The following is a 58,040-nucleotide window of genomic DNA, read 5'->3' on the forward strand; positions in this document are numbered from 1 at the left end:
ATATACATTTAATGGGTCACTATAGATTATTACGTCTTGATTTATATTTTTATATTCGTTTTGGCCCAGGTATATATTTTGCATACATGTAAATAAATAATTGTGGCTTAAATATTTTTATTCATATTTCATATACGTAAACTATGGCTAGAAGTATTTTTGAAAATCAATATTTTCTTTTCAATTTTTTTTTCAAACTGAGGACTAGAGATATGGTTTAATTAATATTGTTTTTACTATTTACACTATTTAAAACTTTATTACCTATTAAAAATTAATTCGTAAGTAACCTCAAAAAAAAAGGCATGAATGTACCTATAACAATTACCATACTAAGCTTAAATGAATATATTTTTATGTTTATTATCATTTTTTCATTTTTTCTTGCATTTATAAAATGTATGTTCTTATCTTTTCGCATTATATTTCTTCCTGTATTTGTTTCCTGTTTTTCAAACTAAATAATATGCATCACTTTGAAATTTGAATGTTTTTTAAGGTTTTAGAATACAATTTATTCAGCTTATGACCGTGACCTTTTCGGAAAATGCAATTATTTACCTACTCCTCTCTAAATGTATAGGTACACTGTATATATATATATATATATATATATTATATCATACACATAATTATAACTATAGTATCTATAGTTATTATATCATTAATAGTTATCAAGTTTAGATTAGAATAAGTTAATTTCATGTAATTAATAATTGACATATTACGACCAGAATATCAAAATCATATAAAGTTAGATTTTGTAGTTTAAATATTAATAACTATATGTAATATAAACAATATTATATAAAACCGTAATAGTGTTTAAATGCCATATAATAATATGTTTGTAGTCAGATATTTATTTTGTTTTAGGAAGGTGACTGTGCATATACTAAATATGTATTCGTCCATGCGTATTTTGTATCACAGTTTTAAGGAAACTCGGATATTGACGGATGAAACTCCGCACCCGCCATCGTCGAAACGGCGAGTTCTGGGTAAATTCATATCCCCGCACCCCAAAGATAGAATCCTAAACACGCCACCTATGATAAAATATGATTTTATTAAAACCGTTTTCGTTATCGTTGTCGTGAAATATGACGAACGTACAACGTTATTATTCACGTTATAATAATATAATACGACTATACCTACTACACATAACCACGCGTTATAATACGTTTATGATATTATTATACGTAGTACGGTGATTGGCAGTTCTGATTTTTTTTTTCTTCTTTAATTAAATATTATAATTATTAGACATCCCATTAATAATATACTACCCACGCGTGTACAATATAACATAATATCATTATGAAAATATATTATGTATTCTGTATGAACGAAGCGACGCTGTGATTGACAACTGCGCTAGACAGGTCTGGGGAAAACGATGAAAGCAATGTTCGGTTTGGTCGTTTCACACTGTATGTGCATACATATTATTATAGTCGAACTCGAGTCGACGTAAATTTAAATAATGACGAAAATTCTCTGCCGACGTCACAACATAGTATCTTTATTATTATCACAAGCGAAAACATAACAATATTATTTTGTAATTATTATAATTTTCGTAATAATGACATAATGTATACGCGTTTCACGAAACATAATAAAATAATATTACCTATATTTTGTAAGCCAACTTTTCGTTTGATGTGTTCACTGTGCTCTTTCTCTTCACTTATATATTATAACCATATACTATAGGTTTAAAATGTTTAAACATTAAATAATAAATACTTTTTCTGACACCTCTGAATCACTGGTTAGATTAAATTTACAGTGTAAAATATGGTTGACGTTATTATTTTCATTTTATCGTCATTTTAATACAATTATTATGTTTTTTGTGTATCGAATTCAGATTTCTATTTTATGAATATTATATATTACACAACTACCTTAAATAATAATTATTATATAATTTATCGTTATAAAATTATTATAGAAAATGCGCCTGCTACATAGTGTTAGTTTTTGAGGAAAGCATAACATTTTTATGATAAAATGTTTGCAAATTTATCACCCCGAATGACCAAAATAATTTTTCATCGACTGAAATGGTTGTATTACGTCGTAAGCACCGCGAGGGGTGCAATGAGGTGCACTTGTACTCCTCTCCTTTTAAAAAACAAAAAAAAATGCTAGTGAAAATATTGTATAACATTACATACCATTGCCCCTTTACAAATATCCTAACGGTAACTATGCAACTACGACATTATTTAATCACCCTACACATTGTATATTCTGCATTGTCATTAGACGGTTTATGAAAAACCATTAGAAAAAAAAAAATTCAATGAACAATAATTTAAATATTAATATTTTATTAACTACGTACAGAGCTGGAGCCACCGTCGCCCACTTCCTCTAACTAACGCATATTGTTCATTATAATATAGTATGTTCAATACAATTACGGATAATTTTTTGCGTTGAGTTTCCTTTCAATCGTAAGTCCACGGTCGGTGTTGACATTCTGCGAAAATTCCTTATGAGACTTAAGTCACGTACTTTAATATACCACGGCGATACAAGGCTGCGACGTTTAAACATTTTCGTACCTACGCAACTATATATTCAATAAAGCCCGTAAAATTCACGGAATCTCAAATGAGACCACAGCAGCCGCCGGAATCAATGGTTATAATATGATATCGTCGTTATTGTTATCTTCCTCATCACGCTTTGTGAATAACTTACTATATCAATAATTCGAACGCGTGTGTATTCACGGAGGCCCGCGTAGGCACGTACTTCAGGGAAGTCTAAAATCCATAGCTAGCACGCATAAATATCACAACATTTTTGAGAGACACGTATGAATAAGCAATCGGTATTGTTCATGAGTTCGTAGCATATTTTCAACAATTAAAATACAGGACAATCGTTTGTTTTATTTCGCTTAAGTGCGATATAATGTTATAATATTATCAGTTTTAACAACGGAGTATTAAAATTGAATACCCAATTTGAAAAATGTTTTAGCTATATTATAAACTAACATCGTATTTTTTTTTTTCATATTACTTAGTACGAGTTTTTATTTCTAACATATAATAATAGTATTTTCTTGTTATTTGTTCTTGTTGTTGCTCCGTTCTTATTATAATTTCCCGCCCGATACAGAGTGACTGCGTAAAAACGCCTTGACATTCGACTATTAAATCTACTTAATGCGTTAACGATAAGCCGTGTTCTCTGTAGTGAACTGAGAAAACAGCAAGACTTAAAATTATTTATTATAGTATTATTTCATTCGCTCAGAGCACAATATTTAAGGGTTAATGTCCCGAAAAAGAGCCAACGTATGGGACTATAGAGACTATTAGAGAGTAGCACTTACGAGTTATTCGGCTGTACCGACAACGAGGCAGTAAAATACTAAATTCTCCAGCGACGACCGCCGTATAAATGTATACAAAGAATTTCGTGCTATTCGAGTATACAATTTTATTTGAATTTATTAAGAATATAATATTATTGTTACTCTGTTGTACGGACTTTGGCGATTAGTCGGCAGTGGGATGCTTAGACTTTGATATCTGCGGGATCGCTCTAGGGCAGACTACCTATACGGATTATCCAGTCCCCAATAATAGTCGAGAGGAATTAATATTATCGTTTACGAGTGTAGAGTTTCTCGTGGTAACGTTGGGATGCAATTATTACGTCATGGATATTATCTATTTGTCTTACCGTTTTTCATTTTAACTATATAATTATTTTTATTTTTTTTTAACTCAAATATTGTTAATCGTTAAGGCTGTCAATCATAATTATAATATAAATATTGAAGCAGATTATCCAACATAAAAACAAACTGGAGTTGTGATTTAAACTTTGAAATTTTTGATTCCGTGATATCCGCAACATGTAATTATTATGTTGAAAACATTCTATAATCATGATTTACTTGGTTATTATCATTTTAACAAAAGGATTCCATAATTTACCAAACTACGGTATTTTCCTATTAATAGAAATTATTAAAAACCAGGTAAATTAATGTTTAAACTAATAGCTAAACAAATACATAGATTAAATATGTACTATCGGTTAATTCTGGAAATGTTCTGTTCATTAGGTTAACACAAAATTACACAATATTGGAAGGATATACATGGAATAAATATTATTATCATTGTTATACTTATATGAAAAAGGGTGAGATTTTTTCTCGAGGGTACTATTATCGTATGTATATTTTACATATTATCTAGTAAATATTATAATATAGATCACGTCATGTACAAAAGATTGATTGAATGGAACTGCCACCAATTCCAACTAACTATCGTATTATAAAATACGACGTAGTAGTGCGCACATAAAATTCGTGTTGTTAATGGCAATTATTTCGTGTTAGCGACTTCGCGCACGGAACATTATTGTTGTTGTTGCTGTTAAAATTATTTTCCTAAAGTATTCTCTGTTATTTTTTCACCGTTAAACTACTCATTCTTGCATTAATTCGGGTCTTATACCGACACGCAAACGTAAAACTTATTGTGTACAATTTGCTGCGACTACGCACGCCATAATACCTCTAGACGTATAGTCTACTGACCTCAAGGTAAACTTTTTGTTAAAAACATTTTACTATTTCAGTGCGGTTTCCGTAGAAATCGTCATGCGTTCGGCGCAAGCCGATCAATACGCGTCTGTGAATATTTCATATGACCAGCGTTTGTATTATATCACTATGACATAGGTATACGATACATAGGTTTCTGAATTATTATGAGTGTTTAGAAATAACACGGAAAAGATAGATAAGTGGGCACCGCTATGCCGTACATTAGGCATCGAATGAGTCACTACCGTAGGTGGGTTAAATTTGAATTCAATAATTATACGATAAACGATTTTCTGAGCGAGAAGGTCTATCAACTTATATCGTCATATAGAATTTTTTTTCATATTATTTAGGGTGAAACAACTAATAAAGAACCTTGTATTCAATTTTTAAATCTTAAAGTATAAAATATTTTTTTATGAATTTTATCAAAATTTCAACATTATAAAAAAATATTTAACTATAGATTTTTGATATCTTTTAATTGAGAAATTACAGCTTCATAAGGAACTTTTTATTAGATTTTTAGACGTATCAGCCTAGAAAATAATTTTAAATCAACATTTAAAAACGTTATATTAAAAACGAGCAATTAAAAATTGAAATACGAGAATTTCAACTTTTGGAGAAATTAAAATCAAAAAATCGTAAATACCTATGAGAAATTAGATATCAAAAATATTTGAGTACAAATTCAAATCGGTTTTCAGAATTCTTATCGCTTCGTTTTATCATTCGGTACGTTGAAAATAGAACACGTCTATAATCCTATGTTGCGCGTCTGTTTGACAAAAACAGAAAATCACCGCTTTCAATCCTTTCATCGATAACACGGCGTACAGATATAGGCAATTTAGCTACACAGCGGTTGGCGCTAGTGGCTACGTAATATTGTTTTCCGGCATATTATTATACTGGGGAGATTCAAAACATATCGTTTCTAAGGAATTCCGTGTAGACGATATTAAGGGTAAATATTATATAAGATTTTATTTTATTATATTATATTATTATACCTAAATCGATATATTTTCATTTCAGTATAGTCTATAATATAATACATCGATCTGATGACAAGATTTTCTTTTTTTTTTTATTAAAAACGAATTTGAATAATATACTATGTTTAATTTGGAACGTGCAAACAACAAATTAATTAATTGTTTCATCTAAATAAGCATAATTCACTGTTGAATGTTTATAAATTTTGAAAAGCCAAATTTTAATTAGTGTATACTTAAGTCAAGTCTATTGAATGTAATTTTTAGTGAAGTCTAACACAGAAAAAACAAAGAAGTTCAGATCTATTTTCAAACACCTTATCACGTAATTAGATTGATCAGATGGAATCAAAATAAACTATTTATCATAAAAACCAAAACAGTCTGTTTTGAATCTCTGTCATGATAATAATTTAATATAACTACTATCAAACTTATCAGGAAATTCAGTTCAAAATGAATTAAGTCCATCGCGTTGCGATACTTTCAATTTTCATACTTCAGTTACTCGTACAAAAAATATAAATACATCAAATCAATAATAATATTATTATTATTTTAAATAATATAATATAATTTGTATTTGGCAATGAATTGTCTTAATATGATGTGACGGTAAATTATTATATTATTTTAACAATTGATAAAATAAAAAAAAAACAATTATAAATATCACTCGTTGTCTTAAATCAGAAATCGGTACTATAGTAATAATAATAGTTAAAATATATTCGTATGAGCAATTATTCGTCTACCATTAATATACGACGTGATAGTTAAGTAAAACACGATGAGTGTTTTCTCAACTTCCTTAACCTAACTTTCGCACTCGATTACCTATGACAATATTACATCATGCATATATTATTATTAATCGCTGAAATCATGACTTCCGGTGATCACTTGGTGGTTTTGGTCTTCTCGTATTCTTCCTTTAGTAACCTCCGCAATATTTTGCCGGCCGCGCTTTTTGGCAGTGATTCAACGAACCGTACTCCGGCTGAGATCTGCTTGTACGGTGCCACTCGTTCCGCTACGAACGCCTTCATGTCTGCCTCGCTGGCGGTCGGTCTGTCTGGATCGAGCACGACATACGCCAACGGCGCTTCACCTGTTCTGTCGTCTGGCACGCCGATGACAGCTGCGTCCAGCACGGCGGGATGAGTCCTCAGAAGTCCTTCTAATTCAGCCGGCGGAACCTAAAAATTAATGGAAATATCTTTTAATAAGAAAACATCGTTGTAAATTACAATTTTGTGTCCCAAATTAATGACATGTAGCATTTCACTTTTCACTATGATCGAAATTTCACCATAAATTATTTATATGGTCAATTTTTATTTTATTTCTAAATATTATTATATAACAATTTATTACTGAAACGCTGAACGAAAATTAATAGAATAAGTGAAGTTTATTTAAATTTACTAACGCATATTGCATAATTATTTTTTTTGTATTATTTTTTTTATGTCTATAAATAATTATAATATTAAAACAACACACCGATTTAAAATTGTTAAATTAATAACTAAAATTTACCGTAGTTATAATTATAATAATAAATCAGTCAATTTTATAATTTATTATATGAGAGAATTTTTTGTCCATTTTATCGCTTTAAGTAATGAATTAGACAAGATTCGAGATTTTTAAACGATCTGCATACATATTTCAAAAAAAATAAAAGATGGCCGGTAGATTTTTGAGTATAAGTTATAGATATATTTTTAAAAATAATGATTAAGTCTAAGAGTGTACGTCACACCATTATTTATTTCGATCTAGGTCTGTTCGGTTTCATTATTCTGAATTATTGGGAATAAAATAATGTTTTCACTCCCTCCCCTTTCCATAAATTGATTGGAAACTATGTTAAATTAACCTGGTATCCTTGGACTTTGATCAATTCCTTAATACGATCAACTATGTAGAATTCTTTTTTATCGTTATAATAACCAATGTCACCGGTGCTCAACCATCCTTCCGGACTTAAAGTGTTAGCCGTGGCTTCGGGGTTGTTGTGGTAGCCAATCATCACCTATATATACACAGTCAGATTACGTTTGTTTATCGTTATAAACAATATTAATGCTTGTCAGATTAATAACCATTTGTTAAACCATTGTTTATAATATTATGTTTATTATTATATTTTCTCACCTGTGGCCCCTTGACTTGAATTTCTCCAGTTTCACCGGGACCATATTCAACTGTGTCATCTGTGGGGTCAACAACTCTGGCTAGAGTGTTAGATAAGGGAGGACCGACGGTCAAATAATCGAACAATGAGGAATTCCTGGATACGAACACGGTTGGTGATGATTCTGTCATGCCATACGCTGAGCATGTTCATAAACAATTTTTTTTAACAATTTGGAATTTAATTTATTGTATATAATATGTATAAATTTAACAATATTTTAGAATATATAATTTTAATGATAGATTAAAATCAAACTTTGATTTAGATGATATTTGACACAACGATGATAAAATGTTTTCATTGTTTTCGATTGTCTTAGTATACCCTTATAATTATATAATAATAGTTAATAGAACCGTATTGATATATTTTTTAATTGAATATATTATTTCTGTCATATTGTAAATTATAACACTTAGGTACGAAAGTTTTTTGTACTACCTACGTTTTAAATAAATTCAAGGTAAATATCATAAATAGCTAATAAAATAACTGACATAATTAATTTACTAATATATATTATATAAGTAAAATAATCGTTAACTACAGAATTCAATGATGAGACATTGAATATTATCTTTGAAAACCATAGCTTGAATTAAAATAATTAAATGAGATCAAATTTTGTTTAATCATACGTGTATAATCAATAATCAAAATTTGAATTACCTCTTCGCGTAGGTAAACTAAATATTTTGCATTTCATGAGTTTTGGTTTGAAGTCAATATGTTTTTATTTTTATACTAGGTATTGTTTATTTTTTCGTAGATATATAATGAACAAAAAATAAATAAATAAATTTAATGAAAAAAAAAATTCTACATACCTTGACAAAAACGTACGTTTTTGTTCTTGGTTCTAGCAAGTACTTTTTCGGCATCTACTTCTTTCACGGGACCAGCGCCATTACAAATAACTCTCACGCTTTGAAAGTGTTCATGTGTAACGTTTTTATTTTGACCCAACAACAGCACTATTGGTGGTACTACGTACAATAATGTTGCCTTAAATGCAATATAATGAAATTAAATTAAAAACGTTTTTGTCGTGTATTCAACAAAACACCCATCACACCTTGTGGTTTATAAGTATGTTCAAAAATGATTCCGATTCAAGTTTGGGCAATGTCACCAATTTACATCCATAACTTAGTCCCCTTAGAAGAACCATTGTCAGACCATAAATATGGTAAAAGGGTAAAATAGACGGCAACACATCTTGATAATTTCCTACAAAAATAATAATAATAATTACTTTGATCGAATTTTTTCACTATTATTATCATTATCGTCATCGACACTACGGACTTAAACCGTTTAATCGATGAACTGAAAAATACATCAAAATAACAATATAATATAATTTTTATCATTATTTTTCATATCAATAATATTATTATTATTTCAAGGAACACATTATATTATAGATACATGGATTGAATTTTTGAATTTAAACACTATTGTCGAAATCGTTTCTGTAGTTATTCAAGAACTAAATGTTTCCACACAATTTATCATTTATGTTTCAAAATCTCATTATTTGAATTGATTTTTATCGCAATAAACTGGTATAGCTTTTTTATTTAGATATGTGACACTACAAAAAAAAAAAGGTACACAGCGTACGCAAAAATAAGAACGATTAATCGGTAATGTCAAGTTGTGATTTAGTTAATAATCATCATTATTATACAATTTTTAGTTATTTTTTTTATTGATGAAACGGATTTATTCAGAAAAACTACTGGGTAAAAACACAAAAAGATCTACAAAACATAATAAATAATATTAATTTTTAAAATCGTGAGAAATTTTGAAAATATTCGCTCTCTTAATCCCTACACGTTTGCTGGTTTTTACTTCAGCTTATTCCATTTTATATTGTTCGAAACAATGGAATTTCATCATCATGACGAGTTTACAACCAAGCCTTCAAACTAACTGAAAGGTTGGTATTTTTTTTGGACCTGACAAATCATTTGATTCCGTGATAGTGTTTATTTTATTTTGTTTTCGGACGTAGAGGTCTAAAGAGTATAGAATAATTCTATTTTGTGTTTCACTGCGAAACGTCTATTTATACAAATTACTGCATAAGTCCGACACTAAAAATATGTGTTGTTTAGGGACACGATAATAAAACTATATAGCACAGCGATCGATAATAGTAATCATTCATTTTACACATATTAAACATATTAACACAAATAGGTAAGTTCAATTTCATGCTTCCGATTTTCATATGTGATTAGCATAATAATGTGCCATGTATATATAATCAAAAAAATAAGATAATTTTCTAATAATAAGTGTAAAAAATAAATTAAATTGCATTGCATTTTCATAGGTTTAACTACATGCAAAAATCTTTTAAGTTTTAACGTGCACTATTATGCATGTATTTAGGTTATAGTCTACAGGTATACATAATATAAAAACTATACAATAATTATTTATATCTTAGTAAATATTAATATTTTTTACAAATCTATTTTGAAATAATCGAAAACTGTAAATATATCACAATGATATAATAATAGCATATAGAAATATTATTTTATAATATCAAATACGGTCTATATCAATCATTTAAATATTTTAAGGTAAAAAAAAACATTATTAAAATATAACGGTTATACCTATTTTATTATTATCGAAATTAATTATCACTGTATACATTTTTAATTTTACTATAGTTTTCTACTAACATATTCTGAAAAATCCGATTTAGAATCATATTATGATATTTATAATTGTTTTTAAATTAATTTTACATCGTAATCAGAATATTATGTACACAGTACAATAACCGGAACCGTTCATAACATGTATAATAACTTATTTATGGAAACTCTATATTTTGCAGTATTTGTGCATGTTTGTTTAATTTTATGATAATACGACGCAATACATTGTATTTTAACAATGTCGAATATTTTCAATTATTTTATAATCGGTGACCGAAAATCAGAGTAAATTTCTGTTTGACATATTATTTTTTTTTTCATGTTATATATAGAATATATATTATTATACATTTATACATATTATGCGAAAACAAGTAAGTCGAGCTCTAATATAAACATTTAAAAAACCTTAATACACGTTATTCTAAAAATATAGTGTACATTTTAATTAACGTTGTACAACTAAAAAACCCAAACTATTAAAATGTTGCATAGATATATAATTAAATGTTAAGTTATTGATGTAATTCACAGTGCTATACGCATGGGCTGTAAGATATATTTCGCCAAATTATCTTTGGTTGTATATTTATTTTAAATATTATACTTAATATAAAATTAACAAAAGGTTATATTCAAGGTTAGATCAAAAAGTATATAATATAGTATTATAAAATATTTAATTAACAATAAATAATTAATAAATATAATATTATCGTGGTAAAATCTCTAGCTTCTATAGTTTAAATTCACGTGTTACCACTATTTATAAAACGACTTAACTAATAATACAAGAATGTTCAGTCAAAAATAGTTGGCTAAAACCAACTACACAAGGCCAAACCAAAATATGAACTCTGTGACCACCGAGTTCAACCGACCGTCACAAAAATTACTATAAATGCATAATAACTATAATATGCGTAATTTTTGTAAAACTGGTTGATATCCATAAAATATACAATTTCATATATTATTATTAATGTAGGGTTAGGTTGTTTATTAGTCATTTATATTGTCGATAAAGTTTGTTTGATATGATAGGGAATCAAATACATCAAATTTATTTTTACATAATTTCGTATATTTAGCGCCTAATAAAAATAAATGCATACTACGAAAAAAAAAGTTGAAAAATATTGAATTTTAACAAAAAATAAATAAATTGCTGTTTATTTATATAACCCCATGTTTTTGTGTTGTTTGTTGATTTTTGGTATTATTATTCATATGAACACGCGATTATTAAATATGCGTAGTTCCCATTAATAATCTATAACATTATTATCTACATTTATTGGTAATTAAACTTGATAGTTCTTTAAACGAACAATCGGGATTGTATGACAATGACGATGGCAACTACTTATAACTATAAAATCGTTATTCCATGTTTGGTGTGCTACGAGGGGTTTGTGTTTCTGTATTATTTTTGTGTTAACGTTTTTAAATGTGTTTTATCTTTATTACAAATGCTCAAAGTTAAAAGTTCAGATGCCGCAAGTCAATGTAAATTTGTAACAGAGTTCAGAAAAGAAGTATTTTCAATAGATGATTCAGTATTTTATCATAAAGTATGTGAAATATAAATTATAAACGAAAAATATATATTTTATAATAACATGTTTATTGTAAATGGAAAACGTTTGAGAGCATTAAAACGTAAGAAAACTCAAGATAACGTTACAACAAAAATATTTATTCCCATCACAAAAAAATTGATCGTTCAACAAAGAACTTGATCAGATAGTTTTTTAAAAAAAAATTATCAAATAAGTCTATGTTGCGCAAAGTTAGTACAGTATAATATAATACAAAAAACCAAATCAGGAAATATATGGGAATTAATAAAATATTGGTTTTGATTGATACAAATATACAATTACTGATATAGATGGAAGGCATGTTGGAAATTTAATTATTATAAAACAAGCTATGTACAACTTTTTTTAATTAATTCACAAATTGTAAAGAAAAAAAAACATTTTATGATTGTTCAATCATTTGACAGTTAATTTAATATTTTTATTATTTACAGAAGGTATAGAATACAAAAAAAAGTTCCCGCACCACGCGATAAAAGCTGAAATTATAAAGCGTATAGTACCTATATAAAATGTCAGCTTCTAAAGTGTTTAAATAGCCGAATAACTGAAGAAATTAGTAAAAGGTTTCCGGGAGTAAACTACTTTAAATATAATTGCAAAAACGTATTTTTAGAACACTTAATCATTTATAATACTTTAAAAGTGTTCTACTAGGAGTTCTGTTGCCGCCTTCAAAACTCATATTGACATGAACGAGTACATTTTTATTATGGTAGTTAACTATTGTTGTAAGAACTACTCTAGTATTAAATTTGTTATTTTCAGATTAAATCACAAAGATATTATTTCTATAAAAATGCACAAAAATTAATTAAAAATTAAAATTCAGCTTAATTTTTATTAAGGCTAACTTCGAATTTTTACATTTTCATTACCTGAGTAAAAACATTTTATACTAATATTATGAGTACATTTTTTAACGTCATAAACATCCTAACCCTAGTTATGATATTTTAATATGTAATTTATTATACCTGTCGTGTCATAAAAATGATTTATTTCTGGATGAGTCGACTGCACGATGTTAGCCAAGAGATTCCGGTGCGACAGCGACACGCCTTTGGACAGACCGGTTGTGCCGCTTGAGTACGGCATGAACGCCACGTCACTGTTTGATCGGCTTTTTTTCAGAATAGAAGTGTCCACCATTGGATCGAGCATCTCCTCAAAGTCCCACGCACCATCGGGTCTTGGACCTTTGCCGTTGACGGATATTATGTACAATGGTTTTACGCCGGGCTCATTCATCAACTGCCAGGCTTCGAAAACTTTGGGCAATAACTCGGGAATTGTCACCACCCCCGACGCACCAGAGTCCTTAAGCTGGTGAGCGAGTTCGACTAAAACAAAAACCAAAATAGATTACTAGATCACGCAATGACTTGCAGCAATTTTGAATATAGAATATCATCTACAATCATATTATCATGATTCCGCGTGACAAGTAAAAAACTCATGAAATAGATGATTTTTTACCGGTTTTCTGTATATGAACATTTTCCATATTTCTATTTTGTATAATATCATCATATAATAATTTATAGTTGCATACTCTTATCGTGGACAAAATTGCGAGAACTAATATTATTGTAGTAACTAGTAATCAAACTTCAATAAATTATTCAAAAAAATCCAAATCTAGAAGTAAAGTTACATATATTGTACGAAAAATTCTTAAATATTTAAATTTCATTTCTATTTTAAACATATTTTTAATAGACAAACCCATAATTTTGAATATTCTATTACAATTAGTAAATTAATCAATTCAGATTTTATAAAAATGATCAATTTAATACTATATTATTATATTATTGTGTTTATTACGTTAAATATAAATTTATTTTAATAATTCAAATATAACCACGTAATTTACTATAATATAGTCAAGACTTAGTCTTTTAGGTTACATTTTGAGGGCAGATTAGTTACAAAAATATAGTATCTTTTCAATAAAAATCTTTACAATTTATCTGATCACGTCGATATTGTCGATTATCATTACTATCGTTTACACATGACATTTTACCCAAGCACTATATTGCACACAACTTGCGTGGGCAAATATATACATCTCCTAAACCGAAATTGCAAGTTATTATAATATATGTTTATGTTTCCCGTTCGTTGAATTCCAGTCGACTGCCGATGACGTTATACCACCACCGGTTGACTCAAGCGCGAGTCTCTGCGTAATGGATTTTTGATTACCTACCTGATAGCAATTTTTTCCGACGTTTCTTTATATTATAATAATTATTTTGTTATCGATTTTATGGTTCCGCTATTTTAGGGATTTCAATATACTTTTTTTATATCAAAAAAAAATGGTTTCCAAAACGCTGAAATAATGAACAAATCTCTTAGATGAAAAGTAACGGCCGCGTAAATGGAAAGAAACACATTACAAATTAGAGATAAAAACGTATTATTCATTAATGGAAACTTATAGGAACGCGCAAAAATAATAATCTTTCCGATAAATCGACCAGAATAAAATATACTGTAATAATATTTAATGAGTCACGTACAATAAAACAACCATAAATATAATAAGTATTTAATGTTACTCAAAATATGTTGGGAACTAGAAAGTCAGTGGTAAGTAAACATTTTATGAACTTATGACAAATAATTCAAATATAGCGAATTTTATTTATTTGTGTGTCTTACAAGACTTACATTATTATTATTTATGAATATAATACATAGTTAAGGTAGACTTACGCACACTTTCAACCGAATCTCCAAATTATTCAGTATACCTACTCCTAAATCAATATTAAATAAAAATCTGATCAAAAAATTTCAATTGTATTTATATAGAACCACTCACTTTCTGACCAACTTGAAATTGTTCTAGTCTTCATACATAATCTAACGAATAATTTCACGACAGCTGCGTATACTAAGACGCAACTTTTGCTTGTTTCTGACAAAGTATTTTTACCTACCAGCACTGAGTCCTTTTTCCCGGCATCTTATGAGACTTTTTTTTCTACGAGTTTCAATAATAAAATTATAATAATACGGCGTCTTGAATAGGCAATTTCCCTATGAATGCATTCATGATTTTTTTTTCAGACATCTCGTGTAGGAAAACATTTTATAAATTATAAGCGATCGAAACATGTTTCTTATTTATAACAAAAAATCGTCAAACGCAATAAAAACTACAAAAGGTTACAGACATACTATACTAAATAAGCTACATTTTAAATGCATCACTGCACAACTTTATCTGTGCTACATCAAATCGATATCTTTCATGTTTATGTATTTACCAAAAAAACCAGTGTGATTATTATACATTAATAATATTTTGTCATAAGATTGTTTAAACAGGCAAACAAAACCATTGAAAATATACATTTTTAATGTATTCTGTCTATTTCCTGTGAATATTGTACATCTATGATATTATGGTGTTAAAGGATCATTCCTTTACCCGAAATAGTAATTTGCCTATATTATTATATAATCGAAAAATTAATATACAATAGTGCTGCAGAAATTCACTTCTAGAAAACCTCTTTAGAAAAGATGTGTTTTTTTTTTTAGTAATTTAGTTGAAATTGACAATATTAAACCCGTTAAAAACGGTGAATGTGTTGTCTTACATAATATTTATTTTATAGGATGATATTTTTAGCAAAAAACAGTTATTATATCATTAAGTTTTCTTAAGTTAGTTTTTCAATTTTTTTTATACAAAAATATTCCAGGTTATAATTTTTTTGTATTGACAACTCATAATTTTAAATGTTTTTAATCAAAAGTGACCGACAACGTTTATAAAAAAAAAACAATGAAGCAAATAAATAATACTCTAAAAAACAATATTGAAAGATAAATAAATTCAGTTTTTCGGTTACACCGTTTAAAGGTTTATAGACGATTGAGATTCGCTACTATTAAGATAATTACTATGTGCTTGCACATATTACGCATAAATTAAATCTAAATCAAAATATCCTTAACTAAAACAAATATAGACAATAGCCTGTTTTTAAAAAAAATAATAAAAATTCAGTGTATCACTGTATAAATTAATAATTTTTTTTTTCATTAATCTGTCATAATTTATAAAAAAAAAATAGTAATATCATAGTTAATATTTTTAAACAAGCTGTTTAAAGTCGTTTTTTAAATTTGGATTTTTCGATTTACTTATTGGTTTGTTTAACCTAAAAATGTTTAGCCATAGGGTCATTTGCACCTAGGATTTATTTTAGTACAGGATATTTTTCCCATTTCAATAATATTTTTATTCGTCTGCACTTATATCAGAGGCCTTTAGGTATAATATATATTATAATATTGTAAAGAAACCGTTACGCACATGGCGTGTAGATAGGATTGATCGTCGTCACAGCCAGACCGGCCTCTATGGCACCCAGCGAGACTATGGCGAATTCTGGAACGTTTGGCAACAGCACGGCGAACACTTGGCCCGGAGTTGCACCTCTCTTCTTAAGACTAGCCGCAAATCTCTTACATGCCTGCCTCGTCTCGTAGTATGTGAATTTCCTATTAGTTATTCCGCAAACCTACATTCCAAGCAAAAACAACAAATTAATGAAAAAAAATACATTCAATTGAAGAAATAACTAAACGTGTTCACATAATAATATAAGATTTACTTGGAAAAGTTTGAATGTTTTTCCATCGATAACAATTTATTATAATACGTTAATAATAAATAGATTAAACTTCATTAGTTATTAATTTATATAAAAAAAAACGGTAGTTAAAAACGGAGGAAAAGAACAATAATAGGATACACAATTTTAATTAAAAAAGTATGCTCTAAAATAACAAGGTTTTCCAAATAACTGCACTAACAACTGTAAAAACCATTTAAATTATACCCATGGTTTTAATGAAACATATGAATAGCAATAAATCCAGGTGTCACTATTATAGGTCGTCCGAAAAAAGCTGTAAAATGTGTGACAATACTTTCGCCATATAACTATAATAATTATATATTATATAAATAATTATATTACACACAAACAATCGTTGTTTATGATTGTATTTGTGCATACATATTATAATTTGAAAAATCGAAAAACTAACTTTGAGTTATATAACTTATAATAGTAAACGATTTTAATAATATATTACAAAAATATGGAACGTAATTTGTCTTTTAAATTACCCATCAATAATTTTTTTTTTTTTAGGATGAAATACGTATAGGTAAGTATTTGCAGGTACTACTAGTAAATAATGACCTAATGCGGTGAAAAAACTCGTAAACAATTAAACATGAATTATATTATTTATAACTCCTTTTTATTAAAATTAGTTAGACAAACATTTGTTCATTTATAATTTTATTTGTAGTTAACTTGGTTCAAATTAAAAAAATCGCTTGCATCAACCATGCGTGTTCCACGAACAAATATTGTTTTTCCATATTATTATATTTTCATTACTGTTCTAATAAATTCAGTCATTGCTGAAAAAAATTTACTTTCAACTCGTTAAATATATTATATAAAATTAAATACGAATGGTTGAATATATTTACAGTTTTATTTATGGTTAAAAAAACATGTACTGAAATTCGTTCATACAGAATGATGTTCGAATGTTTATAAAAATTATGTGTCACAATATTTGTACGTCTCTGCTTGTGTGATTCTATTTCCTTAATAAATTAGCAAATGCATACCACTCGTTTCAATAGTATAATTTTTAATTTTTACACAGATATGTTTTCAGTATTATCAATGCTTAATGTTTACTTTACCTGGTATAACATATAATAATAATTGTTAATATCGTACACACAATAATTAATAAAAAAAAAAAAAAAAACATTTTCAACAAGGTCAGAAAAAAGTACACACGCAATATTAAGAGGTTATTGTATTAAAAAAAAAAATAATAATAAATAAATATTCACATAAATATTTATTTTAATGATACCTATTGTACCTAACTACATTTTACGTCGGTTGTTTTATTTAAGCAAAATGAGGACATTTCCCTCGTTTTATAAAAAGTAGTTTGTAATTATACACACGCATGTGTATTGTGCATTCGTGCATATCACTGCACCGATGTGTATATACTATATTGTATATTATTATATAATACAAGAAACTTCATTAATCAATTTGAGTTAATTATTATCATTTTTTATATTATTTATTCGTACGATAAAATATAATCATATTATACGCCCATACAATATTAACAAATAATTAATGATTTTTATCAAAAAACAAAGTGAAATGCTTATGTAACTTTAATAGTTTAATGATTTTGATGTTATTGAAAAAAAAAAAACAAAATAAGAATTTATGAAACATCTGCAATAAAGGCTAAATAATATAAGCATATGTCCGAAATTCGGACATTTACCAATTGATTTCGGTAAAACCTAGGATACACACAACATCGTTTGGTCAAACCCCGAATGATTTTTGTAGTTCGAACTTTTACAAACGAGATTTGGTAAATCTTAGGATAGACGATCAGTGTTAGACGTTAGTAAAAGTCCAAACATTTTACCAAAGTTATTAATTATTATTATTATTAAGTACTAATGCAAAAACACTGATTGTTTATCCTAAGATTTACCAAATATCGTTTGTAAAAGTCCGAACTTTGGACATTTACCAACAGTAGTCAGCGAAATCTAGGATTTACCGGTAAATTCTAGGTTTAACCGATATTCGTACTTTTACCGTAACATATACATATAAAAATGTCGTTCTTTGACATTTTATATTAAACTATGATCGCATAGTCGTATCTAATGAACTAAAAGCCACAGCGCAGTTCCTATATCTAATACATATTATGATATATATGACATAATTTGATATATTAAATATTAATTGCCTTGTCCCTGGCGTCAATCGCGATTGTTATACTTAATGAGATTCACTTACCAGTGCGTCTTTGTCCGACCATCTCTCCAGGCCGCTCCACACGAACTCATCAATTAAATTTTCCGGTATCTGGACGTCCGAAAACGGCGAACGAACCACTTTAGACTCGGTGCGATATCGAACCGGTTGACTTAGGTCGTTACGGGTCAACGGGACGCATGTCTGTCGCAAGTGACTGCGGCACAATATTCGGCTCCACTGTAGTCTTACCGGCATCATGACGCGATAAATACTAAACGAAACGATGGATAGAAGACTTCACCTAAAACAAAAAAAATAAACAAATTAATTTTGAAATATTATATTCAAAGGTACTATTGGTAAGCGGCGGTGTAAAATAATCAATAATGATAGTGGTAATTCAGTAAACGTCGAACCATATTTTTTTTAGGAGTATAAAGTGTTTTAATCAATAACAAATAAATCATTGCATACAAAAATCGATTATAAGCAGAAACGATCTTTCAGCCTTAACATATAGTATTACAAAGTACATTTCAATAAATTATATTTATTTTAAATTCATACTAATTTATTTTAGGTACTTTAAGTATTACGGTATAAACTTTAAATAGACATTAGCTTAAAATTAATCTAAATATGTTGATAATGTAACAATTTCAAATTCTCACGAATGCTTATTTTTGAATTACACCAAAATAAGTATAAATTGTTATTCTCTGTTTAAACACCTATCCGATTTCATCAAAACTTGAACTTCAAAATGTCTATAAAAAACAAATAGGCTTATATGATTTTTAGATTTTTGAGTTTCAGTAAGAAATACATAAGAGGAACCTACATTAAATTTCCAGCCATATTAGCTATATAAATGTATTCTAAAATATATATTTATATGTTAAGACGTGAAGTTACAAAATTATGATTAAGTGTTTTTGATTTTGAAAAATTTTAAAAAACAAGCTAGATATCATTTTTTATCATAAATAGCCCAAATCGAATAAAAAAATACATTTCATCGCTTCGCTCAGAATCTAAAAATTAATTAAAATATTCTTAAATTTTATATTTTGATAGAAGTTGATTCAGGTTGTGTACTCGGGTGAGGTAAGGTTAAGAAAATATAAATAATTTAATCGTTCACCAATTCATGGATAAGACACTGCAATCCTACAGGCTACAATATCGTATGATACAAGCTCAACATTAAATTAAATTAAAGTACCTACGCGTAAAGGCCAGTCTCAAAACCAATGATTAAATTATCAATAAATCTACTCGTGGAGTAAAAAATAATAATGACAATAACAAACATTATAAACACGCTGTTGTTATTAGCACTTAGAATGTGGGCTTTCAAATGAATACTTTCCGATTATTATCACGGACGTCTCACGGAGTTGTTGACTTTGTAAGTTTTAAATAAGTAATTAAAATCCGCTTAAACAAATATTTCAGATTAAATATGAAAAACATATAATCACTTTTCTGACAGCAATGTGCTATTATTTTATTTACAGTTGGCAAATTTTCAGTAATCATCACCATAATATTAATTTCATATTTTAAAACAAACAAGCACTACGACACAAAATAAAAAAAAATTGTTTTACAATATTATTTAAAAACGATGATATTCCATAATTATTTGAAACTATATTATTATATACTCCACTCCAAATAAGTTTGAAAAAACTTGCGCAGTCGCCGCCCGGTCGGAACTCTAGTTGGTTATGTAGTATCGTTACTTGTCGTCACGGGCTGCGTGACTGTATTTGTGTGAACAACGACGCGTTGTCTTCCTCATTTTTTCCAAATTTATTTGGAATAGAGTACATTAACAACTATAATATATTTAATCACATTTAGACAGCGTAAACACTTATGGTTATATTCTATATATGTGATGTATTAATGGTGAAAGAGATACATATTTTATTAGCTGACTCTCGACAAAATTGATATGTAATCAACATAATTCAACGTGTAGTGAGTGGTGACACTGACCTTTACGTACAACAATGAATGATATTATATCGTCTCCATACGCTACGTATTTGTATAAGTTTCGACAAATAAAAATATATAGCACTAGCACACGTGTAAATAATAAGTATATTGTATATACAGAGTGATGCACCAAACATTTTCACTACTTTTATTTAATAATTCAGTTATTCAAATTATGATTTTTCTTATTTTTAAATATACTACAATATCATATTTTAAAATTCTTGAGATTTTTTTTGTAATAAAATATATCTTGTGGAGCTAACTTCTATTTTTCACAAATGAAAAATTTTTTGTATTATAATTTATTTTATAAGTTATTTATCTTTGTTTAATAACAATAATAGGTCCATATATAACTTCTACCCAATTTCAACCTAACCGTAGAAGTAGTTATGGCTATATAGTATATTGATAGTGAATTGGTTTTAGTAATTAAAATGAATCTGTTTATCAACATTTATGATTTTTTTTAAAAGACCAAGTATAATAATAATAAACATAAGATCCAATAATATTACATCTATAATTTATGTTTGTAAAACCATTTTCAGGATTATTAACCTTAGTAAAAACGTTTTAATAATCAGACAATTAAGAAATATAAGTATATTAACATTTTCAAAAAAATATCCACTCAAATTGTACAGTATAAAAGGGAGGTTTTAATTTTTAAAAAGCTTCTTAAGTAGGTAGCAAAACAAATATCAAAAATTTGAAATTGCGATCTTAAAAAGTATATTTAAAAATTTAAAAAATCAGATTTTGAATAAATAAATTATATAAAATGAATCACGAAGTTAAGCATATTTGATGAATCATTCTGTATAAAATAGCATGAATAATTATGAAATTATGTTATTTCCTAAGTGTTGTGCATTTAGTAGTAAACCCGCAATTGGGTAGGTATATAATTAAAGTATATTAATCTGCTAAATACAATTTATAACTGTAGGTATTTAAATAATAATTAGGACTCTAATAATCTATTTTCATATTGATAAAAATAATATGTAAATCAGCATACAATAGTAAATATTATTGAAACATAACTTTTTGTTTCACCTTATATGTTCATATTTTAGAAAACAAAAAATTTAATTTAATTTTTTTTTTACATAAGAATACAATTAATATAGAAAAAGCTGGACATTTAAGTAATGAAAAATATATTAAATGTAAGTTATGAATAGTTATGATAGAAACACTAGGTAACGTCTGACTTCTAAATCGATTATTAATAATGTCTTTTTATATAGGTGTTTAATATAATATATCATATACAACGATCAATAATCAAATAATTTTACACTAATCGAATTTTTCATTGAAAAGAATAATATCATAAAATAATATAATATTGCGTTTGGTTTCACTGGAAATAACGTGGCGTAATATGTACACTCTTATATTTACACAACTTATATTTTTCTTTAATTATTGTCAAATATAAAAATAAATAATAAAATAAAATTTACAATCTGCAAAACTAAAAAAAAAAAATATTACTCATGTAATTAAATAAATATTGTAAAATGAAAGTTTATATTTTGTAAAATATTTATCTTAAATCGCTTACCCGAATGTATTAAAGTCCTTTATTGGGTATATACGAGATCACAAATTATCTTACTATTATAATAAATAGTAATCTATTATACTATTTATTTGGTTTATTTGTACTTCGGTATAATTATGGTTCAGTACACGTAAGTCATATAAACAAATCTACTTTTCAAATACTTCCAAAGGAATTATTATTTAATAATTTAGTATAATTAAAAATTAACACCGGATATCTATATTATTAAATGTTTACAACTTAATAATATTATTAATCAATAATATTTATTTCCATTACGATTTTGTCAACACTGACTGTCGAACATAGACTGAAACATTTTGGAGTGTATAAATCATGCTTATATATTATGAATGTATGACGTCATTAGCAAATGCGCCACGGGCATTAGTCCTAAACGTTATTTGTTACTCGTTTTACTGGTTATTACTTATCACTTATCAGTGATAACTTACGTACAATTTAAATTGCTTATCTATTGCTATTTTTTTTAAAAAAATATATGAATGATTAAAACCAATGTTTCACTATGCTTTTAAATTTAAAATATTTCAGTCGTTTGTCTTTAGTAACTAAAACTTGAGTCTTCATCATAATACTGGTTTATTTTATAATTAGTTACTACGAATTTTCTCTAAATTGATATTTATTTATGTTGAAGAAATTAACTATAAAGTAAAAACTATTATTAGATTTTTGAGTTTTTAATCAATTAAGTACATAATACAACGGACTAAATAAAATAAGTACCTACCTACGACCAACCTATTAAAGGTTGACAAGTGGGTAACGCTCTGATTTACATTAGTTGTCTAGTAGGTCGCTATTATACATATATATATATGGGAATATTAAATTCAATGATTATCTAAAACGTTTCTAAATTGAAACGATCGTCAGCCTAAATCTGCAAGTAAGTATATTCCTTGATATATTTTTTTGATATACCTAGGTAAAACCATTTATTTTACTTTTAATATTTTAGTAGATATGTAGAAAATATTTCATTGATTATATTATTGGTATTAAGTTATTATAATAACACATATTTATACCATATTGTATCAACTTATATAACTCAACATTTAATAACGCCTTTCAGTAAGTACCGTAAAATAATGAAAATAGATTTATAGAATCCATAGATTATATCTTAAAATAAATCAAAAATACCATTTCGTATAGTAAAATTCATAATAATATAATATACATTAAAATAGTTACCAATAATGTTTATAATAAAATAATAAAATAATTTCAGATTTTTATGTTTTCAGTATGAATAACTTATGTGGAATCTTTTATTTAATTCCAAGATCTTTGACCGATTGAATAATATTTTATCGAGATGTATAGAAAAAAAACTAAAATAATTTAAAATTTGTCATGACTTTAAATAGTTCAAAATTAGCTCAATATTTTTTAGAATGTTTTCATATAATGAAAATGTCAAAAATGTCAAATATTTACTGTTTTGTTTTTCTAAATACAACAAAATAGGTATCAACAATTATTTGAGGAGAAATATCCAATGATTAGGTTAAAAATGTTAACAAATGTAATGTGCATAACAATTTTATTTGGTTCTCCGATAGAATTTTCTTTTTTTTATATTGAACAACTTATAAAGAACCTTGTATTAAATTCTCAAATTATTTATTAAAACAAAACATTTTATGAAAAATAAAATAATATAACAATTTGTACAATTTTGAGATTTCAACAAAATTCTAATTTTAAACGCGAGAAAATAGATTCATTGGAAAAGTAGTGGCGTAGTTACACAAAATAAAAGTGCACATATGATAGTATTACTATGTTACGGGTAAAATATGAAAATAAGAATACAACAGTATAGCGCCATCTGTTTAGTAAAATAAAATTTAAAATATTTTACCGGTTGAACGCAGGTAATACGAAATATAAAAATAAATTAGAATAACATCTAACCAATTTTTAGAAACGAAAATTATAGATATTTATACCAATAAAATGAGAAAAATCACAATAATTGTCGATAATAAACTGCATGTATGTTAAAAAAATCAACATTTCAGAACGTGTTTATGTTACAATTAAAACGGTTTTTCTGATAAAATGTCGACTAATAGACGATAATATTAATTATTAATACTTTAATAAATATTTTCAGGAGGGAAAATTATAAAAAAAAATATGGTACTTATATCATATTAAGAAATATATTAATTCAAATAAATGTAGGTAGTTATAGGTACATAGTTTATAAAACATGTGCTTAAAAATTTTATTATAAATTCGAAATTGACACAAATTTGTATTACCAGGCATAGCATAATTAGTAATTAATAATTATAACTATTAATTACTTAATTCACAAAATAATTGAATAAGATTATTTGAAATGAAAAAATATAATATATACACTAATATTTTAAATTTTTAGGAAATTAATACGTTTTCTTAGCCTTAGTAATATAAATAAAAGAAATATCTGAAAACAAAATATATACTTATAATAGAAATGATGATTTTGGTTAGATACTTCAAAACGACAAACTATAAATATATTCAACGGATTGGCAATAAATATGAATTTATTGGAGCAAATAAACATCGCTTAAAAGATATGACTAGGAAAAAAATAATTTTATTTATTATAAATAATAATATATAATGGCTTTTGTAATTTATTTAGAATTTATTTAATGCATATAATATGCACACTATTTTATATCTATAATATACTGCATGATGTTTCTAAAGAAACGATTTTTATAAATTTTGGGTTTTGCACGGATTAATTTCTGGTCCCAATGTACCACTTAGGTATTCGTACAGTACGGACATATAATGTATTTTTACCACCATTTCAAAACCAAAGATAGTTAAAATTACAATTATAACAAATATATTTCCGCTTAGAACACAAAACAGATTTTAATTTTTTTTTTTTTTAAATTCATGATTTCGTGATTTAAAAAGGCAAAATTAAACCTTGTTTTCTCTCGTCATGCCGGACCATGATAAAGTGAGGATAGGAATCCCCACATTACAAAATCGCCACCCATCGATCCCTGAGTCCATTAAAAAAAAAAAATGCCCAAATATGAATTATTGCCGTATCACACTCAATATAATGATATATGTACGATATTCAGACTTGAACATTTAAAAGCAAACGGTCGCCGCAGGTTATAATATTTATACAATATGTATCATATGAAAACATTCCGTAACAATATAATATACTGAATAACCCAATCGACATACGTGCTTGTCGTGATATAAAACTATAATACTATATCCGTACAAGGTGCAATAGCACTATTACGTAATATACCTACTAAACAGCATATTATTTGTTTGTACGTCGTGTACCTATCGACAATCACAATTTATTGAACTTTAAAACTTTAACAGCAGTACACGTTATTGGGAAAATAAAATAAAGTGTATGAATATACGACAAATTATACCACTCGAACTAGGTAAACTTAAAATAAATTTATTATTTTATATTCAAAAAAAATTTTATTTTATTTTTTGGTCGTCTTACAACGATATTTTAGGTCTTAAACAAATTACCTATACAATTAACTTATTCGACTAACACAACTGTACTAGTATTCAATACTATGTTTATTCACACTTCATATTTTGTAATATAATGTACAAGGTATCAATCCGCACTGTGAAGAATAAAATGTAAAGGTTAGGTTAAAACTATAACGTAGACACAATACGATCCGATAGATTCGGTCCTATTGGGCATCTTAGTACTGAAAATCTCTGATCTACTACAACCATATAATAACACGATATTAATAATATTATGGTTTAATGGTTTGTACTGTATACGATCATGATACCATTTTACTTACATTTTCAACACTAAAATTCATATATATATATTTATCTATTTCATAAAGTGACGACCGTCAACCTATTGTCAATATTGTCATATGCAGAAATTGTTAATCAGTTTATGTAGAATATATTTTATACATAATAATATACAAATATGTATATGTATGTACGCGTTTGATTTTAAGTACGAAAAAAATTCTTGAACATCAACATAGAGCTTTTCATTAACCCTCGAAATTATAGTATTTAAACTTCAAAGTGATATTTACTCATACACAAACTTTTTACTCCGTAATTTATTTCAACAATAATATTAATATTATATAGAATACGTTATAATTTGTTATTTTTACATAATATTCTGGTTATTCTACCTATTTTGACATAACTATCGTTTTAATAATTATATATAATATATAATATTTACCTCCACGATAGGTAGAACTATAAACATATTATATTTTATCGATATACCATATACACAAACACAACCATCCACAACGTAACAATAACATTTATATTTATTATATTAGTATTATTATATCAGTAGACAATGGTAAAAAGGGCACAAGTTAATTGTTTACAAAATAGAGCCCTACAATAGATCCACTTTTTTTTCACTTTAATTGTTAGTTCAACCCCCATGGATTTATGCCCCATAAGTCAGTGATATATATATATTTCCTAATCAAAAAAATAAAAAATAGACAATTTTCACAGCATTTTCCATTTTATGTTTAGTATTAAGGGATATAATGAAGTATTAATTATGTACCATTTCTATGCATTGGGTATAAATAGGTATCTAATATGACTTGTGCCCTTTGTATCGTAAATAGTATTTAAAATATTTAAGTAAATAACAGCATATATAATATTATAAATAAAATAATTACTATGAAAAATGTTAATACGATAAAATAAGTAAAATTATAAAACATTGAAAACAGCATTCATACTGTTATTATAATGATTAATATTATAATATACATAATAAGCTGTCCAAACATTATTTACCTAGAAATTCTGTATTTTAAATCACATTTCCTTTAAATTTATTCGAGTAGAAAAAGCTTAAGAAACACGTATACCAACATTATTCTTTGCTAATTACACACTGAGCAATATAATGAATTCAGCAGTGTATAAAAATGTATTTTAGAAGTATCATTATTTTTATTCGCGTAAAAGTAATTATAAGTAAAGAAATTCTATCTTTTTAGGAATGAAATATTAATTTTAATCGTATCTTGTTTCTTTTGAAATACAATTCGAAGTATGAATAAAAGGTTTTACAAGTTAAAACTTGGGGGATTCACGAACTGTACATAATTAGGTACCTATATACCTACGTAATAAAATAATAAATGTAAACAATTTGATCTTATACAATTTAAAACAACACTAATTACGTTTCTATGTTTAGAACTAGGTCAAACAATCAATATAATATGTTTAGAAATTGTAATATGTTATACCATACATAAAAAAATAATGAAGGTATATGAGATATAAACTTAAATGTACATAATAACAATCTCAATACATCTGCGATATACAATATTATGATGAATTATTAAGTACACATTTTAAAAGTTTCAACTTCAAAACATTATAAGTACTTGTACTTTTTTTTAATTTATTGAAATAGTTATGGCTTTTGTTTACTATTAATTCAGGATTACTAGCTCTGGGTAAATCTGAAATGCAGTCACTGCATCTCTCAGTAATTTAAACAGGCTGAAGAGCAATACATCAAATAATTAGATCTTATAAAAAAAATTAAAAAACCGGTCACTATATATATATAATTTATACTATAATTATTATTATAAGACTTTTTGCATTAATTCAATACTCTAAATTCAAAGATAAATTGTATAGGGCCAATAGACACAATTTAAGATTACAGATTATGTTATATAATATTTCATTTATAATATATACCTAAATTTTCTAAAAAATATTTTTATCATATATAACAGTTATAATTTTTAAATTCAATAGTACCAACTAATTGTATCTATATACCTATTATGACCGCTTATAACTTATTCAATCATAGCAGTATACCTTAAATGTTATAGACACGGTGTTCAAGTTATATCAACGGATAAAAAGTAGGAAAATAGGTAGCTTAGAAAATTCTCGAAATTATGTGTAATTAATTTTTAACAATAATATAATAAAATTATAATATGTATACGATACAATATTGTGAACAGTTATGTGTGTTCTATGTTCGTCGAAATATTACACTAATTTATAAATATTATAGAATCGTACGTATATCGTACAATTTTATGACGATAATGAAATGACATACAATTTAATTTTATTTGTTACTGGATATTTCGATAACATTTTTATTTATATTTAAAAATGTCGGATTGTCGTGACACACCTATTAATGTATAATATGTACACAACTACGAAATAGCGTTATACCTATATAATATTGTCCGAAACCAAGTTTAAGAGTCCTAAGTGCATTAAGGCTAATACAGTTGATTTATGTGAAGCACGTGCGCTGTCGCTGGAAAAGAGAGGAAAAATATAATAAAAACGACAACGCAATGACTATACAGTATACACATACAACGTTGTTGAAACTAATTTTTTAACATCCGTTAAGCGTTAGTTTTACATACAACTATACACTAATCACATTCGAAGTTTCTCAAACCATTTATCAGTCATTACCAAATGATTAGGTAGGTATATACAAAGTACCTACTCCTAAAATATTATCCATGCATACAACAATAAGTTAAGTGACGAAAAGGCTCATTTATGCACGGCCGATGTATGAGTTATATTATTATAAATTATAAATTATATATATTATATATAACGTATGCTGTACAATGTACATGCATCATATGGATATCTCCAAAACTGTATTATTGTAGGTATAAAATTGTGATTAATATAAAAATGAAATACATGATTAAGGATCAAAATAAAAATATACCCGTTTTAAAATTCGGATATATATATTTATACAATACGAGTATGTACCTATTTCAATATATTATATATGTATATATAAATATACATTTGCTATTCAAATAAAATAAAATAATTTTTATACCTATATGTAGATCAACTTATCTATGATGAGTAGGTATTTATTGATTTCCCTAAACTCAAAGTATACAAATGAAAAAAGCATCGTGCATTACTTAAAATATAAGATTTCTATCCACCATTAATGTGAAACATTTTAAAATTAAGCATTAAAACATTAAGAAAGGTAATTGGGTAAAATAAAAGATATGATGGTCATTTATTAATTACATTTTATTTTTTGTCTGTGAGCTTCAAAAGCTTATCAAAAATATTCAAAATTCAATTTAAAATTATGCTCACTTTTACATTTTTTCGCCAGTCCACCTTTGTGTAGTTTTATATAGGTAACAGGTACCTGTCTTAATTTTTCTTGATATTCTCGACGACTATACTGGAAATTTGATATTGTAAAGTGCAACGGCCAACGAGTGTTAAATTTCAAATCTAAAATGATGGTGCTACTTCGTGAAACTGAGTGATATTTTTTAGTTCCAGAACAAATGTTTGTCGGAAAAACACATAAAAATACAATGTAAACCCATCATAATACGCATTTAGCCACTACACTCGTTCTTCGAAAAGTAAAAAGAAATCATAAATTCGCTCTGCTGTATATATAGTACATATATTCAGTCAATGTGTACCTCATAATTTAGTAGTTAACTGTGAAGAATTCGTTTAATTTAAATTGAATGATAAGTCATTGTACGTATATTATGGGGTGGAAATCGAGTTAGAGCAGTGATGGTCTATCAGAATATAATATTTTCTAATCATATTTTATTATATATTTATAATAGGGTGACCATTTCAAAAAATAAAAATAAAATATTTGATAAAAAAAAAATAAAAATAAAATAGCCTTCCACCAAAAAAGCCTCTCCATTTACATTCATACACATGCACACAATTATTGTAGAGTATAAAAAATCTGTGTCATATTACTAACAATTTAATTTGTATTACTTTATCCTTTTTGAGTTAACTAACCTAACCTAAATAATAAAAGTGTTAAAATGTTAGGAATATATTTTTTTTATTATCATTAAACAATATATATATAATAATAATGTTGCATTTCAAAACTAATAAAACATTTTCAAACAATAAAGAAAATTTACTTTTCATTATTAAACATTATCACTTATTTAATTGTTTATCGGTTTATCGGTTTAAAAACTGTTATCTGTTCATATAACTGGTTTAGATTTGTTTCATACATTGATTTATTTTAAAGATACAGTGTAATAATATGTAAAACGGTATTAAAACGGGACCATCATCTAAAAACGGGATAAAATTGTCCCGTTCAAAATTTTACAACACAACGATGATCAAAATAGGGACAATTCCGTTTTAAACGTGAGTCTGGTCGCCCTAATAATTTATTTATTTTTGTTATTGTTTTCGTTTCTATCATTACTATGGGATGTTGAACTAATTATTTTTATTATACAAAAATTATATTATTTCATATATCATTACTAGCTGTTAATAAATTATAATTTATATAATAAGTCAATATACCGTGGAACGATGCGAATAAGTTGATGCAGCATATATAACTTAAAAAATAATCTAAACATATTAAAATATCATCGTGTCATGGGTCATGACAAAATGTTTCAATCCTTACTCATTCTTATGAATAATATTATTTTAAATAATAGCTAAAAACCTAACTAAAATCGTTATATTGTTTAAAATTTTTACAATTAATTAAAATTTGAACTTAAATCTCTAAACAATTTACAAAAAAGTAATTTTAATAGGCACTTGTAGTTTATAGTTTCTAGGAATATTTAAAAAAAAAAATAATAATTTAAAAATAAAAACGTAGGAATTACCAGCTTAACTTATTTATGAATAATTTTTATAAATGTATATCATTATGCTGCCCTTTTGGTCTGAAAATAATATAGATGTAGTTCTAAGTGAATGAGTCGATGACTGTTATAGATTATTATTTTATACTTAATGTATCATATTATATTGTTCAGACAATTGTTTTACTATAACTATTTGTAATATTATATTTTTAATTACAATAAAAAAATCATAGAATTATACTCAAAATTAATTATTAAATTGTATTTCACAGTATATACTACATATTATAAACATATTATATACTACTTGTGGCATGCACTCCGAAGATCAGATAACCTCAACTCAATGAATCGTTTTAAGAGCTAATTAGTAATTTGTCATAATTTAAATAATAATATACATAGATAGTCTTGGCACGGAAAGCAAAGCAAATACTATTTCATGCCTACAGTATAACTTGTATAACTAGATACCTACCATCTTTAAATCTCTAAATTTATTTTTGGTAAACAATATAATATATTATGTTGCACATCAACATAATTTTATTCAGAAATAAAAGAACTCCGTGCCTCGTCATAGATTTCATAAAAAGGTTTCGAAAATCATATTTATTTATCCACAATTTCTGTAAATGTTGAGGAAACAAAACTTTATATAAGAACTATTGTATTGAGTATTTTTATGGAGGTCTGACAACTACTGGTACACGGACGTTAGTATGAAACAAATAAAATAATATTAAACCTTTCCTATTATACTGTGGTTCTATAAAATGTAATATACAGTGTATTGCAAAATTTTAGATATAAGTAAGTAAAAATAACTAACAGTAATAACATTTATGATGTATGCAATTCTGTATTTTTAAACAGGTTTTTATTACCAAATTATTAATAGGAATACAATTTTATTTTATTATTTGGGCGATAAATAATCTGAATGTATTGTCTAAGATATATAGTATGATATCATATGATCGGTAACTGATGGCCCGTGGGTCGTTACTCGTTAAAATATTTTATACGACCCGCTCCAAAATTACAATTAAATTTAATATTAATTAAACATTATTAAAATAAAACTATACAATTTTAATTTTTCTCTAACTCTACTCGAGAAACTTTTTAAATATTTTAGTTTCAAAAAATATTCAATCCATGGTTTAGCCATTGATAACCAAACTAATATAGAGTAATACAATTAATGTAGTTTAGAATATAGCACATTATGTCTTATAAATAATAATTAATAACAGTAGATTAAATACATCGCTGTAAATTTAATATTAATTATTTAAATAAATTTACAAATTTTAGGTATCAGAAAAAAATCTTCACGCAATCGTTTTAATAAATCATACCGATTATTTCAACTGATGAAAAAAATCTATAAATAAATAGAATTAAAAAATGTTCAATGGTTATTATTTATTAATATTATACCAAACTAACACATAAATATTAAAAAAAAACTTATCATGTAGGCTCATCAATAAACAACGTGTGTGTAGTAATTATTATCGTTTTTATTTTATATAAATAATATGAAATCCATCTTATATCCATTTTTTTTTTTGTATGAAGAATATGTAGTTAATTATAGAACTAATAGCGAGTAATATAAATTATAGAATTTGTTACTTTTATTTCTTATACAATACTAATCATAAAATTATTATTTATTATGGTAAAATGCTTTATATACATAAACGCGGAAATAAGAAATTTAGTTTTATATGTTAATAATAATAATAATAAACTATGTTATGAAAAACATAGTAAACTTACAAAGTTACAACGCAAGTATAATATATTGTTAAAGTTGTAAAAGTTTCCGGCAGTTCTAACCGGAAAGTTATTAACAGAATTCAACGAGTATACGTCATCGCATACCTGTTACCTGTCAATAAAAATTATTTAAAGGTAATAATCTACTAAAATGTATTACATTTAAAGGAATTCTCTTTTTAATTTTTACAATTTGTAAAATTTTTTAAAGAATATTTATTAGTTTTATCCTACTAAAATTATATTTGTATTATTTTTAATATTGATAGAAAATAAAAATAAAAAATATAAAAATATGTTATAGAATTAATCAATTACACACAATCAGCTATTGTTTTTGATAATTACGTAAGATTATTTTTTTTCCTGGTACTTACTTTTGAGAAAAGAAAATTGATAAAAATGACATTAAATATAGTATACAAAGAAAAATTGTTCATAATCTATATATACGATTATTCAAAACTTTTTAAATTATTTCAATATTTGTTACGAATCACGTTACGCGAATAACCTATAATACTATCTACTGTATGCACTATGAATGTATCATACATACATATTACATAACTACATAAGTATTATACTACAAGTAGGTGGTTTTAAATTCCTCGGAATATAACTAACAATCTAAATATGACTTTTTGATGAATTACGCATCTCTATTTATGTATTAATTCTATAATATTATAATAGGTATACATAGTTTTCTTGCGATCTATGTTTGTAATTTACTAACATATATTGTACCTAATTAATATTGTGGTTAATATTCAAAATATTTCGCGTAGATAATCGCGCTTCCGCTGAACGGTGAAAAATCAACTTTATCTGTAAATAATTATTCGGTAACAATATAACGTAATACCTGTTTTTAACAGTGATTTACTCAGAAATATTATTATAATGATATATATATATTTAATATAACATTATCATACCTAGTAATTGAAAACTTATTAATATAATATATTACCTTTAAGCCTAAAAGGAAAGATCAAAGGTCACGCGTGCTGACTCGTGATAATCATATATTATAATTGGTAATGATAATATTATAAGGCAGGTATTAAGTATATTGTATAGATAAACAAAACACGCGTTGCGACTTGCAAGATTACGGACTGTTGAAAATGAAAATACCCATAGGAAATAAGTCGGCATGGTTAAAACGCTTTTAAACAGGCACATTATTCTTAACTTATCTAACTAATAAATACAATATCATCGGGATTTTAAAATGTCAATAAAAAAATTATTACACTGGTAGATGTGTATGCAATATACATAGGTGAGATAATATTATACAGTTTGAATTTTTCTTATTAAATAGAAATTGACAATATCCTGAAACACAATAGTATTATTTTTCTTGTCAAAATATGTATAATATTTTACGGAGAACTGCAACTTTACTTTAAGGTACTATAACAATACTATAGAATATTATAATAAGGTTTACTTTGAGCCAAACGTTTACCATCCAGCACTGTTTTATTTTAATATATAAATGTAATATTTAAAGAACTGTACACCGGACTGCGCTAACTTTATTATATACAATGGATGATGTAGAACGAATATCTCAAAGTTAAAACTTTTATTATAATTTCAAGTCAAAAACATTGCAAAAACTTATGAGCTGCGCCTGCGCTAAACACTAACTTGTATTTTAAAGTACCTAGGATGCACCTATAAGCAATCAGTTTGTTAAAATGATTTTTCAACAATGAATGTATACACTATTATTTTTATTAGTAAACAATTTATAATTGAGCTAACGTTAATATTATATTCAGAAATTACTACCAAACGATTTATACCGATAATACCTATGTATTTGAATACTCATAGCATTTTTTAGTAAGGAGATTGTGAAAGCTTAAGTGAGTATATCCCCTCAACACCATTTCTATTTATGTGTAACACAAACTACAATAATTTTGAAAAAAAGTTTGTTTGACTGTGTAAGGATGTAATTTCAAAATGATTATGATTTTGTGTTACTGTTACACGGAATAGAAATGGTGTTGAGGAAATTTATCTATACCTACAACTGCCATAGACAATAGATATAATATTCTATATTTTGTAGTTTGTTGCGACTAGCTATTTGCAATTATTAGATCATAATATTCTTACAATACTACTGGCGCTCACAGTGGACTAAAAAATACACCATGAGTAGCATGGATGCCAATCAAATAAGTTGTTTAATGAAGTGAGAATACGTATTAAAGCATTATAGGTAGGTACCGTATAGTGAAAAATTTACGAGTTACAACGCACGAAAAAAAAAATTCTTAGGAAGAAAGAATAATCAGTTGCAATAAAAAAAAAACAATAATACTATTATAGTTATTACTACTTATTAGTTATTACTATAAACCTTAAAACATGAATACCGCAAATGAAGTTGAAGAAATTAAACTACATCACTTCGATAAAAACGTTTGGGTCATTGTACATAAACTATATGAATTTATACTAGCAATATGCCATTAGGTATATGAGTCATGAACTCATGACGCATTTCTATACATATTTAAGTAACAAAATAGTTAAACACAATACTATTGATTAATCTAAAATACATATTTTATGAATTCATATAATATAATAAGTCTAAAAATTTTAAATTAAATCACAAATTTAATGCAAACAAAATATAAAAAATATAATATTTTATAATAGTTCGATATTATTTCCAAAATGTAGTTTTTACACTTGGTTTGTGGTTTTAAAAATTGGAAATAATTATTAAGTCCTGACAGTCCTGTCATCAGGATTTGTTTTTTAAACCAATAAAATGTAATGTACATGTTTTCTTTGCCAGAGATAAAAAATCGTCAATTTTTATCCACTTATAAAAATGTTGACAACCACCACTGCGTTATGACTTTTTTGAGTTAAATCAAAGTCATATAGAGCTGCAATTGTGTAAATGTGCAAGGGTGAGAAACTGTTAATAATTTATATCGTGAGCGAACGATTTTTCTTAACCACCTATACCTATTATCATGGTTGAAATATCTCAGATTTTTTTTCAACCACACACACACACCTTTGCCAGTGTAATTTATGGAACCTTTTTTCTGAATTCTTGGAATAAATCCAAACAGTCTTAACGCTAACGTACAATACGAACGCGTATTATAGGTAGAGATAGTGTAGTAAATAATCGTCTAAATTTCGTCGACAAATTTCGATAAAGCTAATACCAAAAGTGATATCTGCGTATATAACAGATGGCGAATCTATAAAATGTAATCACGTTTATTTGACACATTCATGATACAAAAATATTCACCACCTTTGTTATGCAATGTATTTACGAATAATTCAATTTTCTACAAATTATTTTTATAGCTGTATACACGATTAAATATTTTTTAAAGAATGAATAAATAAAATATAAAAAATATCATTATTTCAATATACAATCAATATTACGATATAACTATATAAGCATATAACTTACTAACCATAAACATCTAATTAAAAACTGCGCATAAAGGTGTGCGCGATCTAGTGACATATTGAATTTGCTGTCAAATCAATATTTTGGTAATAGAAAATAATATTTGTATTATTGTATTAACTATCAGACACATGTATAGTGACTTTCATACAAATTAAACTGACCGCATTGTTTTGGTTTAAAAACGAAATCGTTATCTGAAAACTTTTACCATACCGATATTATGATTTATAACTAATGATGAATAACTAAATATAATACATTTAATCACTATCTATTTATATTTTGAATTTAGATTTTCAGTGATGGGTAATAGGTAGAGATGTTCCGGGTAGATAATTTGTTATAAACTGGGTACCGAGTACTGGCTGAGTACAATGTTTAATACTAACCGAGTACCGAGTACTGACCGAGTAAAAATGTAAATTATTAATTCTAATTAGAATCTAATAATTGATTAACCCATCATTTCTGACATGTGCAATGTGCATAGCTTGCTCGCAGTTGTATTTCCCCCAAATTCATAGTACCTCATAAGGAAATAATTAAAAATAGATTTATCGATAAACAGCCACTTTGCTATTCCGATAAGGAAAAATATTGCATTGCGAAAATTAGTTGTGTCGTGCTGTCGTGTGAGCGAATCTTTCTACCGAGTCTACTGAGTAAGAGCCGGATAAAAATGTAGATATTACGCCGGTACCGAGCAAGGACCCGGTAAAAATGAAGGTATTACGCCGGGTAAAAATGTAGTATTACGACGGGTACCGGATAAGAGCCAAGTTTTAAATATGATATCGAGTACTCGGCCATCGAGTAATTGCCGGGGACTCGGAACATTTCTAGTAACAGGGTAAGTAAATTTGATGCTTCCATACACCATGAAAAAATGTTTGGCCATCCTTTTGTTGAGTATACTACTGAAATTGTATTGACAGATAATTATATATTAAACGCAATGACAAATTAAAGTCATCAGTCTTCACGCAACGAATAACGGAATATGGTTAGTGAACGTACTAACTACAGAGGAGTTTTGATTTCATATGGAAGTAATTTCATGGATATATTATCATATAGAGAATTCATAGAAGTTAAAGGTATCTATGTATTAAATACTCGTATAATATTATGTGTAGATTTCACGTATATCTATCATCACATAATATTATATGGCTACTATATTATTGCAGAATCGTATAATTATTACGACATGGTGCACGCGACAGACAATATTATTATATCGTTCGCAAAAGTACAAAAATATGAATTATTATTTCACAGTGTAAATTATTATAATATATATATTATATACAGGCCGTATGAAAATTGGGAGACAGGATTGAAACTGATTCTTAAAAAAAATAATCTAGTTAGTTTTAATTTCCCTAGTTATAATAAACAGATAAAATAGCTAATATACTATTTTTTTTAAATGACGAATTATATAGTACCTTATGCCTTTTATTTTTATTACTAAATTCTTAATAATATATTTAATATATTTTAATAAAAAGATTAAATATTTTTAATTTTAATTTTTAAATGTACATTTTAAGGTTCCATTTCATTACTACCTCCCTCTCCCAAATTTTAAATTCGTAATAATAATAATAATAATAATAATAATATCAACAATTATTGCAATTTAATAATAAATCTAAAAAATGAGTTTTTTGCAATCGGTTTTGCTAATAAACGAGTTTTCACGGAGGTAACAAAAGCAAATAGTTAACTGACTGCTTACTAATAATTGTTCACTGATACGCATAATATGAAGTTTGTTCATCGCCAAAACGATCTGAAAAGAGATTTGTATTAAAAATGTATTATCAGGGGATACTAAAAGGGATACGAAAAACACTAAACCGCTGAGAAAGTCAGTTAATGATAAGAAAATGTTAAAAGTTTTAACATAATATTATCGGCAAAACGATTTATAGTGAACTATTTCCTATGTGAAAACCCATTTAATTAACGTTACACAAGATTTAATAGATAATAATATTTAATAAAATAAAAATAAAATAATAATTACTTCAAATTTTCCAAACCACAACCAAATTTTATATTTATAATACTATGAATTATATCTATAAATAATGGTCGTAGCTCGTAGAGACGTAATAAAACGTAAATTATTTGTAAAAGAAACATATTATGTGAATAATATTGATAACTTTCTGCATCCTAAATAATTAACGTATTAATGCATCATTCTCAGGAAACTGGTTTCTTTTTTGACAGGCAAGCGAAGACGTTGATTACAATTTAAAACTCGTTTTACCACAGAATAATTTTATATCATAGTATTATTTGCAGTCACAACACCTAAACGGCAATTACGGAAAGTAATTTTCCACAGAATTGTATATTGCACTAAATATAATAATTCAAACGGTATAAACAAATAAACTCGCATACGAGTATAATAAAAGACACTAAAAACTGTCCGATTTCCGATGTTAATAGTGATAAAAATGGGTTCCTAAGATTCAAGATCTATGATATATCTCCTTTATAAGATTGGCCGAAGGAAAATATCATAGACCACTCGTTACTGTAAAAGTATACTGTAAATAATACAGTCATCGGCATGTTCACAATTAGAACCTCACTGGTTTTCAATAGTAAAATACGTTTTTAGCCACAACCATAGATATTATCTCATTCAGCGTATAAGGTCCATGGCGATAGCCATCCTAATGTGTCAACATGAAGTGATAAACCTTGGAAATCAACCACGGTAAATGTACACGGGATAACCACGATTTTTTCAGCTGATCATCTGCAGTCCGTATACTCCGCATAGGTCTCAACACTGACCGATTCACTACGCTTTTCAATAAAACCGTTTTAATATCGTTTTCCGCGAATGTATGTACTATGAAGTATATCATCAATGGTTGTATACGATGTTGACGGTATTGTGAAGTGAACAAAAATTCCAAGCAAAAATATTTCGATTTAAAACCAACCATACCTTTCGTGAGTGCGCATTATAAATAATAATGTAGTATAATTAGTGAAATTTCGCAAAACGAGTTTTAGATAACCTTATGATCAACCAAACATGTAGTTCGTTTCTCAAGAATTACGTCGTATATATCAAATTAAGGTAAGATGTAATAAGTCAACAGAGACTTAATTTATAATTAATTGTATTTAACTACATATAATAATTACGTGTATAATGGACGCAAATAGGTTTGGAAATCTAAATAAACCAAAATATTCGTAGTGGCGATAAATACGCAATAATGTACTATTATAACATACTTACTGTATTAGATTATTTATCGTTAGTTAGTAATTAACAACTGAATACAATTTTTTTTTATTTTACAGTGGTTATAATATATACATAATAATATTTATATTTTATAATAAATATTATAATATAATATAAGTATATAAATACGATTTGATCCGATAAGGCTATTAGATCCATTAACTATACTTTGACAAATTATAGTAGTGAATTCCTAGAGTAAGGTTAATCTTAGTACCTAGGTATATGTGAACACGGTGAACTATTAGAATTATTTTTATCTGTGTAAAATTAATATGAAAATTAACGTTAAAATAAGATTTATTTTTACTTACAAGAAAACAATTTTAAAAATTTTTAAAACTATGCATTTTTCTTTGCATTTTTAAGAAATTATAATACATTAAATTCAAAGCTCTATTGATTAATATTAAATTTAACTGTACACTGGTAAATATTACGTGGTTGCTGGTTATAGGTAAAAGGTAAGTACCATTAATGCGAGGATCGTGAGTCTTAGTCACAGTACATAACGTTTAATTATTTATACCATGAATGAGAGCATAATATGTAATATGTATAACAACGGTGTGTATTATTATTATTTCGAGCAATGGCGCTTAATACAATAACGAACGAACGTACTACTATAATAGAAATTCTATAAAATATTTCTAAAGGTTTATTTATCTCTTCAACGGATTCGATGATCTATATTCTATAACATGCATGTATATAAAAATATAATATACTTAAATCGTGGTAAATGAATATTATAACTGTATAATACACGAACGTAGAGTGTTATAGCATGTCAGCATATTACTATATAAGAAAAAAAATAATATTAATAACTAATAAATATGCGTCAAGCCGATTTCATTTTACATAGGTAACAATGTTGGTAACACATTACATACAATTTTAATATATTAATATAATTATTTAACTCTACCACGACACATAGTATCGTTATATACCTTATTCATAGATAATACCTACATGAATAAGACTTGTAATGTATTCAAGTGTATAATGAAGAGCATCTATATAAAGGTGCAATTTAGAGGTTCTTAGGGGGTATTAGCACCGCAAATTTATATATTAATTTTTATATATATAAAAATTATAAACAGTTCATCAAACATCGAAGTATAAATAATTAATCTAAGATTTACTAATTAATAGACAAATGAAAATTGAAATTACACTCAACCCAGAAATAAACACATTACAACTCAAAACTAAAGTATAATACTAAGCTGTCAAAGCTAATTAAAATATATATTAATATGTTTTGCAATATTTTTTTCTCAAAACAATCATTGACCTCATAAATAATAATTTAAATTTAAATACCCAAAAGTTCCGAACTTAAGCACCCTCAGTTTTTTTTTTATTGAAATTGCGCCTATACTATAGTTACAAAAGTGCTTAAATACAATCCAAGTTGTGGTATCTTTATCGTTGATAATATTGAACAATAACTTTATAAACTTAATAAAAACAAAACATGCATTTGATTTCCGTACAGGAGGAAAGTACTTGGACTAAAACTTACTACTTTGGTGTATTAAATATATTGTATCATGATTATATAAAGTAAATTATTATTTTTTCGATTTATCACAAAGTTAAAATTATTATCTATTTATCTATTTATATATATATATTATATATCTAACGAAACTGAATTGAAAAAAAATGAAATAAATAATAAACTAACAATCGCCTACAGGATTTTGTACTGTTTTATTTTCAATATTTGTACAGTGAAGATGTATAATGTACCTATATTCTTTTCAAGTACCGGTTCACCTCTGATAACACGTAGATAGTTGATCGTTACTATATTAACTAACCACACTTCAACTATGTTTTTTAATAAACTTTAATTAAGTATATTTTTCTAAACTTTATTTTAATTATGAAAATAATATAATTTAACCAATTGTAATTTCAGTAACGAACCACTTATAACATTTATTTTATATACCAACTACATAGTGCTATAGCTGCTGTTTTAAAAATGTAGATAAGTAAATTATATTTATTTATCATAAATGTATTCATAATGCTATACATAAATTAATTATATAATATCAATATTATAATTTGTTAATATACCTAGTTGTTGTGATAATATTATACACGCATAGTGTTATGGCTTTTCAGTTTATAGAATGATTCACCATACTTGTTTAATTTTGTTTTTAATTTAATAATACAATTATTCAAATTAAAATTTTTGAAATTTATGAATAGCTATATAAGAGACTATATTTGAAAATACTTTGGATATTTTGTCATTTATGTATTGACCTGTGGTCAATAGAAACTTATTTTTTTCCAAATAAGAATCGCCAATTTTTACTGTGAGTTGTTAAGCAGATTATTTTCTGAAAAATTTTAATTTTTATATAAATCAAAATTTAAATGAATAGTTTCTGAACTATTAAACTTTATGTACTAATAGTATACTAGTTACGGCAATAAGTTTAATGTTATGAGGGCTATGATATTTTGAAAATTATTGAAATTAATATTAATACAATTAAACATATTATAATAGGTTTAGAAAAATTATTTTAATATTATTACAAAACTAAAATATTAAATCTATTATAATATAAATATTAAATTATCTTTAATAATAAATTAAATAGATAATATTATCCCTAGTACACAATGTTAATAAAACACAAAAACTACTTATCGAATTTAAATTTAGATGATCTGAAAATTAGAAAAAAAATCATATGCTTATACAATAATAATTTTATCATAAGACTGGTTCATATTTATAACAAAAATTGTATTGCTGATTTTTAAATAGTATATAAATTAAAATTAAACATTTGGAAATATAATTTTTAAGTATATCTACTTAAAAAAAACAGAATAAAAATTCACAATTCATTAAAAATTCTGGTATGCATGCTTAATAATTCACTCTATATATTGTAACAGTATGAATAAAAATAATAACTTCACTACAGTTTAGATAATCGATGGCGCCTTTTTAAAGTCTTAATACTAATAACGGCAAGCAAACGATGGTATTTTGATATGAGGGAACGTGATTAAGTAAATACATTATTTTTATTTATTAAAACAATACGAAGGAACTTTTGAAGAATTCAGCACTTGTCAGTGTATCACCTAATGTATTATCATTACTATTACAGGAATTCACCATCCTGAATCGAATGTCAATTCATATAGTTATCGTCAGTCCCGGCGATTTCTTGAAATGAATAACAGCACCAAAGTATCAACAATTTTTTTTATAGATTTTCCACATCATATTATATATTAAAAGCATTTTATTTCAATGGAGTTGAGTTGTGAATCAAATAGTCATGGCGTTAATTTAGTTATAGAAGAAGTGAACTATGAGTCTATGACTAAGTGAGAGTATGATTTTGTTATCAATTAAATCGATATTGTATCATAAGAACGGACTTTTAATTACACAGATTATAATATTACCTATATAAATTATAATAATAAATAGTAAAAGGAAACAACGTCGTCTGGTAAACGATTTATTTTCTCGCAAGAAAAACTGAGCGTTATTTAAACAGGATATTAATCACAATTTAAAATATTACCATACAATATAAATTAAATAAATATTAACGTACAAAGTTTGACCGATTCAAATCATCGGTATTCCATACAAGCAAAAAAAAAAATTAGCTCTAGGACTGGAAGATAATATATTATCATTGCATAATTTTTTTATGACTATTTTTTTTATACATATTGATTTATACGAGACGAAAAATATGTGTGTGTGTTTTTTTTATGAGTGATGGGATATCACGATTTTTTTTTACACTTTATTTCTTGCCAAAAACAGTGACGTTTACGTAAGATAAATGCATCGCTAGCGCTGCAGCGAATAACGTCATCACCGTCTGCTCCTCGGTAGCCGATGGCCATTAAGAATACATTATAATAATAATAATATATAAAACAACACAAAACGTTCGCGATGACAGTCTCTTTGAAATGACGGCGACAACAACGGGACGAAGGAAAAAAGAAAAGATTATATTATTCCTTTTAATATACATATTCTATAATACAGCTTACGGCATTTTCTATTGTGGGCGTTTCGACAGTGAACGGTCTGAAATGGTTATGCGGTATACTATTATTGTTATTATTATCATGCACTCACGCGGAGTTTCTTCAATAAAAGGCATACCACGCGTAGTACGACGAAACGAAATACACGATTGCGAGTATATATTATTTTCAACTATATATAGGTATATCGTATACTTACATCTCTGCAAACGACCGGATGGACGCGTACTACTCCATACTTAATATTATAGTCTATATAATATGTGCGTACTCTATACGTAGTACGTTAGTACGTATAGTCAAGACGTTTTCAGATTTTGTATTTTTTTTTTATATTATGATATGATATTTATACAAATTAGAGCTCGAAAAATAGATTTACGCAACTTTTTGTACAAGCGTGCGCAAGAAAATATTATATACAACTGCATTCACAATAACTAGGTTTATAAGACATATCAAATGTAATTAAATATCATAAGTTTATTGGCAAATATGAGCGTAAAACAACCATAGGTAATAGTTATATAGATGTAGTGAGTTGAATATATCTAATATATTATCTAGGTAATTCGAAGTATAACCAGAATTTGACCAATTATATCCATTTTTAAATTCGTTGATATCGCTGCATACAAATAAATCGCATTTTATATTGATAAAAATATATATTTATAGTAGGCAACAATGAATCTTTTTAAATTAAATTGACTGACGTATTATAAAATTTAAAGGTAAAATGTTTATCCGGGGCCCCACGTAGCCTTTTATTGATATTGTTATTTTTAAGTAAGTTTGGTATGATAATTTTAAAATGTACAGTTTCAAAAAGATCATAACTTACTTAAAAATAACAATATAAATAAAAGGCTACGTGAGGCCCTGGATAATAATCTTACCTTTAAATTATATAATAGGTCAGTTCATTCTAATATCAAAACTAACAGCACAATATTGAAACTTATGAACGAAAATTTGCCATGTCACGCGTGTGTAAGACGGAGACAACATATTATGCGGGTTCTACGTCCTCTTAACAACATTTTATAATCGGATAAAAACAAAAATTTTAGAATCCGGATTTTTTTTTATTAGGATATACTTTGCATTATATTATCTAACTATAATATATCTATAAGATGTATTATGAGTAAATAAAAAAGGTTAAAGTAAATCACATTAAAGTAGTTATGACTTATGTAAGTATATTGTATTTTTTTTTTACTCGGAAATTAGAACCTTTTTTAATTAAAAAATAATTATTAAGCGCACTTGTACTATACAGTTAGTATAAAACATATTTTTTTAAATCAATATAAATAAAACAGATTAAAACTGTTCATTTCATAAATTAAATTAATGAAAATTAAATTCGTATATTAAATTTATATGAAATCCCCTAACAAGAATAGATAACTTTAAGAATACGACACCAGGATATATTATATACTTGCAGCGAGAGAATGAATTCTACTCTCAATAATAGTGTAATAGTGTTCAAATTATGTTATATTTATTATGGCATCGTGTTTGATGTGTACATCGTTCGTGACTACATCAGACAAGGTACTCCAACAGCTGCGAACACTAAACATTTACATATATGTAATATGTATTATAGCATTGTAGCATGACTGATGTTTATAAATACTACTTGTTTTCAACTGCATGTCCACATGAGAATAATCATAGGCTTTTTTTTGTAATACAAGTATGTGAACGCTAGTAAATCAAATCCGTTCTCTGATTATAATGACACAATATACACTGTATATTATACACACTCAACTATGGTTTAAAGTATTATTAATACTATTAACAAATTAAAAATAATAAGAAGAATTTTTGAATAATTATTATTTAAATTATTTCAAATTCATTAACCGTTATTATCATTATTATCAATAAACGTAAATGCGAGCTGATTATGATAAATATATGGTAGTAATAATAGTATATTAATAACAATGCACATAATTAAGATGGTTAAAATTGTTTACCCAATCGTAATTATTATATTATCTAGTATTTAATTTATTTATTTTAAGATACGCTACAAAATTATAATATTATATAGGTTATTATTGAGTTGTGTACATGATGAATGAAATAAGTAGCCGGCAATAAGTGACCTACCTCAAATTATTTAAACAAAACAACCGTAAAGAAACATTGAATGAAAATAATTATAATAAATTAATATAATCAATATTGTACAAGTTGCATAATCCTGGATAGACTAATATAATATTATATGAATTAAAAATACAAATATTCAATGTAGTTTGAAATATGCTTTTGAATTGGTGTAAGTTTGTACTTGCATGGTCATATTACATGATTATTATTTTCTACAATAGTTTTACTTTGGTATAATTCTTACTGTCGAACACAGAAATAGGTTGCTGTACGTTGTTTACGAGCAAATCCTTGACATAATATTTCAATCATGAAGTCTATTTTATACATAATTATTAATTACATAAGAAGAGAATGTTAACGTAAATACATATAATTTAATATAAACGAGATAATTGTAAGAATATAATAATTATGTATAAATACCTATAGAATGTGTCGATATTTTTATTACACGCTACAGTTATTTCGATACATATAATACGAGTATTTAAGAAATGCATGAATGAATCAATGAGTGAGAGAGTTATGAATAATTAAAATGTACTCTAAAATCCTACAATAATATGTGATGGATGATTTGCAAATCTTACAACAATATTATACTAGAATACTATGTGTAAAAATAATTACTATACCAATATAATACGTATAATACACCCAAGTATTGCTATAATAACAATATTGCAATGCCTCATCGTTAGAATTTTACCGTTTTAGCTTTTTCGAGAAACAACAATATTTTTGGTCAGCCAATGCTAAATATGTAGGTGGTAATAAACTAATATGGTATATATGTTTTATTAAATTTTATATATTATAACGGAAAAATGGATTATTATGGGTACTATCTATAATTTTACTTTGTATGGTCAGTATGGTTTAAACAATTGCGTGTTAAAAACATTTATTTATTTATTTAGTTAACACTTTTATGGGAAACTAAAAGAAGTTCAACGTTTCATGTAGCATGCCTATCAAGATAGTAAGAAAACACAAATTGTGCTTAAGCAGCAAAATTTCAAGTATTTTTGAGAAAATCGCAAGAAAACGTGAAATAGAAGTAACGAACAAATTTAGTTTACGACCAGTACTTTATGGGATACCCTTTTTTCGTTTTTATTCCTTCGACCCAATGTCATTTGTGCACGCTGAAAACATTTGATGCAATCAGAGCTGGATCGTTTTGTCTTACTATTTAACCTTTAGTTGTTTGAAGTTTGTCATCGTCAAACCCAAAACTGAATGTTATTGATAACAAGATTATTTTTGTTAGCAGTATGGGTACAGCGGATTTCACGCAAAATGTAGAACCCATAAAAATCTCGTTCTCCCTATATTTACTTGCTGGATATTTGAAAGTTAAATAATTTATCAACCACACGTAGCCGAATTGCTATTCCTAAATATTATATCTATAAGAATGTTTTAATAACACTGGAAACAACTATAATTTATTCTTAAAACTCTTAAGTGTATAATTATTTTTAACTAGAAAACATTGTGTGCATCATTTGTGAATGAAAGTATTTTAATGTTAACAAGATGTCCTATAATCTATCATAACTTTCACGAAAAAAGTGAAGTATTTTAACTTTCACGAAAAAAAAACCATACCACCCTCGTGTAAATTGTAAAAAGTGTCCTGTAAGAACAAGGCAATAACTTTATTAATTTAATATGTAAATAATCATATCAGATTATCTATGTTAAATTATTAACTGAATCATCAAAATAAATTTATATTCCTTCTAAAATTAAATTAATAATAACCGATCAAAACTATTGTTTAGTCTGTTTCATGTCTATATTATTATAAAAAATATAGTTTATCTATTTTAAAGACATGTAATTTTTTCTAACTACTAAATCGTATTTGACTATCATTTATTTTAGAGAATGGATCAACAAATTGTCATCTTTTGCAAACATCCAAGGACACGATATAAATGAATATAAAGGAGCATCGTAGTACATAAACGGCCGTGTTAATAATACACAATAAACAGACGACTAAGGTATTCACGACTTTAACACATCATCAAGATAATACTATTCAAATAATAATTCTAATTCTAATAATTCTAATAACAATAATAATAATAATAAATATTATTTTATTATTTCTATTTTCTACATGCTAGTAAGGTTAGTGTAGTAACTAGTCAATGCATTTTTACTACCGATTATATCTCTACAACTAATTGTGGTTCGTAAAACCGGTTCAAATCTTTTTATACTAACTGTACAATACACGCATTCCCTTTTCTATACACTTTCCAACACACACTCACATGACACAATATACACGATTTGTCGTAATATAACAGACTATGGTAGATTTAGAACAGTTGTTCATGCGACCCTCGGTCGTTTGGAATATTTATACATAGACACATAGTACGCACTCCCGAGTTATTATCGTAACATAGTAACATATTGTTTTATACCTGCTATTCGTCCTTAGATAAAGTTTACAGTGTTTCATTTTCACTCGCATATGTTTGTATGTTACGAAAAAAATATTATATAAGTCTGAACGCCACCATTTTCAAGGTCGGAATGATATAATATGTACAAAAACATAATAACATGGGTAATAAAAAGAAAAATAAACATCATCGAAAACTAAAAAAATACTTTAAATTGTAATTGATCTTTTAATCAATGATATAATGGTTGATGGTAGTTATGAATTATGATATAATATAGACTATAGGCACACTATAATATTATGCATTAGCTACACATTTCACGGCTAATAGAATTTTTTTTCATCAGATTCTTATATAAATGTGCAATATTGGCATATTATACGATTATATTGTACATTGAAAATAAATATAAATGGTATTTTTTGGGATACAACTGCAGCCCTCTCACAACGTAGTCGTCTCACAACCTCACGTGAATAAAAAAAATCGAGTTTATATGACCTAATACAGGGGTCGGCAACCTGCGGTAGCGGTTCTTTCGATCTTAAGTTGCGGCTCTCTTTAGGTCCATACACCAAAATAACTATTTTATTATCATAAAAAAAAAAAGAAAATATATCTATATTATTTTACATTATATTTTTGTTGCTTTTAAGTTGTAAGAATATGAAATTTCTTTTACAGGCCATCGTAATTAACTACAATTTAGTGTGTACAATGCATATAGGAAACCCAAATTTTTAATTAATATAAACTACTAGCGATAAATGATACATAATAAATTATTTATAATAATATTATTTCATGTATAAATTTGTTTATTTTAAATTGAAAATCAATTAAATATAAAAGCAAATACTAAAATATTGAAACGAACATTTTTATTGGTACTTTAAAAACTGGGAAATTATGTAAATTGTAACTTTTGGCTCTGCTGTCTCAAAAGGTTGCCGGCCCCTGCCCTAGTTCTATAAAATTAATAATTTCAAATAATCAAAACATAAATTACATCGATTTCGGTTTATGAAAATAACATTTTTAGGTTTTGAATTTAACCATTGCGTTCTCGTGCAGGCTATGTATACATTAGACAACCAGTGTCACTTTATTAGACTTGTAAAATAAATGCGCCGTGTTTACCGGATGACGATGACCAATTAAATGTAAATTGATTGCGACTAGGGCATTCACCCGATGCATTTATTACATGCGTTGTTATCACAATTATGATTTAGAGAAAAAAAGAATCAAAACGTATATTTGATATATATGTTATAGACAGTATACCTATATATTACCTATCTAGGGACTAAAACTACTGTCATTAGGACAAAATAAGATATTTAGTGTTTTATTTATATCTCAGGCGGACGACGTCCAAATAATTGAAACGCGATTTTACTGTCGTTCGTCGCGCCACATATCTAAAACTCTTCCGTTATAATTTTTTTTTATTTTATTACAACATTACAAACGTAATTTATTATTATCATTACTGACAGTATATATACAATTTCGCCCGTCTTCCGCGTTAAACGGCCCAAAGACCTGAGAATAATTCATATACTTTGTAGTCTGTACTTAGTACATTTAATGTCGTTAGCTACTTGACGTTAGTTTTTTTATTTAACGCAGTCGCATTCTTGACACACATTTTTGCATTTTATTATAGCCAACCGATCGTTGGGCGGTGTTTTTGTTTTTTATTTTGCCAATGCGGGACTCGTGCCCGATTTATGGCTCACTACACCGCATGTTTAATAATTTTGGACATACAGTGCCAAACGACAACGATGACAATGATACTATATGTCATTTGGTTGAAAGAGCGTGTTTCTCGTAAAACTGGTGATAAAATATAGCGGTGGGTTACCTACCTATATTATTGTTATGTACCCGAAAAGTCCTCTTCAGACGGTTTTGGCTCGGTGAAAATCCACTAATTGGCAGTGCGTTACTCTTAGCGTTTTCCTCTGGACCATCAATAACTACTTTAATATATTAATATAAATTTTCCGCAGTTCGAACAATAAACAAAAAAAAATCGAATAATATGAAATGACGACCACCTGCACACTCGCAGCGAGAATACAAAATTCTATTAATTTACTATTATAAATAGTTATTAGGTATAATACTTATATTATTTAACTTAAATTGTATGTGGTATTGGACCGACCGCGGGACACCGAATGCGCCGGCGCCCAACAACCAACAGGTCAATCTCTGTCATAATACTATAATAGTGCTGTGCCGCCGCCGTTGCCTCTTCCTCCTCCTCCGACCATTCGAAAAAACGGTCGACAGGGTGGACAACGGTGGTACGTGAAATATCCCGCAGTTTTCGTTTCTCGTTCCCGTGAACCAAGTAACGTTAACCAAGTACCCTTTGCACATCAGTGGCACACATTTAGGGTTTGTTTAATATATGGAGGGGTGTGGCTGTGGCATACCCCAAAATCTTGGACTTGAAGATTCAAATAAAACAGTGTTTGTAAATCATTTTAATAAGTACAAATATTATCAATATTGATTACCGAGACATTAATAATAACATTGGCGTTATCCTAATGTTAATTTTGTTTTGTTCAAAATACTATTTTTCCAGGTTTTTATTTGGTAGATTTAACTGTTTAGGCCCAAATGCCCAATATTCCGTAGTCGAAATTTTGCTAGAGGAGCATGTATTTATTACTTATCTGATGTTATAATATTATCTAAGAGTTTATTTATTACATGTAAGTAATTAATGAATTAATTATTTTTATTATCTCACTGGTGTTATATGTAATACATTTCTTGGGCAGCCGATTATGATCGGTCCAAGAAGACTGTTTCAAGAAAAAAAAACAGGTAATTAATATAATATGGTTAGGTTAGGGGTTTCTGTTTTCCGACAAAATGACTCTCGTCCGTTATCAACATGGCGTTTTGTGCAAAAAAAAAAAAAAATTATCAGGACCTTTGAATCAAAATCCGTCACATTAAGTACGCGCCTCGCCTTGTTTCACAGATATTGATCATAAACTATTATCTATATTATATCTTACTTTTAATCATTTTTTGGAAACATTTTAGCAGCGCTCTGTTTACTGTAGCACCTCCACCGAGTAATGCCGTTTTTAGATGTATACGCAATACGCATGTATACATTTAAAATTGTTGTATATTAGCATAAAATGTTCATGATCACTTCAATATTCTCTGACATAATAGAAAATATTTTTAAATTTGTCGTTTACACGTTGTCGCAGCCCGTGATTTTAACTGATAGGTTCAGACTGATAAAGTGATAACCAACAATAACCCGTAAATTATCCGCGGGCAACGCGACGATGAAATAATAATAATAATAACAACTTGGTAGTAATCATAACTCTCTATCTCTACAACAAGCTGCATAAGCTTACAGAAGGTAGGTTAATCAAATCTGTAACTAATCATAATATCTAATCTGTAATTTATGTTTGATTTTTTTCAATAAAAAAAAATAAATAACTCAGAATATAACTGATACAAGGAGTTCTGAATAAATCAGTCATGGTGATAACAGGCGAGAGATATTTCGGTGGAAAATGGTTATGCTTGTTAATTTACATACATAATTATGCGGAGAATTACATCAGTTGGATTCCTGAAGGCTGTGCAAACTCAGTAGTCAAGCATCAAGGTGTAGTTTTTTCTCCAACAAATGATATTGCATTATACTCGTAATAGGGGTAAGTCTTAAAAAAGTTGTGCATTCTTATGTGGTGTATACGCAATGAAAAATTGGGAAAACAACAAATTTCACCATGTATTATTACAATAGTATAATTTATAATATTGTTTCATATTTGTTATCTATATCTCGCACTCAAATATATTTTAAAAATACCAAAGAAATATTGTTTTCAAAATCTTTATTCGTTACTTGTTTACACATTACGAGTATGAAAAACTTAAAACATATAGTTTTGTTACATACCTCAACAATAAGTAGGTATAATTAATAATATTATTTTACTCACATGAAATAATTATTGAAATAAATTGTATCTTTATTATTAATTATCTATATTATATAATTTAGTTGCCTTAAATTTACATGTTATCATGTTAATGAAAAACTTAACTAAAAGATGTGAAAAATTTAATTAAAATATATTTTGATCGCCTAATAATTTTCTAATAATATCATTTAATTTATAATGATAATAATAACAATAATAAGTATTATATTATGACTATAATGTATTACAAAGAGTATTGGTGATTTCGCATTATGAGGAACGAGGTAACTGTCCGCGGTCGGCAAAAGTAGTCGGAGGAGCGATTACTCTCGCCTATCGCGACGGTTACCTAGTTGCTCTTTATGAGGGAACTGTGGAATATAATAAACATTTTTTAAAAAAAAAATGTTATTTTCAGATAATTGCAAAAACATAAATTTGTAAATAATTAATATAAATAATATTATAGTTTTGCGCGTTAATAAATCACCAAATATATAAATTAAAACATACTATAAAAGGTCAATAAAACATAATTTTTATTATTTTTTTTTTTTTAGTACAATATTGTAAATTTTAAATATATACTGCATTGTTGAGAACTTACGACGAAATATCGTACGAACATATTTGATTCTAATTGTATTATTTTTAAACACTAAATAATATGTTGATAACGATGCTATCAGCTAAATAATTTTTTCTCTTGGTTCTATTGAAGACGGTTCTTCAGCTAATTGTTTTTATAGAAAATCAAAAATTCCTACATACTTAGAATATTTTTTTGAAAATCATCTGAAATTATTTAAATATATAGATATTCAGACGTAAAATAATGATTTTTCATCTAAAGATTTTATTTACATTGTTGCAATTTAAAAAGGTAGGCAAGTGAAAACCACTTTGTAGCTGAACATTAGGTGTCAAGTGGGTCATTATTTTAGGTATGTTAAATTTAAATTTAATGATATATCATTATAAGCAAAAAACGATTCTGAGCGAAAATTATCTGTCAGTCTGTCAGCCTATAACACTAAGCATATTTCATGATATGTTTTTGATATAGCAATTTACACATTTAAATCAATTTGGTAAAAAAAATTGGATTTGCTTAAAAATTCTTGTTTTACCTTATTAAATAGAACAAAATTATTCTGGTCATTCTAAAATACAAAATAAATTGAAGATTGAATCATTTCATTGGTTACTTATTGCGTACACACACATACACACACACGAATAAAAATAAACACGCATTTTTGTAAAATCAATACATATATCGCTCCACTCAGAATCTAAAAATATTAACCATAGAAACTTGATTGATTTTACAACTATCAGTTTGAAAATATTGAGCAGCAGCAGCAGACGTGGGTCAGTTTTATTTTGACACTCTTCTATCGGCAAGAATAATTTCTATACTACCTACCTCTTCATGCATAAAGGAGACCAGTCAACGTGGTTTGTAGAACGAGTAATTTCCACGGTCGGATATTATAATCTTTTCCAACTGCCCCATGCGATGACAGATGTTCCGGTATTCACCAATCACCAGCTATCGATGTGACCTGTACCGCACAGCACACACACAGTGGTTATGATTTTGATAGATGTATTTAAATATAGTGGCGTATTTATCTTGATTTATATAGTGATGGATGTCTAATTTTGTTATAAGGTAGCTAAGGTTAGGTCCAGAAGATTGGTTTTTTGATGTCAACATAGTACTTAAAGCTTAAATTATGTTGTACTATTATATATCATTTATGCATATTTTTTGATTAGTCTTAAAGTAATAAAATAATTATTAATTAAGATAAACATTTCATAAGACTGTGAATCCAATATACAAACTGAATGCATAATGACACAGCTGATACCGGTAAATAATTTAATAATTAAATAATTATCATTATTATAATATAGTGATTGATGGATCAAGATGGTTTGGTATGTATTCCCAGAAATATTTCATAAAGCGAAGAACAAATCTCTCAAAACTGTATGATTTATTTATTTAATAAATTGTATAAAAAAATTATTTTTATTCATTGAAGAATGAAGATACATTTCCCGTTCCAGATACATCTATTTGTCTGGACATGGTCGTCCTCGTCATCTAGATGCATATTAATGGTGGCTGGCCTATAAACTGTAGTGGAAATGTATCTTACTAGTTTAATATGAGTATTTTTACTAAAACGGTTTTTAATATTCTAAATATGTTAATAGTATAATAAAATACAATGCAAAAATATCACTTTACGGTCATAGAAATTTCAGTTAAAAAAGAAAAAAATTTTAATGAACCCCGATAAAAACATAATTATAGCAAACTTTTAAATTCATCAAATATCTTCAAGTTCATGTCTCACAATTTTGTCAGCTGACATATGTTTATACCGTTTTAAGTGCCTTGAAAGAAGTGATGGTACATACTTTGATGTCATTTACTGAGAATAAACTACCAAAATATCGTAATATCAATTTGCCTTTATTTTTCATGGTTTACTATTGCAGTAAAAACGCTATGATGGAAATTTAAGCCGAACAGTGACAGTACATCGAATAACTTGACGTCATACCGTGTAATATGACGAACCGGTTAATTTGACACTATAGTTAACGGCTCTCGAATAATTAATATCGGATTACGACGGATTTTGTTATTTTGGGTTTTATAATTAAATTTAGAGACAGCCAGAACGTGTTATTATTATTTATAACAACAAAAAGGACATCAATTTATTTAAAAAAGTTTAGGTACGGATTTAAGTATTTTTTTTTTTATTAATATTATGACATTTTTACTCTTATTTTAAATTCATAAATTATTCTTAAAACAGTACGTGTTTTTTTAAAGATTTTTTATAATTATATTTTTTTGCGACAATTATTTTTTAATAAACGTGTTATTTTCAATGTAATTATTCAAACATGATGTGTGTATAAGAAGAAATTACCTTGTTAAAACGTTATCTTTTATAATATCGTGATAATTTTTGATACATTTAAAAATAATATATTATATTTATTAAAGAACTGATTTTTTTTTTTTAAATTATTTCAATGTATTATTGTCTGTATGATAATATATATGTATGAAAAACAGGAAAATACTACATTTTCTTGTCTATGTGGTATAATAATTATATGAACGGTAGCAAAATAATCTTAAAATTAATAGCAAACATGGAAAAAATAATAATATACCAAAAATTAAGAAGTATGTGACGACATTTATATTTTTAGGAGATTTTTTATGGCTATAATTGAGCTTATACATAATATATTATGTTGTTTTACTATGTTAGTGTGTCCATACATTATTATTCAGTGTCGACACACAACCCTATCGAAATACACAAAAAAAAATTATTCATTTTCAAAAAAAGGATTGATTTTTTTTTTTCTATTAATTATTAAAAATAATATACTTAAATTATAAATTTTTCATGTTTACAGGAACGATGCATTTATTAAATATTTATAATATTCTAAAAAAAGAAAGATAAACAAAATATTTAAACAAAATTTATCTTTCGTAAATGTAGACATAATAATACGTAGCCGTGAATTATCCCGAACAATTTATATTATTAATTATGTTGAATTAATTCTAAAATAATATAAATCAAAATATAAACTATCAACATATAATCAATATAAAATATCAACGTATATATGTGTCAACTTTAATCTATTCTTTGAACAACAAACATTATTTTTGGATCGACTAACGTATAGTTCTAATTTAATGTTTTTATTGTGAAATTATTGTATGATGCTTATCGGCGAAACCACTTTTGAATTATGAATTTTTAAATAGAAAACTATATATTATTATTGTATTTCCAATTTTATGAATAATACAATTTTTTCAAAAAATATTGAGTACAAAATATATCTAGATAATCAAAAATTTATTTTAATACATATTATAACTCATATCTATTTTCTTCGCTTATAGAATTGTACCTTGTACTAAAAATATATATTTTCATTTATTTTTATTTTACCAACATATTTATAAATAATTAAATAATAAATAATAAATTTATATTATTAATACAATATGTGTCATTATAGTTTCAATATAAAAACGTGTTGATTGGACCATTTTCTCCTAAAAATGTCTGAGTATTACACTGCTCTATATTACTATAACAAATATACATCTTAAACTTTTTTTTTATTCCCTTTGCAATATATACCGTATAATATTCTTGTACAGTGTTCGTTACTCGCTATCCACTTAATGAAGACAACTCCCCCTCAAGTCTCCTTTTCGGCGTCGTTTAAACCCGTAAAACTGTCAACGTTTTCGAGTTGTATGCAAACTACTCTTGCACACAAACGATCCAATTATTGTTTCCGCCTTAGGGAAGCGAATATTCGTGTATATACTTCCGGATACTATTTTAGGAATGAAAACTGTCTACGCCGTTTATTTCTAAAGATACACCACCGTTACAATATAATATAAATCTGCCGAAAAAAATCAAGGCTTTTTTATTCGAATATGTTTTAATTTAATTAATGAAATACCAAATAGGAGACGATTTTAATCTGCGTTTAGTTAATCAAGAAAATTGATTCGTTCACCCTCTGCTGCAGCTCTGGTCTCGAAATAAACATAATGTATTTATACACGGTGCACAGTTTACACACACACACATACTCACAAAAGTGTGCATATTTTAGCTACGTACAAGAATATGGTATTTTTTAATATTAGAATCCACTCTTCTTTTTAGTAAAATTATTTTAAATAGATTATATCTTACATTTTAATTAATAATATCCATAAAATTAATCTATCCTCATAACTAGACCACTAGTTTGTATGCACTAAAAAGTAAAAAGTATTACGATATCTATGCCATAAAATATGCAGTAAAAATATGCACCACAATTTTAAAAAAATAAGTAAAAGTAAAACAAAATGAATCGTCTAGTTAATAATTATTAATGTATTAGATATAAAAATAATTTTAAATAAATCGAATAACTTATCATTAGATACTAACTTAATGCTAAATTATGTAACAAGATTTTTAAAAAGAGAGTTCACTTCTTATTAAAAAATGATAAAAATGACAAATAATATGATATTTGTAGTTGAAAAAATGTATTATTAGAAAATATTCTATTCGATGAAATACTATTTATTACCAGTGTTGGTTTTTAAAACAATATATTATTATAAATATTTTTGATTTTACTTTAATATGTACCTATAATAAAAGATCAAACTTTGTAAAAATATAATATACTGATATGATAATATGCAATAATTATTAAACGTAAAAATATGCAAACAAAATATTATTGAAATTTAGCTTTAGATTATTACGATTCGTAAAATATATTACTAATAAAAATCTAAAAATATAAAAAGAATAAAAACATACAATTTCATAAAAATCTACGCTTTAGTTAAAACAAACATGTTACCGATCTTTTGTTTCATTGCAACGTGGTTTTTATTAAACAATAATATACATTATAACAGTAATTC

At 26.6% G+C, this 58,040-nt stretch overlaps 1 protein-coding gene across 3 annotated transcripts; it reads right to left on the bottom strand.

Annotated features, from left to right (window-relative positions):
* Positions 1–6,128: 6,128 nt before the first annotated feature.
* LOC132920831 (uncharacterized) lies at positions 6,129–50,747 on the bottom strand. Of its 3 annotated transcripts, none has more exons than XM_060983531.1 (9): positions 50,424–50,747; positions 19,010–19,271; positions 16,441–16,648; positions 13,073–13,438; positions 8,880–9,034; positions 8,632–8,809; positions 7,762–7,940; positions 7,484–7,639; positions 6,129–6,797 (listed from the first exon to the last, which is right to left on the bottom strand). In XM_060983531.1, exons 2-9 carry the CDS (start codon positions 19,226–19,228, stop codon positions 6,498–6,500), a joined length of 1,761 nt encoding a protein of 586 aa, XP_060839514.1. In that variant the 5' UTR covers positions 19,229–19,271; positions 50,424–50,747; the 3' UTR covers positions 6,129–6,497. The 3 variants fall into 3 exon arrangements, with proteins under 3 accessions (XP_060839514.1, XP_060839511.1, XP_060839512.1); XM_060983528.1 differs by having other exon boundaries at positions 50,405–50,747; XM_060983529.1 differs by lacking the exon at positions 50,424–50,747 and adding an exon at positions 22,560–22,715.
* Positions 50,748–58,040: the final 7,293 nt, after the last annotated feature.

The sequence above is a fragment of the Rhopalosiphum padi genome, chromosome 2 (assembly GCF_020882245.1).
Source record: "Rhopalosiphum padi isolate XX-2018 chromosome 2, ASM2088224v1, whole genome shotgun sequence".
Lineage (NCBI taxonomy): Eukaryota > Metazoa > Arthropoda > Insecta > Hemiptera > Aphididae > Rhopalosiphum > Rhopalosiphum padi.

Bases quoted from the DNA above. Each gene is read 5' to 3' on its own strand.
- LOC132920831 (XM_060983531.1), bottom strand. From the start codon at position 19,228: ATGATGCCGGTAAGACTACAGTGGAGCCGAATATTGTGCCGCAGTCAC. The intron at 9,035-13,072 runs GTATAATAAATT...TTATTTTTGTAG, and splicing joins TCATTTTTATGACACGACAG to GAAATTATCAAGATGTGTTG. The intron at 6,798-7,483 runs GTTAATTTAACA...ATTAATTTTTAG, and splicing joins TCAAAGTCCAAGGATACCAG to GTTCCGCCGGCTGAATTAGA.